The sequence below is a fragment of the Dipteris shenzhenensis genome, chromosome 17, assembly GCF_047967505.1.
Source record: "Dipteris shenzhenensis isolate YYH24624 ecotype China chromosome 17, Dip_SZ_1.0, whole genome shotgun sequence".
NCBI lineage: Eukaryota > Viridiplantae > Streptophyta > Polypodiopsida > Gleicheniales > Dipteridaceae > Dipteris > Dipteris shenzhenensis.
This window is the reverse complement of record NC_141612.1, coordinates 35,612,997-35,685,085: the sequence shown is the minus strand read 5'-3', so window position 1 is coordinate 35,685,085 and position 72,089 is coordinate 35,612,997. Positions and strand designations below refer to the sequence as shown.

General features: G+C 42.3%; 1 protein-coding gene across 5 annotated transcripts; it reads right to left on the bottom strand.

Moving 5' to 3' along the window:
- Positions 1-15,526: 15,526 nt before the first annotated feature.
- On the bottom strand, positions 15,527-51,099 carry LOC147892044 (uncharacterized). 5 transcript variants are annotated; one of them, XM_087388429.1, is made up of 8 exons: positions 50,870-51,099; positions 50,521-50,711; positions 50,370-50,430; positions 50,157-50,205; positions 23,059-23,188; positions 19,352-19,439; positions 18,657-18,781; positions 15,527-16,200 (listed from the first exon to the last, which is right to left on the bottom strand). In XM_087388429.1, the coding sequence occupies exons 1-8, from the start codon at positions 51,057-51,059 to the stop codon at positions 16,117-16,119; spliced, it is 918 nt and encodes a 305-aa protein (XP_087244555.1). In that variant the 5' UTR covers positions 51,060-51,099; the 3' UTR covers positions 15,527-16,116. The 5 variants fall into 5 exon arrangements, 3 of the variants coding, with proteins under 3 accessions (XP_087244555.1, XP_087244556.1, XP_087244558.1); XM_087388430.1 differs by lacking the exon at positions 23,059-23,188 and adding an exon at positions 20,970-21,024; XR_015542470.1 differs by lacking the exon at positions 18,657-18,781 and adding an exon at positions 20,970-21,024 and having other exon boundaries at positions 16,125-16,200.
- Positions 51,100-72,089: the final 20,990 nt, after the last annotated feature.

Genomic DNA, 72,089 nt, shown 5'->3' with positions numbered 1-72,089 from the left:
GAGAAGAAGTGACTCAATTACTTATTAGTAGTGTACTCCTTGTGGCTTCCAAGGCCTATTTCGGTTCTAACTTCTTGTCACCTCTTTCAAAATTGAGCACATCGAGAAGCACGCACCAATTTCTGCATGTTGCAGTTGCACAATAAGAGTACACCCTCTTGAAGAAATATAATGTTAACACTTTAGATTTTATTTCAATTAATAACAAACACTAATTGAAACCATGTAAACACTCATTCATGGAATACGAATATTTAGGTTGTTCTTTGCATACAAGCGTCTCTCTTTGACTATCATATACAAGTTCTATAGATTTACATGGTATCACACCCTGAACCCATCCCAAGAAGACTAATCGAAGCACTAACAATCATGATAACTAATCCGGACAATTTATCACGATGGCACAAGCTGCTAGCTTCATGCACCTACAAAGTGGCCAAATTGTCCAACACTAATTACCAACCATCAAAATGACCATGGAATTGTGCTCTTACAAAAACTTGACCTGCTTACCGTCGTCGATGGTATCTCGCATCATGTTGGACCCTAATATATATAGAAAACTTCCAAACCATTGTGGAATAGAAGACCAAAGACCTCAATGACTCTTCCTCCATATGGAAGACGAACATAAACATTGACCATTGCTCATCAAATTTGGGAACAATTAAAACAACTAAATGAGAGCTCTACATATGTTTCTTTTTCAAGTCACAAATCTCAAAAAGCTAAGGAAACTTAATGTGAATGATTTGGGTGATGTACAATAATTTCTCCAACCTGGAGGGGGGATGTGGATTATCAAACTCTTTTCAGTCTTCCCCTCACCCATCATGTACAAGCAATCTTCCTTTTTGGGCTTCCCCTCACCCAACATATACAAGCGATCCCCAAGCAATCTTCCTTTTAGCAGCCCTGCCACCCTTTTATTACCAGAAAAATAATCGAGGCAAGTTTGAATGCCACACTTGCTATGTATGCTAATTCCAATTCAAAATCCAAGTCTCTCAATCATAAGGAACCAAATTATCCACAGTCCTTCCTTGGAAAATTAAATCCCCATTACTCAAAATGTTCCAACAAAAATTCCACAAATAAATCAAAATTCTCAACTAAACAAACCACATGGCGAGATCTGTAATTAGAATGGCCACACTTTACAGATTCTTGGCATGAAAAATGAGCAACAAATATAATACAAGCAAGGTGAAATCTCGACGTGGACATGCAAATTCCTCTTTTGGCTAATCAATCCATTCTCTTTTTGCATCTTTTGCCCAATCATTAGCATTTGGACCATAGAACATTGAAGATTCCTTTCTTGCTTTTTATAAAATTCATCAACTTCTTGAAGCCTCACAGTCTACTGTTTTAGACACTAGTGCAACATGAGGATGTTGGGGCAAACAAAATGGATAGGATAGATATGACAAGTGCATCACTTAGAGATGTAGGATGTAGATATGGTAGATATGGCAAGTGCAAGGAAATTAACCCTTATTTATGGTCAACTAACCTTTGGATGCCTTGGCAAGGCTAAGTCAAGCTAAGGTTTTGGAAAATTTAGGAATGTCAACATAGTGTGGCACTTGTGGATGTATCGTGGTAGACAAAAGGTGGCGAGTAAATGGCATATCGTTAATCAAGAGTCAATAGTGTATGAACGATAAAGATTAGTCTTGAATGGAAACTATCAAAAGCCATAAGTTAAAACATGAGTCTCAGGTTTGCCTAATGAAGCTATGGAGGATCGAAAAAGAAAATCACGAGAGGGAGAGGAATCAATGTTAAGAAGCCATATCTCTTTCATTAGAAAGTGCCTCGGTATGTAGACAGAATTAGAAATTTGTTATCCTTACCCAAGTATACATATCAACATCTCATACACTCAACCTTACTTATATAACCATCAACTTTCTAATCATTTCTCATCCAATCAGCTAATTCTCTCTTCATTTCACTCTTCAACTCCTATATTACTAACATACAATATGTCAAGCATCATCTATTTTAACACCCCCCTTGATGCTAGGCCGGTCATTGCCAATTGTTAATTCATCAAAGGTGTGACATGTCTACATAGATGGTTACCCACACTGACTCCCCTATTATGTTCATAAACATGTATGTGGTCTAATTATCAAGGTATGCCGCAATGAAAAATGCTTCCTTTGCTACATCATATGGTGACAAAGTAAACCTAATACATAAGGGGATTCAAAAGAGATTTCGAGTGGATGAAGATACATCATTGTGATCATTAGAGTTGAATATATCATGGCTTTGAAGTGGCATGCTAGCCAATATAATTGGCTTGATGAGAGTTTTGTATTTTCATGACCAAATTTCTTGCATATGACACACTGATGTTTCCCTCGATCCATAGTGATTGTGTTCGATCCTTCAATTGCCTCTTTGGAAGTTCCTCCTAGTGCTCATGTCATAAGTAGATGTTTCCCTCGACCCATAGTGATTGCACAGTGATTGCATTTGATCCTTCAATTTCCTCTTTGGAAGTTCCTCCTAGTGCTCATGTCATAAGTAGATGTGAATGCCATGCTCATTGTGATCATTAGAGTTGAATACATCATGGCTTTGAAGTGGCATGCTAGCCAATATAATTGGCTTGATGAGAGTTTGTCTTATCATAACCAAATTTCTTGCATATGACACACTAATGTTTCCCTCAATCCATAGTGATTGCATTTGAACCTTCAATTCCTCTTTGGTAGTTCCTCCTAGTGCTCATGTCATAAGTAGATGTTTCCCTCAACCCATAGTGATTTTATAGTGATTGCATTTGATCCTTCAATTGCCTCTTTGGAAGTTCCTCCTAGTGCTCATGTCATAAGTAGATGTGAATGTCATGCTCTCTACTAATTTGATTTTACTCTCTTCTCCAATAGGGGTGACTCAATATCAAGTTATCCATATTAGATAATGTCTCGAGTGTTATATCCTTGTATGTCACAATTGACTAAAGCATTTCCTTAGCTTGATCTCCATCCAAAACTTGTTTAGGTATAGCTAATTATTATCAAATGCTCTTGTATTTGTTCAAATGACTAGTGAGATCATTCTTTAGATCATGCTTCAACCATAAAAAGTTCATTCTTTGGACCATACTTTAGCGAAATGTTGTCTAATACTCTTGTATTTTCTCAAATGAGTAATGAGATCATTATTTGGATCATACTTCAAAGTATAAAGTCACATGAGCAATTTCACCTTGGAATTCTTGGAGTCAGTCTCAAATATTTTTTTCAACTCCTCCCCTGCATGCTTGATGCTAAGCTATGCCATCAATGTGATGAATACATTTGTGCATGAGTGCAACAGCGATGTATCCCAAATCTTCTGATGTTTCTTCATAGTCATCTCCGAGACTTTTCTCTATGTCTCTGATAAAGCTTGATTGCCATGTATGAAAGCCAAAACACTATGAGCTTATCAACAATGTCGTGGGATGCGATTAGGCTAAATGTAAAGGCCTTATCAAGGTTATACTATATCCTTAGCAATGTCTAACTCTATACAAGAAGATTACTTTAGAAATCACCACAACCATACAAATGCAAATTATTAAACAAGAAATTAGAAAATCCTAGTTTCTTTGCATGATCATAATACCAACTTTTTGGCTTTATATTTTGAATCTTACGCTTGACCTTCAACTTCTTGTCATTGGGTTAATGCATGATCAAGTGTAGCAAATCATGAAACTATTTTAGGGGAAATTTTGGGGCCACAACACGACACATTGGTGAGCAATATTTTGAATTTCAAACGTACTCGCGCGCTCTCATTGAAATTTTTTATAGCATAATGATTGCTTTATAACTGGCATAATAATGAGACAGGATCTATCAAAATTTGATATTCTAAACACTCAAAGCTTGACACACATCACTACATGAGCAATTCTACCATCCTTGCACAATCTCTATGCTACATCTTTGTGCATCAAACTGTCCATAGTCTGTCCTATCATCTACCCCCATAGCTCACGATTTGTCATCTATGCACAGCTTTTCTGCATTGATCTAGATTTGTAACAGTCAAACTGATGTTGTCTTGGTGCAACCACTGTGTTGGCTCTTAGATGTGGATGTAGCTACTTCTAACTAAACCAAAGAAAATGTATTTAGCTTAATTGGCTAGAACATCTGAGACCCGCATTAGAGTCCTATAATTGTTCATATATTTTGCATCGAGGGCCCCCTTTCTTCTTATTGTGCCATCATGAAGGTTTAAAACCAGCCTAATGGCTGGAACAGCATGTTGTTATAGTATAATGAGAGTGCAATTAATAGTTTAAAACAAGTTGTTAAAGGTTAATCCTAAACCAAGGAAAATGTATATCCTTACAACCACTGCACTTGTTCTTAAAACTATTTCAGTGCTACTTGTAGTTTTGCTACTTGCAATTTGTCCTAAACCAAGGCAGATGTATTTCCTTGTGCAACCACTGCATTGGTTCTATTTTAGAGTTGGTTGCAAGGGAAACGTATTTCCTTGCAACCACAACACTGATTCTTGGAACTATTTTAGTGCTACTTGTTGCAATTAATCCTAAAACCAAGGAAAATGTACCAATGGTTTGTACAACGACTGCTAGCAATCACTGCTACCAGCAAATGGCTACGATAATCGTATTATTTATATCAAAGTTTCAAAAGAGACTACACCTAGCCAGTACAACAACTCAACCATTGCTGACGGTAAAAATCTAAACAAAGAGATTAAATCCAAAGATAGTTTATAACAACAAAACCATTTCTAGCAAAAATTAAACAAAAGAGATTACATCTACATCCAAAGATAGGACCCCTCAAGGGCCATATCGACACTTGCATTTTTTTATACTTAATTGTATTTTTCTAGATGTATTTTCTTAAACCACCATACTGGTTCTTGGAGCTATTTTAGTTCTAAACCAATAAAAATGTTGTAAGTCCTATTTTGGAGCTATTTTAGTCCTATTTCAGTCCTTGTGCAATGACCACTCTGGGTGTAGTAAATCCTAAAAGAGAGTGAAGGTATTTCATTTGTGCTTCTTTAGAGCTTCTTTAGAACCATATTCACTACTGAAGTAACAGTAATAATAGTGTTACAATTGCTTGTGCAACGATCACTCTAGTTGTATTTTAATTGTATTTTTCTACAGTGTATTTCCTTGCAACCTACATGCTCTCAGGCAAGGCCGGTGTTTACCTAGTAGGCTATAATTATCCAAATGAACTTTGATTGTCCACAATTTTAGAGCTACTCAAGAATAGACACCATTCAGTTGAAGGACATTTCAATCTGGAATGTGAATCTTGAAAATCTGAGCTTACAATCTAGATGTGGTCCTGAGTCTGCAATGCTTATCTTCAAAATCTGAGCCTGTGAATTAGATGGTCTCTTAGAGCTACCCACTTGGAATAGACATCATTCCATTTGAAGGATGGTACTACAATGTGGATCTTTCAAATGATATGGTCTTGAATCTACAATGTGGATCTTGAAAATCTGAGTTTGCAAACTAGGTGGTCCTGAGTGCAGTCATTGTAGGCATTATAACTAGAAATTTTAAAATTTAACTCTCTAGTTTTCTATTGTTCTTACAGTTTGATTCTAGCTCAATGCTAATCCGAGCTTGCAAATTAGATCGTCCTGAGTACATAGTCACTATTATAACAATTTGATGCAAGTAAATTTGACAAAGAGAATTTAGATGGGCATGATCATTCTCGTACTGGGCCGGTGTTTACCCGGTGGCTATAAATGTTCAAATAAACTTCGATCATCCACAATCTTAGAGCTACCCAAGAATAGACATCAGTCTAGTATTATGTGAAACTAGCAAACAATTCATTTATTTAGGATTTGTGGTCACCATCTTGGTGTTGTAAAAGATACTTGGCATACATTTTCCCTCATTTGGGATTACTAGGGGTTGTTTGGGATTTACTAAACACAAGCGTGGGGTTGTTTGGGACTAAAATAACTGCAGTGGTTGTTTGGGATTATTTTACTATTTCGGGTTTATTGTTTGGGATTTACATTTTCCCTCATTTGGTATTTACATTTTTCCTCGTTTGGGATTAAAGGGGTAGTTTGGGATTAACTAAAACAAGTGCGATGGTTGTTTGGAATTTACTAAAAACAAGCATGGGGTTGTTTGGGGTTTACAAATACACGCGCGGTCTTGTTTAGGATTTACTAAAACAGGTGTAGTGGTTGGGTTTAGTACTCAACAACATAGAGTATGGGTCATCTTCCTCATTGTCTCCAGAGGTAGTGACAAAACTGTGAAGTTATCCCCCTCTTTCAAACAATTAGTGAGGTCATCAAAACACTCCCCAAACTAGGGTGAGTCATTGTTTGTCTCTCCATTGTCTATCACTCCATCTTCATGTAAAGGGAAAACTTAAATTGGCTCCCACTCTTCACAATTGCAATGTCCTCACAACTTTCATGATCCACTATGATGCATGCACTACAGACTTTCTTGTTTTGAGCAGGTGGTTGTTTGAAAATCCCCATATGCTATGCAAGATATTAGTTCATTTCATGGCTTCACAATTGTGTTTGCTTCTCCTTTGCACTTCATTCACTTTCACTTCATGGACCACTCAACATACTACTGTATGTTGTTTGTGCCCCTGTGGAGAGGTTGGTTGTAAGCCATGCCACAACATCACGGGCATCATTGAGCTTTACTTGAGGGCATGTTAATTGATGTTTAAATAGAGATCACTTAATAACAGCACCACATCCATCATGTTCACACTTGTCATGGCTAGACTCAAAGAAATTCCACATCATGTTTAGACCGGTCAGGGATTTAAACCTTGAGACAAAGTAGAATCCATGGGTCGATTTAAATTGAGAGACAACAACAACACACAATCTTGTCCATGTGTAAAAAGCAACAACACACATTCCTGTCTTGAAGTTTCATGATGTACCAAGGCTTGCAATGCTAAAAGCTCCTTTGCCCAATTAAAATGTCAAAGCTTTGATCCATAAACTTGAGATACACCTTTGTCGACTCACCTAGTAACATGTGCGAACAACCATAGTAAGTCCCCTTTTGCACTACTATGAGGAAAACAAAACAAAACACAGTACGTACAAAAATGCAATCTAAATAAAATGATCTCAACCACCCTACTAAATTAGGATAGTCACATATAATCAAGTTAATAATTAAACTAATCAACTATATTAATCAAGCCAATAATTAAAGTAATCAAGATACTCATAAAACAAAACAATTTTAGTTTAGGACAATCACATATAATCAAGCTAATAATTAAACTAATCAAGGTAATAATTAAACTAGGCTACGAGTAAAGAAAAATAATTGGGCTAGTTTACAGTCAAAATTTCAACCACCGAATTGTGTCTGACCTGAACAAGCTTGGTGATATATTGCTATACGTGCAAAAAATATAGTCTAATTAAAATAGTCAAGCTGATGATTAAACTAATCAAAGCTACTAGGAAACAAAATAATTTCTACCACCAGGCTGGTTTAGGACAATCACATAACTGGTGTCTGTGACCTAAACAGGGCTCTAACAATTAAATAATAACAATATATTGCTGTTCATTTTTGTATTTCTGTTCTACTCCAATTTCAATCATGTAATTACTATTGGGCTGTTTTAGGATAGTCACATATAATCAAACTAATCAAGCTAATAATTAAACTAATCAAGCTACTAGTAAAACAAAATAATTTTAGTTTAGGACAGTCACATATAATCAAGCTAATAATTAAACCAATCAAGATAATAATTAAACTAATCAAGCTTTTAGTAAAATAAAACAACCAGAGCTGGTTTAGGATGGTCACAATTTTCACCACTAGTCTTACCTAAACCAGCTCGGTGATATATTATTGTACATGCAAAAAACACATTCTAATTAAACTAATCAAGCTAATAATTAAACTAATCAAAGATACTAGAAAACAAAATAATTTCTACCACCGAGCTGGTTTAGGACAATCACATAACTAGTGGATAACCTAAATAGGGCATAACAATTAGACAATAACAATATATTATTGTTTATCTCTATATTTGTACTTAGCCCACAATTTCAATCATGTAATTGCCATTTGACTTGAACCATCGCGGTTATGTTTCAACCACCGGACTAGTTTAAGACAATCACATAAGTCCAAGCCATCCTGGTTTAGAAATTTACTAGGATATGACCCAAACCAGTAGAAAGTTGAATTTAACTAATTTAACTACTAGGAAACACAATAATTTCAACCACCAGGTTAATCATCAATTAGACAATAACAACATATTTATATTCTATTGTGAAATATATTATTGTTAATTTTTATTCAATTATGATGGTTTAGGAGGACCACATAACTGTATTTGACCTGAACCAACCATGGTTGCATGATGTTCCAGCCCCACTAGGGTAGTTTAGGACAATTGCATTAAGTCTTAGCCAGCCTGATGTAGAAATTAAATAATGAAACTATTCCTCCAAAACTCAATCATAGATAACCATTGAGCTAGTCTAGGATAATCACATGATGTTTCAACCATTGGGATAGTTTAGGACAATCACATTAAGTTCAAGCCAGCCGATTTTGAAATTAAACAATTAAACTATTCCAAAATCCAATCACAAACAACCACCGAGCTAGTTTAGGCAACCATTTACCTGCATTGTATCCAGCATGTATATGATATGCTCGTCAAACTTCTTGCATCCTGTTTGCTTTTTCTGCAGATGTCCTTATTTGAAATTGGGATGCTCATGCATTGCTTTTGCTCTGTATCCAACAACTAGAGCCAAGTTGGTCCCTCTAATTGACAACATCTTTGACATCATGCACATAGGCTGTTTCTCCTGAATTTTAGGGGACACAAACATAGCTAATGTCACCCTCTTTGTAGCTAGTTGATCTAAGCTCATGTTCTTCGCTCCAATGGCATGCATCTGCAATCGCTTCCTACTCCTACTCTACAAGGAGTATTCTTTCTTCTCGTTGTTCTCCTTTTGCAAACATTACAAAAGTGTCTTTTGTTGCTATTTCGATACCGTGCCATTGCTTTCCTCAACCCGTAATATGCTCCTTGTGCCTTGACCAATAGCTTTCCTATCTTGCAGCCTCTATCTGCTTCACTTGCAAGCCATGATGAACTGCCTCTTGCCATTGATGCCATGGCAATGATTAGTGAAGGCCCTCTAGAATAGAGACCATCTAGCTTGTGAGATGAGCAAAGAATAGAAGATAACTTACCCGAGTAAAGACCAACTAGCTTGTATGCAATGTATGATGCAGATTGTAGGGCAGTGTACATGCGATATTCAAAGATTTACAGGCAGGAGGGGTGAAATTTTGAAATTCATAAGAGTAGGAAAATTTTCAACCACCGGGGTTTCCCGCCTTCGATGGTGCACGTCAGCAAAATTGGATATCCAAGCAAGTGCAATGTCGCCTAGATTTCTTCAAAACACATATAGACCAAAGGGCATGCTATCATGTCTGATGCTGTGTATTATGAAATGCAATGACCTTTGGCATGCTTATGAGCCATATAGCAATCAAGTGAATGGAAAAAGATCCAAAGATCTTTGCACATGCACAAATTGCACATTTTTAACTTCTTTCATTCTAGGGTGAATCTAGATACCTATGTCACCAACTATCAATGTTTTAAGACAATTATGTAGTAGTCCCACTAGTTTGGATTCTAAATTTTAATCCATATTGGTTTTCAACAAATCAAGAAAAATTTATGGAGTGTGCCCTCAAATGGGTGTGCATAATTTTAGCACAATGTTGGAGGCCCCTTAAACCATACATAAGGGGGGTTCTCAATTAGGTGTGTCCTTGGGTTGAGGAGAATCTCATGTAGTATACTTTTGAATGATTACTTGGTTGCATGTATGTGCATAACAAAATTTTGCTTTTCTTGAATAAATTATTATATCCTATACACTTCAAAATGCATGCAACTTAACACTTGTAATTCTTTATGGTCTCATTTTGAATCTTTATTCCATATCTTTTTGGTCTCGTGTTCAAGATTGGAACTTTGTACTATCACTTAAAGACAAAGTTTGTCGAATTCCGTTCAGCAATGCATAAGTTATGGGTCAAGCAAGATACCTATATACAAAAAATGCCCTGACCCTAACCAAAAATGGCTACACCCAAGCAAACATTGACCCATTAGTAGACTCACATGAGGAGGGAATTTTAAACAATTCTTTGAGGTGAAGAAAGTAGAAAAGAAAAGGGAATTATCGCGTTGGCTTCTCTTCCAAATGGAGAGGTCTGACCAAGGTTATTCTGAGTCCTCAGCAATGTCTAGCTTCGTACAAGAAGATTAATTTAGAAACCACCACGACCATACAATTGCACATTGTCGCACAAGCAATTAGAGAATCCTAGTTTCTTTGCATCATCATAACACCAATTTTTTGGATTTTTTAAAAAATTTTATAGTACTTCAACTTCTTTTCATTAGTAGACTCACATGAGGAGGACATTTTTAACAATGCTTCGACTTGAAAAAAGTAGAAAAGTAAAGGGAACTATCACCAATGGATGATGTTTGCTTCTCTTCTGAATGATGGAGAGGCCTTACCAAGGTTATCCTAGATCCTCAGTCATGTCTATTTCCTACAAGAAGATTACTTCAGAAATCACCACGACCATACAATTGCACATTGTTGCACAAGAAATTAGAGAATCCAAGTTTCTTTGCATGATCATAACACCAAATTTGTAGCTTTGTTTTTCAAATCTTAGCTTGACCTTAAACTTCTTGCAGTAACATGACCTTCAACTTCTTGTCAAAGTAGGATAAGATGATGCGGTGAGCAACAAAAGTCCTCCATGGCAAGTTGGCATCATTTTTCATGAAGGCAACATGTGCTATCTAGAGGAGCGAGCGGACGATCAAGTGTAAGCCAAATGGTGAATCACATCAATGGAAAATCAAAAGTTGGGGTTGTGCCTAGTGCTTTAGAAATAGGCATTCCAAGGGAGAGAGGCATAAAAATCTACTTCGAAGAATAGAATTACCCACAACATCGACCTATGATAGCAACATGGGAAAAGAAGAGATCATTTACTAAATAGAGGCAGCTAGAGAAGAGATAGACACGATCCAGTCTACAAACCAATTGGGCAAAGACAACTATGGTGTAAGGAATAGTTGGTTTGACATGTCTCTCAATGCCAAAGTTAAGAAAACCCTTCTACAGAACAAACTAGAAGACCTCTATAACCATTATTATAGACACTCCAATGATTGGTGAAATGAAGAGGGGACAAAAGGAAGTGAAGGCAAATTCATATGAACAAGAGAGGAGGCATGGAAATTGAGAGGAGAGTGGCAAAAAGAAGGCCAAGGAAGGAGTGTGGGAAATCAATGTAAGGGAAAGAGTGCCATTAGTGGAGCTTGAGTAAGTGGGGGATTCAAGCATCCCATAATAGATTTCAGTCAAGTCTGCGCAAAAAAGTTATTATGATCCCATAACCCCCTAACAATGATAAAAAGCAACTAGTCAAGCCCCTATATAGTTTGATTTGTTACTCTAAATGTGATAAAAAACAATAGAGAGAAACCCACGCTAGTTTTTCGAAAGTCTAGGTTCTTCTTCTTCTTCTAAGTTTTGTAGATAAGCGTGAGGCTTCATGACCTTGTACAATGCAACAAGCACCAAAGTTGTATATTTTGTCAGAAGTTTTAAGGATATTTAACCCAATGCTTGCTACTTATTTTTATCTTGAGTGTTTAAATCTCAAGGTATAAAAGAAGAAGAAGAAGAAGATTTAACATAGTTTTGGAGGTCCTTAAATGTAGATTTTCAAGAGATTCTCTCTCATTCGTTGCCATTCTCTACGATCCACTCTTTTGGCCAATTCTCTCTTAGAAGTGTTGGGCTTTTCTTCCCCTCTCAGAAAATTGTCCGTATTTGCTCCAACGTTGCTACAAGTTTTGGTTGGTGCTTAAATGCTTGAGGTTAGTAGCAAAAGTTTTTTTAGGTACTTTCCTTTTAGACAAGGGGCTCGATGCAAGTTATAGAAACTTCCAAAGAAAATACCTATTAGTATGTAAAAAAATAACATTGGAATATGCAAAGAATAATGATATCGTTGTTGTGTGAGCAACCCTTGTTTGATAATCCTAAGAAGGATCAAAGAGAAATCATTTAAGCTCGTACTACATTAGGAAAGAAGGGAACTCATTTTGAGGCCCTCTAAGAAATTCACTATTTATCTATCTTTGTTACACTCAAAATATATGAAATGCCATAAAATACGATACTTACTACAAAAATGTCAGTCTAGTACTCAAGCTTCACATTAAATGTATACTCAAAATATATGAAATGCCATAAAATACGATACTTACTACAAAAATGTCAGTCTAGTACTCAAGCTTCACATTAAATGTATATATAATATCCTTGATTTTCTATGCAGCATTTGATAATCTTGCCATCGCCAGTACATCCGGAGTGGGCCAAAACCCCCAAATCAATGCTGGAGAAACCGAAAACCGACACCCGAAGATCCGAAAAAGGACAAAAATGCTCGGAATGGGAGATTTGCGATTTGGCCTACTAGAATTGTCCAACTGGCCAAATCGCATTTTTGTACAAATCCCCCATTCCGTGATATGGCGAGCTGGAATTGTCCAGCTGGCCAAATCGCGTTTTTGTGCAAATCTCCCATTCCGGATATTTTTGCCCTGTTTCGAGCCTCCAAACGTCGGTTTTTTATGTTTCCATGGTCAATTTGGGAGTTTTTCCCCGCTCCGGACGCACTGGCGATGTCAAAATCATCAAATACTGCACAAAAAATTAACTTTTGAAGATCACGTATGTTAGACATAATAAAAGAAAAAGATTTTGAATATGACTTACTTTATATTTTTACATGGTTTTTGATATTTTTCCAACATTACATTATCCCTGTTCTGATTGGTCGGGAGCCTATTTTTCTAAATCCTGAAGGGTCCCAAAATAAGCTCCCTTTTTTGCTAATGTGTCAATGCTCTAGTCTTGTGTTGTCGATAGAAGTTTCATAACAATCTTTGTGCATTGCATAATAGCCTCATCATAGAAGAATCAAAGAGAAATCATTGAAGATCCTACTATGTTAATGTTATGGTCTTGTGATGTCCATAGAAGTTTCATAACAATCTATGTGCATTGCATAATAGCCTCATCAAAGCCACTAGAGTAAAGGTTCTTCTTCTTTTCCCTTCATTATCAACCTTTTGTTACAACCCTTTGTTATCTTCTCCTCCTTTCTCTAAATCTTTAGCTTCTCCTTCAATACATCGACATGTGATCCCCTTCTTGGATAGCATATCTTCCATTGTTTCATTCTAAACCTTCACTTCCAACATTCAACACCAATGCTTACACAAAGTCGGACTACCTTACACTATCATCGATCAAATATGAAGTGGCACACACAAATACATAAAATTAATGACGTGAGACAGGTGTGAAATAGAGGGGCTCGTTTCAATAGGATAGGATGAAGGCACAATCTTTCTTTTACTCATAGGGTACCATACTACCTCTTTGTGTACAAGCCTTTTGCTTAAGGTCAATGGTGTTGAGAGTTGTGGTGTCATGTGCAAAAGCCAAGCGCAAGGTATGAGCAAAGGTACAAAGGCAAGAGCATGAGGCAAATGGCAAGGATGCATTATCCGTATATGAGCAAGCACTAGAAGTATGTATCCACTCCTATAAGGACATCATTTTCATGCAATAATGCATACAAGCTTTCAAGTCTCTTTATGAGTACAAGACTCAATCTTGTGACCAAATCGAACTTGAGTCTATGCATACTTAGTTTATCTTTTCATCATGTGTGCACTTAGGATGCATCCACCTTGGAGTAGTCTTAGGCACACTTGAGGTACTCATGTTTTAACATGGTATCAGAGCTTGTTATGCCTTGCATTGATGCACTACCATTGTGGAGATTGAGTGAGATTCTCTGGGAGTTTGAGAGGTTCTTGAGAGAGATCTTGTAAAGTGATTCTTGAGCTTTCTAATGAGAAGAAGTATTCCCTTCATTGTCTGAGTCCCTCCTATGCTCTTTGCTCCTAGAGTCCTTGCTTTAAGTCCTATGTCTATTCTATAGTATTTTATCCAAACTCTAAAGCAAAGGCAATGTATGAAATGTCCTAACCCTACAACCACCACTAAGCAAAGTATCTATTAATGGTGCATAAATTATTCTCTTAGTCTTTTCCCCGTCTTGGTTTTATGTCATGATTTGTTTGATAGATACGTGATTTAGCCTATATTGAAGAATGGTAGTAAGAATTGATGCCTTTTAAAAGACAATTTAATGGAACCACCTCTTTCATAGTCTTTACAGTAGCATCTACTCGAATCTCATGACATGGACAACTGACCACTCTCTAATATTTCATCATATTGTTACGACACCTTTGCATGCCTTAATTGGTAGCAATCATACCTATCACCAAGATTTGCCATAAGACCTCTCATGCATCAAAAGGTCATAAGCACAATTGATGGTAATGCCTACGATACAATGATCCCAAATAAAAATGAAGTGAAGATCTATATGTTTCCATCACATGCACATAATGCTTCTCTTTTAGAGTTGTGAAGACACATTGGGAAACGAGCTTATGTAGGTTCTCTTCGTGAATTAGTTGACTTATGGCTACATGTCTACAAAGTTTGTGCTTTGGGATGTACTCTTTTTTGCCATGTGCTTCATACATTTGTTCAATGGTATAGATGAGTCACTAGACATTCATAGTATCACTTTTGTTTACGAAATAATTGCATTTATCTTACAATTATAATTGACAGATGTCATATACTTGTTAAGGGTTTGATTTTTCTAGACTCTTTTATGGAATAATTTGGCTGCTCTATGTTTAAAACAATAGAACAAAGTGCTCTTCATAAATCACTTCTAGTTAGAAATCTAGTTCAAATATCGATCAGTTGCAAGGACCGTACATTTGGTTACTTGAAATCAATTGTTAACATCTCTTAACTCCAAAAAAGTTAAAAGTGGGACCTTGTTTTCCTCACATGAAGTTCCTTTGTAGTATATGCACTATTTTATATTCAATTTTGTCCCTTCTCTAGACTAAAAGAACCATGCAAGCTTAACAAAGAAGTGTTTCAGAATAATAAGCAAAATTTCAGAAGATAAATTTTCCTCTAAGTCTTACATACATAACATTAAATACAAGTTGCGACACCCCCCCCCCCCCAAAAAAAAAAAAGAAAAGAAAAAATAACAACTACTATTCCCCTCCAATACATATAGTTTTCATACTGTTGGATATGTTAGACATCCTCTACTTGTTCCGTTAAGCAGCATGCTGATAGAGCAAGAAGGATTAGTCTCACCATGCTACTAAGCAGAACGTCTCCAACAAATCTTTAATGTATGGGCGACATGAATGGATTTTCCACAGAAAGGGAGGGTTGTGCTTACGAATCAAGTCCATCCATTGCATCCCCAATCTATAGCTTGAAAGCTCATGGAACAGACCTTTCCTATAAAAATCAACAGATTTCTAGCCAAGTAACAAAATGCAACTAAACTGATCTTTCCTTAGGAGACAGTGCACTCAGATGCTTAAAAGGCCTCATGCTTCTCTTCAATCATTGACAAGAAGCTTGGAAAACCATCCTCATCACATCACACACACTATAAATAAGGCCTACAAAAAGCTGCAAACACGACTGCATCAGATTGGTCCCTCCAACATGCCAAGCTGTGAGGTAGGGCACCATCTTTAAAACCAAGTCCACGCAAGGCATTTGAGAGGGTTGCACTAACAGAACCTGCTCAATACGCTACACCAAACCTAATAATGAGACCTGGATCGGACAGGCAAGGTGATGGCCCTCCAAGTAAGCTAAAAAATGGCTTCTCCAATTTCAGTCATGAGTACAGTACCACCACAAAACCTTTATATTCGCAATAGGAATAAGCCACTAAAACTTTACAATAACGAGACATCAATGTATGCAGTCTATGACGAAGGAAAACTTATTCAAATGGATTATATCATCACCATTGGCAGCTCAAAATGATTAAAGAAGAGATCATGTAGAAGGCGAGGAAACCTTGACATTCTCAGTACAGGACCTTGGTCCAATTAAAGCTCGAACGCCATCTTCATCCAATACCTGTGAGGGACATTTAACAATCCATTTCAAGCTGTTGCTTAATAATGCCCAATTTGAAAAAACATAGAAATAAAACGAATGTAAGATCCAGAAACTTACCTTCCTGTGCCTATTCTTATTTTAACTCTACTTGCCCTTTATTTTTTTGTGAGGGAAAGAGAGGGGTGAGGAGGATACTGGGCTGTGATTATATTTTTTGGGGTTCTAGCAGACCTAGAAAATCCAAAACAACTATATAACTGACCGCACTTTCCATTTCAACAACTGGCAAAGTGTGTATTCCAAGATGCTCCCGTGATATTCTGGCCCACTACGAGCACTACAAGAATGATCAATCAACAAAAAATAGCAGACGTAAGGGGAGGCCTAGGTGGGTAGACCTAATGCTTTTGAGGATTGTGGCTCCAGCGAGCTTGAAAAGTACTGAGTGGTTGTAGAACGTGCTACAACTTGTAATGCTGGCAAATGGCAAAACCTGTAATACAAGACCCTCCTGTGATTGACTACAAGATCATGTTTCACAGGACTTAGAGAGATGAATAAGGTGCATAAGAGAAGGCCCTAAATTGCTTGTCATTTCAAATATGCTGTTGAAATCGTTACTCCAGAAGTAAAGAGAGGAAAAGACAAAGGTCTTAGCATATACATCGTGCTAATAAGGAAATGAATGACCATTTAAAAACTGTTAATCAAATAAGCCAAAGTGGTTTACTTGCTGGCATCTAGCCATGTATGTGTACTTTGATTTAGAGCCTGATTGAGAAGGGCAAAGCCAGCTAATTGGGTATTTTACAACCCGTAGTACTCTGTTGCATGAAAGTTCATATTAGTTGATCACATGTCTGATCTACTGGCTAAGAAGGGTGCAATCAAAGATCTCTGGAGGACAACAATATTAAGTATAGTTGAGTTTAGTTTTACAAAGAACTGACATTCAAGTGTTGGCTCTTTATGCATAAATTCTTGTGCCCAAAGAGGCTCAAAGGTTCTCAATCCTTGGCAGTTAGTAGCAGAACTTGGTCAAAAGCAATGGCACAATGTTCTACAATATAAATGACTCGAGAAATTTCCAAGACAATGCTGCAAAGCAATGTATATACCTAGATGAATCCAGGAACATTCCCAAACTCATCCTCTAAAAACACAACATGCAGTTTCAATCTCACGATAGTCACTCATAAGATTGAAAACCATAAACTCCATCACGCATAGCAGGGACTAGCTACTATGACATCCCCACTGACGTCATCAGCACCCACAGTGGGTGTAGACTATAGTATAACATGCTCTCACACATACAAATCCACACACCCACACATACTTGAGCATCCATTTATACAAAGTCTTCGTACTAAGTTTCTGTCGGCACTCCGGAGGTGAAGGGCAGACTCAGCCATGACGAAGGCTAGCACTGAAGGAGAAGGCTAATCAAATATTATCCCAAATCTCTTCATTCAAGCTACAACTGCATGTGAAGTCTAAACAATTTCATTTTAGTCTCTCCCAAACGAGCATCTAGTCTGCAAAGCAATGAAGGTTATTCAAATTCTTCCAAAGATAACACACTCAGTGCCATATCTACTTCATAGCAAGACTACTTTCAATAACAAACAGTCCACTGGCTCAGATTACCACAAATTGAGCACCATCTAAGTTAAAAGTACGAGATCAGTATATCGTAAGGCATGGAAAAGTTTCTGATAATGAGCAACTTGATACTGATATGGTTTTACATGGTTCACGACTGAGACTTCCTTCTCACATAATTTGCTTGTGGGCACAATCATGATCACGTAAAACATAATTTCAAAAGAGTGGTGGTGAATCCAAGAATACAATATTGAAAGAACAAAGCATAAACAGATTGCATTAAAAAGGACTTACTCTACAAGCACAACAAGTTGCATCTATTCAATTTTATCACATTGTGCATGTAATGGAAATTAAAAGAAATAAAATTGGCCCAGCAAAGAAGTGCCGAAGCAAGTTAGAAGTGCTTCATTGCAATTACTCAAGTTGAAGCGAAGCAATACATTTGAAACTTGGGCACCAATATGCGTAATCACAAGACAACCCACCTATCCCCCAGCAATGGATACCATCAACTGAAAGACCTAAGTGCTCTAGGATTTGAAATGTCTGTGAAGTCGGAAAATTTTCACAAGTTGATCGTCTACTAAAATCCAACAGTAAGTCCAATACACAGAAATGCCTTTGTAAATTTCCCAATTAAACTAAACACCTGTAGACACCTGTAGACCTTGCCGAGAAGTGTGTTTTCTAATTCATAATCCCTCTAGGAAAAGAAGCAAGCTTTAAACACTAATGAACGATGTCTATTCATGCCGATTGTCCTCTCATCAACTCAAGACATTCAACGATGAAATCTCTCAAATTGTTCTGTCAAATTAAACAGTGCAAGAAAAGAGCAATGTGAAAGATAGAGATTTTCTTACTTCAAAGATGTCTTCAACAATTTCAAGCGGTTGCTTGCCTCTACGTAGACAGCACACATGGATAGCTAGAACCCCTCCAGCCCTCTCTTTTTCCTCCGTATAGAATTTCCTATAAACCGTTATACCTAATATGGCCAATAAAAAATCTCAGAAACACTATTTTCACTGTGGCAGTGCACAAATGTGTGCCAATCCAGATACGCAAATGCAAATCATATCATCTGCACAAAGTCCATAAACAGGTACCCCATGGCCCTTCTAGTGCTTTGTTGCATATTGGAAAGCTCGAGGAGTCTCTCATTAACCAACCTTACTGCAGCAATCAATTAGAAAAGTTCTGTATGCATCCATGCAGGCAGCCACGTGCACACACGCATGCTTTTTTACCATAAGATGGAAGATCATCATCAAGCTTGCACAAGAAAACTTGACACATTATTCTCTTTGGAACAAGCATTTACATGCCCAAATGTATGGGCACGTGCACCACTTGATCATGACACATATTTGACATTAATCTAGCAAGCAAGCACAGAGATTAATGTTGAAAAACACACACACATATACAAAACCACTCTACATATACTGTACATTAAATCTAGCCTGATCAACTAATGTAGTAAATAAGTTATCAAATAATTCCTAAACGCCAATATCCTAGGTGATAGTTCCATGGAAGCAAAATATAGCTATACCTTCTGAAACAGATTTGATACCAGGAAGAACTGCATCCAAATCTTCCATTTTCAGCATTTCTTCAAAAGACATGTAGCGATTTATCACCTGAACACATGACAATTAACAAGTTCATAAACATAGGCAGAAAGCATCATCATCATGTCCATTCATTGCATAGTCAAACTCGGATGAAATATAATAGCTGAGTGTGTACACTTTTCATATAAGAAATCATGGACCACAATTTAAAACTAAATCGTATGCACGGTCCCCCTTGGTCCTACCCCTTTGCTTGCTTTTGTGGATCCTAGCCTGTGCCAGCCCACTTTTTCCCCTCTCTATTCTAGTGGTGCACTTGGATTAGATGCCTTGAAGACAGGTAGAGGATTTGCAGAGAGGAACAGTGCAGGGGTGAACCCCTGTTGTAAAGCATTTCCATTCAAAAGCATTAAATAAATACCATAAGGGCGCCAAAGCATTTGGGGCTAGTGGGTGCACTATGTATTGTTTTCATTGAGCAGGGACATTCTAGCCTCACCTTTGTTATTGTTGAAGTTTGTTTCTAAGTTGTGCTAAGTGGTTGAAGTGACTGAAGCTTGCATTGTGGCTATTTATGAAGTTTATGACTGTGTAGAAGAAGATCACTGCCCTTTTGTTATTGAAGGCCGGTTTCAGCCTTTCATAGGCTGAAATCCTTCACAACTGGAGCTGCTGACTAAGTTGGATTTAAACCTACCCAGCCCAGATCTGCCATATATGGCTAACCTCGAGCAGCTACAGTGACTGCTCCTGAATGGCTCGTTTGCTGGCCTGCCTGCCTGTCCCACTTGGACTGCCTGCTGCTGTGGCTGACCTGGAACATCTACAGCGACTGCTCCTGGAATGGCTTCTTCGCTGGCCTGCCTACCTGTCCCACTTAGACTGCCTGCTGCTGCTTGCTGTTGTCTGCCCATGTGACAGATGTTCTGCCCTTTGGTGGCAGCCCTGTGGCTGCAGTGGCCCAGCTTGAGGCCAGGCAGCTGTTCATGGGCTGAGTAAATTACACAAAACATATGTTCAGTAAATTTTCATTCTCCATCCCATAAATTATGCACGAGAGAGAGTTGACCATCAGTCTTAACAGTACGAGGGCTCTACATCAGATATAGGATTTGACAAGACCAATATATACCTTTGTAAGACTAGAATAAGTCCAATCATACAAATTTATATTTTTTGTTGTTCTAAAGACCAAAAATCTACACAGAAAATAAAAGAGAAAATGAAAGAGAAGAAAAAAGAGGTAAACAAAAACTTTTATGAAAAACAAAATGTATATGCAAATACCTTCATTTTCTTAGTTAGCAAGCAAAGCAACACTTATGTCGTCATCAGTGCCCAAGCATAAGCAGCTACACTGGGTTTCTAAAGACCTGCGGAGTCTCTTGGGCAAGACCATGCTTAAGCTACAAGAATAATTGCTAGTTTTCATAGATTATTCCAAGTCCAATCCCCAAAAAAACACTATGAAGTTTGAACAGTCCCATTTGCAACCCTTACAAAACTTCCTAATATCGTTGATGAATACATATTTAGAGCACTTCATAAAAAGGCATTGTTCCATAGAATCACTATGAATCTATGCTTAGAGCATACCTTGACTTCTTGAAGTAGAACATTGTTGAACATGATCAAATCTCCAGGAGAAATTCTACAAACAATATGTTTCAAGACTAAGAGACTATCACATTAAACTAATCACAAAAACCATATCATTTTCTAAATGCAAATAACAATTGGATATAAAGATCTCGACATATTTACACTAATAGTAGTACAATTGTTATTGGTAATCTATACATACCCACTTGTAGGTGGCCATGCTCTTGATTGCACATCAAGATCACTAGGAAACATTGCAATGCAAATCAATTGTAGCTATAATGAAAAGAAAAGAGAAGGTCCTAAGGTGAACACATGCCTTCTAGTGGAATTTTTTCATTTGCACCCTATGGTCCCCTGAAATTGAGCCCCTAGCCTACACATATAGCCTGGGCCAACGTATAGGCCAGGCCCTGGCTTTCCTAAGCAGTGAGCCTTAACTTTACCATGCATTCCCAAAATAGCTTTACTTTACTTGGGACCACGCTTTGCTATGTTTATCTCAGCCATGCCAAGATTAGCCATGCATTCATAGGCTAGCTTTATCTAGCCAAGCCCTAAGCAAGCTAGCTCAATCTATGGGATCTAAACCTTCCATACTAGGTCTGGTCACAAGCCTAGGTTATTCCTAACCTCGGGTTGGACCACGCTCTAACCTTAGATCCTAACCAAGATCCTAGGTTAGTTTGGCCTTGGCTTTGGTTAAGCCTAGGCCCTTGTTAGTCTTGTTATGGACGTAACACAATGGAACCTCCTGACGATATCATAGTAGGCGCGGCATTGAAAGGTGTATTGGTCATCCTCCTCAAGCTCATGCATATCATGTACCCTCTTGCCGCTTTGGATACTAGACGAGAATGCCACTCAATTCACCGTGAATATGATGAAACATTGAATTAGCCAACATGTGGAGGAATGGCTCTAATTAGGTCGTGGTGAAGATGAGCAACATGTCCTTATGGAATGTGCAGCATACTCCCTTTTATGGGTAAATTTTGAAGTGTTGAGATAGTCATGACACTATTGTTTCTCTCACAACAGGCTCACATAGTAGGCGCGGCATTGAAATATGTATTGGTCATCCTCCTCAAGCTCATGCATATCATGTACCCTCTTGTCGCTTTGAATACTAGACGAGAGTGCCACTCAATTCACCGTGAATATGATGAAACCTTGAATTAGCCAACATGTGGAGGAATGGCTCTAATTAGGTCATGGTGAAGATGAGCAACATGTCCTTTTGGAATGTGCAGCATACTCCCTTTTATGGGTACATTTTGAAGTGTTGAGATCGTCATGACACTATTGTTTCTCTCACAACAGGCTCACATGGATGCAATTGGCAAGCACATCATTGAGGTCATGGAAGCCAGAGAAGGACTTCTTGAGCAATTTCATGTTTGTTCACATGAAATTGAGAAAAGGCTATCATTAACAATCTACATTCATCTTGCACCAACAAAACTCGTTTGTGTCTTCAAATTATTCTATATGTTGGATTGGTCATACAAGCCTACACTGTGGACAAAGGAAGTTAAGAACTCAAAGATAAAAATCATGCAAAGAATTTAATTAAAGAAAACCTCCTTCTACAGAATACTGATGGTCGATGCCCTGCTGTGAGTGTAATCCATGGTTTCTGGAAGAGTGTTTTTTTAGGTTGTAGACCCGCTGGCCTGGGAGCAGCAGCTAGAGAAAAGGACATGTAGTATGGGATGCATCTTTGGACCTCGATGCTGGCTAGCTCTCTGCAATGGTCTAGACCTCAGGCTCAGGGGTGACTCAATGTACTGAGCCTACAGCTGGGAGGTGAGCTGCTAGCTCCAACCCTAATGCGTTGTTTGTGGGTGTGTCCCATGGTTCTTGTTGACGTCAGTTCGAAGTTGTACCCTACCAGGGTCTGCTCTTTACTAGATCTGGTGAGGGGTTGTTTCACACTGTTTCTTATGAAATGGCTTTGGTTCCACATACCCCTTCCTCACATACATTGATGAATGACATTTCATGCTCCGGATGCAGGGACATAGTGACACTATGAGAATCTGCAGCAACATCATCAGGAACCCACACGGAGACATCATACCTTTCTTTCAAGATGAGCATGCAAACGTAGGAAGTGTATCAACATTACAGGAGAGATGCACCAGGAGACATCTCTCTGCACACATTGTGTAGGTAGCTGAGATCTCCAAGTTGAATGTTCACCACCAAAACTGCAGGATACATGCAAAAGAAAATGCTCGAGGCCTCATAGCAAATGGGCAATTACAGATTACCAATGACATATCATAGATATCATACAAAGCATAAACAAGCTAGACCTGTAACAACAACAAGATGCTCAAGGCCCATAGCAAATAGGGGATTATGCATTACCAGTGACAATCACAGACATCATACAAAGACTACTCAAGGTAGAAATATGATACTTGACATAAATAGAGATGCCAAATCATTGATTTGCTCAATGCATCAAGTGGTTACAACATTTTAAATGATGCATTTTTTTATTTTCTTTGGCAAACTCTTTTTTGGCCTGCCCCTGGAGGAGTAGGGATTAGGATCGTTGGGTGGAGAAGCTAAAATGAATTTCTTTCAATTTTTTGAGTGTTCAAGATATTATGTGGTTTAGATGCTTAGATTCGTTAAGCGCATTGAATCCAATCAGCAAGTTGGACATTTTTGGCAAGTGGCAGGCATTCAATCCGATCCTCCCTCCCTTCGAATCAATCAAGTATCCCACCTTCCGCCCTCCTTTCTTAGCATTCCACCTTCCCCCTCCGATACTCTGCATCTCCCTCCTCCTCTTTCTTCCGATTGTAGTCTCACAAGCTTGGAACTTTTGATCAGTTTGTTTGCAGTAGCCAGGAGCCTTTCATCCAATCACTTGCGCACAGCTTTCGGCGCTTTTGATCATACCGTTGTTTGCAGTAGCCAGGAGCCTTTCATCCAATCACTTGCACACAGCTTTCAGAGCTTTTGATAATGCCGTTGTTTGACGATCCAGAACTTTTGATCCTACAGTTTTTTGGCACAGCTTGGAGCTCTCCATCCTGTTGCTTCAAGGTGTTTGGAGCTACCCCTTTCCACTCACCTTTCCTCACCACCTGCCTCCACCCTCACCGACCGGCCACATTGCTTTGCATATATTTTCGTGCATCATTCATATGTATGGGATTCCTTCTTGCCACAAAACTAGACCCAGGATGGAGCAGCCATTCTATAAGACCTTTAAAAAGCGGCCTCACTCTTTGATGAATGACCTAGACGAGGTCTTACAAGGCATTGCCCTAGCTTGCAAGGCGAGGTCCGACTGTGATGCATCATTCTCATCCCACAATGGAGCTGAGATGATGGAGAACATCGTCATGAGAAAGTCTGCCTCTGATGCGACTTCCGCCTTTTCATCTCAGCTAGTATCCGAATTAAGTGATTTTGTAGGCGAGGATCATACTTACTTCACCATGAGCACTACGAATTGATGGTGGAAGATGTGACTTGCATAGAAGCGGGGCGGACTGCCATTCCTAAATATATATATATATATATACCTTTGTAAGACTAGAATAAGTCCAATCATACAAATTTAGATTTTTTGTTGTTCTAAAGATCAAAAATCTACACAGAAAATAAAAGAGAAAATAAAAGAGAATATGAAAGAGAAGAAAAAAGAGGTAAACAAACACTTTTAAGAAAAACAAAAGGAAGACATACTTAGCAAGCAAAGCAACACTTATGTCGTCATCAGTGCCCAAGCATAAGCAGCTATACTGGGTTTCTAAAGACCCGCGGAGTCTCTTGGGCAAACCCAGTGCTTACTAAAATACGTCAAATAAACAGAAGAGAAAGAAAACAAGAAATAAAGAAGAAAGGAAGCAGGTGACTAAGCAAAAATAAACAAGCAAGTCAAGAAACAAAATCTTCCAAAAAACTGGAATATCGCTCTCTCTCTCTCTCTCTCTCACTCTCACTCTTACTCTCACTCTCACTCTTATTTAAAACGTAAAAAGCTAAATGGTCCTTTACACTTATGTATTGTTTCCTACAAAGAGTCAAAAATACATTTGTAACTTAGAAAGCACAAGCATACTCAAACAAACTCTCTTTTGAAACTAAAAGAAAAACGGGCTATTCAGCTCCCCGCTTTTTGTTTTCAGCTTATGTTCAATCATTCTAAACATACCTAAGGCCGATACACCATAGATAAAAGACTTCATATCTAAGAATGTGCATACTTTTTTCATTATTTTCCTTGGATTATACCTCTTGTGTAATAGTAAAGTGATCAAATTACTACATTGAGTGATAAAAGACTCCTTAGTTGTACAAAGGCGGGAAAATCTATGGAATTGGGAAGAAATGACTCCATATTTTGCCAAATCAGAAATGTTTGAGTCCATGTGAGGCATTTTTATAATGTGTAAACCACTATATTCAGGTTGTTCACGTTTATCGTATATATCAACCTCTAATCCTATGGTAGATTGAGAAATTCTAAGATCTAAGAAAACACAAGAATCCCCTCTTGAAGTGCAGTTCAGTTCACAAGAGTCACGAGGATGGATTCCTTCTCCAAAAGCACTAGCGTCTTTGTACATAAAGTCTTGAAAGTTAGGAACATCTGGTACAAATAAATCATCTATAAAACGCCTAACTTGCCATTCCTAAATATAATTTGTCACCTTCTTCAAGAGAAGGCTGCAGCGACACTACCAGTGCGAAGAGATCTGATGATCTTCACATATATAGCATTGCAAAGCTGCTGCAAATTCCTGTGTTTTGTAAGGACAGAAACATATTCACTCTGTCTTCAATGTTGACATCTAGGAGCCGCTTGTTGTGATTACTTTGTGTGCGGAGGCATCTTTTTCAACCTTGTTTCGTACTTACTACAAATATGGCGAGAGAGAAACATGACTGCTGCCAACGACCTGACAAACCTCCAGCTAGGGACGATGTTTCTCACTGCCTTGACAAGATCCTTTTCTGGGCAACGCACATTTGGGGAGAATATGGACAGTTGTGGTCTTTCTAGTCATATATCATGACAGAGGCGTCACAAGTATATCCACATGGGGGTTAAGCTTGGCATAAGCAATGAGGTCAAGAAAGGAATTGAGGCTGACCTTAGGCATCTGCTCATAACTATGTAAATGCTTATTTTTGCAGATAAATTCATTTCCTACCTGCTACGATTTGGTGGAGACGCCGGGTATTCTGCCATGGAGCAGATGGAGCACGATGCTAATCATGTCCAGTAAGAGGGTCACACTCAACGGAGTCCCGAATTCCAGGTTACACTAGAGATGCTGGCAACATTGTTGTCTGAATTGATACAGTCAAACATCAACATGGCGGCTATTGCTGCACGATTAGCATCGACCTCAAACAATCGTCGAGTCCATCATTCGAAGGTTCGACCCAAGCCGTTTGATAGGTCACCGAAGAAGATATTTATATGTGGCTTGATCATTTTGACAACCTCGCGGAATATCACGGCTGAGCAGACCACCAGAAAGTCGAGGAGGTGAAGCCAGTGTTCCATGCGTTGGCTACAGCTTTGTATCACCAACTAGATATGCAAGTAAAGTCCTTCTGGCCACATCTCCGCATGGCGCTATACTCAGCCTTTGGAAACACCAATATTGTAAAGGATTTGCTGACACAGCTGCAGGCTCTAAGGCACCTCCCCAATCTCAGTTTGGTGTGGCTGACTCATCTCTTGATGCGGGTTGACAGCAACATGTTGGAAGAGCTGAAATTGTTCTTCTTATGGCCGAGATTACACTCTGATATCTCGCAACACACCCAAGATCAGGGCCCTATGACCCTTCACGAGGCTCTGTTATTGAGCAACGAATAGAGTTTACCTCTGCAAAATATGCGCCAAAGGCGCCACCCCTCCCATTGGTTCTTCGTGCCCCCTCAATGGGTCCTACTCCCATGGACATTGATCATGTCCACAATGCCCAGTTGATGTCGAAGCCTCCGCTAGGACACCCCCTCTGACCACCCTCGCCTACCCAATCGTGATGCACAAGAACGCCCTCACTGCTTTTTTTGTGATCGGTATGATCATGTGAAATGGTATTGCCACCAGTTTCTCGCATCACAAGGTTCACCCTCCCTCCAAAATTCTCAGGTCCTGCCCGACTTGTCTCCTTCCCTGGGAAGGGAAAAGACAGCCTGGGGATGTCAGGGAGTCACCTCTTCAGGACCGTTTCAGTATATCCCCCCCCTCCATCGCCTTTGTTGTCTCTGCCCAGTTCCAAGGCACGTCCATCTTGGTTTTGGTCGATTCCAACAGTTCTATTACCACAGCCCATCATCAGTTCATTTTACGCTTCCAAATAGCTCTTTATAAAGAAAACAAGAAATAAAGAAGAAAGGAAGAAGGTGACTAAGCAAAAATAAGCAAGCAAATCAAGAAACAAAATCTTCCAAAAAACAAGAATAAACTCTCTCTCTATCTCTCTCTCTCTCTCTCTCTCTCTCTCCTACCTATTTCTTTTGGATCTTTCGTCAACCCTACCCCTGTCCTCCACCATCAACTTTTCCCCTTGATTTGGGCTGCGATTGGTTGTGGGCCCAAGACACCATCATTGACTTTGCCCATCGCACTTTGATTTTGCCACATATTCCCCCCATTGCATGGCTCTGCTCTCAATGCTCATCAATTCTCAGATCAGGTCTCTACTACCACTATCGTCTGGGATGTTTGGGTTCGGGCTTAGCTCAATCACTCCTTGCAAAGTACCCTAATGCATTCTCCATTGGAACGCCTACTTATGCCACTGCAGCTGTTACACACAAGGTGCACACAGGCAACGCTCATCCAGTTCACACAGCTCAATGATGACGCTCTCCGAAACAGATACGAAAAATACCTCACCAAGCCGATCTGATGCTTCGCAACAATGTGATCCGGCATTCAAAAAGCCCATGGACCTGTGAACCTTATCTAGTTCGTAAGCCGGATGGGTCTTTCCCCTTCTGTGTCGATTACCGGCCCTTGAATAAGGTCACTACCATGGATGAATACCTGCTGCCCCAGATTGATGACATTATCAATTCCTTAGCTCATTCCCGTTATTTCACTTCTCTAGATTTGAAGTATGGGTATTGGCAGATCCCTATGTGGGAAGAGGACAAGTGCAAGAGGCCTTCCGGACCCCCTTTGGTCCTTTCAGCGTTTAATGAATTTCGTCCTCCAAAATTTGATTGTGAAAGCTACTGTCCTCGTTAATCTGGATGATGTTCTCATAAATACTACCACCCTTGAAGAACATTTGATCGTTCTCGATCAAGTGTTACAGCTCTTGTCCGCCTCCAATTTACGTCTGAACAAGGATAAATGTCACTTTGCTCAAACCGATTTGAAATGCTAAGGTTCCCCCGGATCCTGCCAAGGTGCAAGCACTCAACAATTATCCTATTTCACGCACTCCTAAGCAGCTCCATGGATTTTAGGCACGACTGGTTACAGATCGCACTTCATTCCACAGTTGGCTGTAAGAACTCAAGGCATGCAATCTGTTTACACAATCTCTCTCTCACTCTCAAATCGTATATATGTTCTTGACAAGCAATATAGATTGCAGCAGCGAACAAAATTTTTGCAACTCTCAGCTACAAAGAAATATTGTGAATCCATGGAACACTTGAAGGACTTGCCGCACCCCTACGGGTTTGTTGGCATACAAGACACGACATAGACGACTCAATTTGTGGACCCTAAAGACCTGCAAGCTAACCTTGCTAACAGTAGACAACTCTAATGTGTGAGAGGAAAAACAAAGAGAGTAAACACAGCATACATATATATATAGTCTTCACCGCATGTTCCACCACCTGAGCTCCTCAAATATCGAAACCGCTCCAATGAGCTTGGAGGATTATAGCTGGCACCATGCACCACGTATGCACAGCCAATCCATGCAAGTTGAGCATCTTCATCGAGACTCCAAGAGCCATCTAGAATATCAGCCCGAATTTTCCACCCCTCAGAACCATAATCTGAAGACAGCATAAAATGTCACATAAACATATTGTAGTAGAAGTCACCTCCAAGGACTAGAATCCCAACAATCCCCCCTTGAGCTAAGGAGGCGACAAAAACAACTATTGAAAATCTTCTGAACCATCTAGAAGACATATGAAAAGAAAACGTCCTTTGCCCACACAAGGCCAAAAGAAGACCAGATCAAAAAAGTTGGTCATCCACAGAGGACAAGACTTGAAAACGAGTCGCCCACACAGGGCCAGACCCTAAAAAAGATCCAATATTTTAAAAAAATCTCAATAGTCTTCTGCATTCAAGGCTTGGTCAAGAACCCCAAAGAGTAACAAAGATTACCCAATCCTCATAATGGTCGTAATCATCTCCAACAGTTAGAACTGTAAAAAGCATATGTTTGAGTCGCTTAGTCTTCAAAATAAATCATCGTATATCTTCACTGTTACCTTTCTGGTAGAGTTTCCCTGCATTGCCAATCCGATGCCATAATCTCCTGCCTCAGTGGCCAGGAGCTGATTTACAAGCATACTTTTGCAATACTAAATCTTCTGGATAGTCTTCACCGAATGTTCCACCACCTGAGCTCCTCAAATATTGAAACCGCTCCAATGAGATTGGAGGATTATAGCTGGCACCATGCACCACGTATGCACAGCCAATCCATGCAAGTTGAGCATCTTCATCGACTCCAAGAGCCATCTAGAATATCAGCCCGGATTTTCCACCCCTCATAACCATAATCTAAAGACAACATAAAATGTCACATAAACATATTGTAGTAGAAGTCACCTCCGAGGACTAGAATCCCAACATTGGCATCTCTGGAAACTCCGATGCGCTGCTTGTTACACACTGACACTGCTTTTACCTGGCTTCCGGTCCACCCAGCCGCTTTCAATGCGACTCGCACGGCTCTCCAAGAAGATGCCTTGATGCGCCACCCCGACTTTAGCAGGCCCTTCTTAATCTGCGCTAGTGCATCGGATCACGGTCTCGGAGCTGTCTTGATGCAACAGGATCCAGGCCGTCCAAAAATTTCATCCCCTATGTTCGAAGCTCGCGTTTTTACCTCCAAACTGACCATGTTGCCCTGGTCAGTTTGCGGACTAAGAAGCAATCAACTTGTCATCTTGCCCGATGGGTTCTTCTACTCCAAGATAATGATTTCCTCATTACTTACCGTCCAGGCCGATTCAATCAAATCATTGATGCTTTCTCCAAGGTATACTATCAATCCATCCAAGAAACCTCGGCTTCGGTGCCACGTCGACCGCCCACCACACCCCTTTACCTGTTCCCCCTCCTGATACCACTTTGCCCTCTCTCTCTCAGCTTTGCCTTCTTCAGCAGCAAGATACCACAATCGCGGCCCTCCGTCGTCCCCTCGCCAACCCTTACACTATACGGTCTTTGACAATCTCCTTTACTATCACAACCCACCATTTCAGCCACGTTTATGTCCCCCCATCTGTTCAAAATCTCTACCTTAAATCCTTTCATGATGACCTTTTTGGAGGCCATTTGGGTTTCGCCAAAGGTTTTGGAAAAGCTTCGCACGAACTTATTTTGGCCCAAGCTTCGCCTCTCTGTCCATGAGTATCTGTGCTCTTGACCGGTCTGTCAGCTTTACAAGTTGCCTCCACGGAAACCCGCTGGCAATCTCCAGTCCATCATAGCCTCTAAGCCCCTCGAACTCAAAGCATACGATAATGCCAATCCCTTTCCAGCATCCGCTCGTGGGAACTCTTATATAATTATTCTAACTGATTATGTCACTCGATGGGCTATTGCTAAACCTTTGGCCTCTGCTCGCACATCTGATATCACTAAATTCTTGCTCGAGCATGTGATCCTAATGAGACTGAAACCTCTCGCTCTCATTTCTCTATGAAATCTTACTCGTAAAGGACAGAAAAGACACTCTCTTTTCTCTCCCTCTCTCCCTCTCTCAACAGATACACTAGGGCCCAAGACAATCGTCGCGCTAGACCCCCCCAAAGGTTTTTATTCATCCAAGAGAAATCAAGTACATGAGTTCAACGTAGAAGCTGTTCATACATAAAATCCAAACGTAACAAAAGTGAATCATTACATGAGCTCTTAGGCTCCCTTTCTTGGCAACAAGCCACTTGTCAAATTCTAATTTACTTTCCTAATTACATGCCACTAAGAGCAACTCTGGAGTCTTCGAAGCACTTGGTCACGCGAACCGCCTCCTAGACTCTTGTTAGGCTCCCGTAGCGCTTAGGAAAATAACTCTTCCTAGTACCTGCAACAATTAATTAAAGCGCACCACCATGGTACCCATTAATTGTTAGCGCTTTGCATGCAAGTAACACACTGTGGACTAATTCTAGTCACGGTGGGCGTCCCCACTGAACACATGTGCACACATAACACATATAAAAATATATATTTATTCTCTGGTTGACCGAAGCCAACGCCCTTGATCATAATTAAGGGGCTTTGACCAAGGGTCGAGGCGCCTTAATTATAGTCAAGTCTCTCCAACCGAAGTTGACACATCTTGGTTAACCGTAGTTAACCCTCTTGGCGCATGCCCAGTCTCGTTAACCGAAGTCAACACTCTCTGACCGTAGTCAGCTCTGTAGTTCTCTGGTTAACCGCAGTTAACCCTCTTGGTAATAAACCAAGTCTCCCCGACCGAAGTCAGGTTTACTTGACTAGAGTCAAGTATCTTTGACCGTAGTCAATTCTTTGACCATTAAAAGAACTCTTTGACCATAATTAACCCATAAGAAAACTCTTTAATTATGATCAAATAAATTATCAACTGTACTTTGACTTAGGATATTTACATTGTGGTGACATCCCCTCGGCTTCTATTCAATTGACCTCAACTGAAAAGCTTCCTTGTAAACATCCAGAAGCTGTGGATGATCGAATAACATGTCTTCATCCATCCACTTCGCATCTAATGCCGTATAATTCATGAATTTTACAAGATACTTGTAAAACTCCTTGTCCTGAGGGCCTTTGCGTACAGTATGGTACACAATCTGCTCTAGCTAAAGGACCTCCTCCAGCTCATCCACTTCTGGTGGATCCTCTGATATTGGCTCTGTAGGCTCTGGCCCCTAGAATTTCTTTAGAAGACTCACATGGAATGCATTGTGAATCCTCCAATGCTCTGGCGATGCCAACCTGTATGCAACCTCATTTATTCTTTCCGTAACCCTGAAATGGCCATAGTATCTGGGAGATAACTTTGCATACACTTTCTGTTTGCCTTTAAACTTACGGAGCCTAGCTTTCTCGAACTTCAAAAGTACCCAATCCCCTTCCTTGAGATCTAGCTGTCTTCTATGCTTATCTGCAGCTCTTTTATGCTTCTCTTGAGACCTTTCAATTGCTGTCCGGACTTGGCTGTAAGCTGTCTGGAGGTCTCTCACAAACTGATCAGCTGCAAATATTTCATCCTTGGTCCTTAGGATAGGTGGCAGAATCACCTTCCCATATATGACCTCAAAGGGGGCTTTCCCTGTAGAGCTGTGTACTATATTATTGTAAGCAAACTCTACCAATGGTAGGTACTTTTCCCAGTCTGAACCTTGGTCACCCACGTAGCATTTCAGCATATCCAATGCTGTAGAATTTGCTACTTCACTTTGACCATCTGTCTGGGGATGGAAAGAAGAAGAAAAATTCAGATTCGTCCCCATATTATCAAATAAAGCTCTCCAAAATAGACTGGTCATTCCGGGAGCTCGATCACTGACAATAGACTTAGGCATACCATGGTGCTTAAAGATCTGTGCCATGAAAAGCTTAGCCATATGATCTGCATTTATGGTTTTGAGAACCGGAATGAAATGAGCTTGCTGGCTGAATCTATCAATGATAGTCCAAATCCCATCATTCCCTGACTTTGATCCTGGCAAATCAAAAATGAAGTCCATTGTAATACTTTCCCACGGTACCTGAGGCACGGGAAGAGGCATAAGTAGGCCAGGTGCCTTCCGTCTATCATACTTCACTTTCTGACACGTAAGGCATTCAGTAACAAACTGATGTATATCTTTCCGCATCCCTGGCCAAAAGAAATACCTCTCTAGTGCTAGAGTTCCTCTATGTCCAGCATAGGGAGGTGCATGGCATTCCTCCAAAATCTTTTTCCTCATCTCCTGGGTGATGCATAGGCAATCATCTTTCATTAGATACCCATCTTTCAAAGAATAGTGACTGGTGGACTGCCCCTCTTGCATTTGCTGTAAAATCTTGCCAAAATCTGCATCATTAGCATATTGCTCCCTCATGCCTTCCAGGTCCTGATGATAAGCAATAGTCACATTGTTGACCTGGGGTCTTCGGGACAAGGCATCTACCACTATGTTCCGAATTCCTGGGATATGGACAATCTGAAAATGATACATTGACAGCATATTTGCCCATTTCATATGCTTCTCGGAAAGTTTTGTCTGAGTTAGAAAATATCTTAGACTTTAATGATCTGTTTTAACTGTAAAATCTGCACCCAAAAGATAATGCTTCCATGTATGGATGGCATGGATTACAGCCAATAACTCTTTCTCATAGATTCCCAGTTATCTCTCTGCATCCCGGAGTCTCCTGCTCTCATAGGCCACTACATGACCATTCTGATGCAATGCAGCCCCAACACATTCCCCACAAGCATCACAATCCACATCAAATCGCTGATACAAATCTGGAACTATTAAGATTGGCTCTGTAGTCAGCCTCTCTTTGAGGGTGATGAAGGCTGTCTTTTGAGGAATTCCCCATCTAAAAGCTGCATATCCGCAAAATGCCTGATAAATCTTCTGTAGTAAGAACACAGGCCTAGGAAACTTCGAACTTCATGGACAGTTTTCAGCTCTGGTCGTTCGTGAATGGCACGGATCTTTGCCAGATCCATCCTTATCCCATCTTTGAATATTATATGCCCCAAGTAATGGATTTCTTTCAGGAAGAATTGACTTTTCTTGCTGTTTGCATAGAGCTGATGATTTCTCAGCTCTTGAAACACTATAGCAAGATGTTCCTTGTGCTCTTCTTCAGATTTAGAAAAGACAATTATGTCATCGAAGAAGGTACCAGTGAACTGTCTGTAGAGTCGGAAGATACGATCCATCATCCTATTGAAAGTAGCTGGGGCATTTGTCGATCCAAAAGGCATCACCAGATATTCATACAACCCAAAAGTAGTACGGAACGCTGTCTTGTGCACATCCTGAGGCTGTATCCTCACTTGGTGATAGCCACTTTTTAGGTCTATCTTTCTGAAAACTGAAGCTCCATTTAACTAATCCAGCACATCATCAATGCACGGAATAGGGAATCTATTCTCAGTGTGCGGTAATCGACGCACATACGGAATGAGCCATCTTTCTTATGTACTAGTAGTACAGGGGAACAAAAAAGAGAAGAACTGGGCTGAATCAACCCCTTGGACAACAAGTCCTGCACCTGAGTTATAATCTCTTCTCGTTGAGTTGCACTAACTCTATATGGGGGCCTATTGGTGGCTCGCTGCCAGGAATGAGTTCTATGCCATGATCCTCAGGTCTCTCAGAGGGTAGCTCCCCTGGCAAAGCGTCAAAAAAGCAATCTTTAAAATTTTAAAGGAACTGAAATTTATTCTGATCTGCCTCACTTATTTCAGCATGCATTTCCACATCTCTCTCTTTTACAAAAATCATGTAAGCTGAAACTGCAGACTTTATTTCTTTTCCAACAGAACTATTTGATACAATGGGAATAGTTTCCCCTCTATTCCTAGCAACCACACGATATACTCTGCCCCTATGTACAAACTCCAGCACTCTTTCAGGAAGAGTCAACTTCACTACCTTGCGATGGAACCAAGGCATACCCAAGACTACATCATGATGTCTCAGTGGAGAAATGAAAAAGTCTTCCTGATCCACATAACTTTGTACATGAAGGCGGAGCTTCCCTATCAAGGGAGTGACTAGCATAGGGTTCCCACAAAACATTTGATCGGCATCCAAAGCCCTGCCCAACTCCTCCGTCTTTATTCCCAACCTCAAGGCTAGGTCCTCTGATATGAAATTATCAATAGCCCCTGCATCAAATAAAATCAGCGCTTGCTGGTCTCTAACTTTGCCCCATGATAGCAGCAATTCTCGTTCTTCTCGGTTTGAAACATGACCCAGTATATCATGAATTCCTCCTGCCATTGGCTTTTGCGGTCCCGTGGCTTCCCTGCCTCTTTTCCCTTCGAAGTTGAAAGCTTTTCTGGGCACTGGGCAGCCACATGCCCCTCTTTGCCACACTTAAAGCATTTCCCATCTCTGTGAAATTCAACTATATGTTCAGGAGTGAATGGGGATTTGCCTTTACATGACTTTGAAAACTGAGTACCCCTCAGCTTCTGAGGTTGAAACCCTTTCTTTTCAACCTTGGGATACTCTTTCTTTTCTGATTTTGAAATATCAGTTTTCTTCCTTTCAGCACGTCCTGCATGCAAGGATAGTACTTTGGATGGATCTTGTAACGGCACAAGACTAGCTATTGAAGCTGAATGCATAAGGTCTTGAATGTTCTTTGCCCCCAAAGCATTCACTACTACCTGAATTCTTGGACTGAGACCTGCTCTGTACTTTCTTATTTGGGTTCCTTTGGAGATCTTTTTGAAAGGTGCAACCTGCAAATAAGCATCCCAATACTTTTGGTTGTACACATCCACTGTATCTCCTGCATCCATATGCAAACTCTCCCAATCTTGAAGAACATGATCTCTAAATTGTTTGGCATAAACTGCTGGTAGAAGGCTTTCTTGAAGTCCTTCCACCTCTTTGGGGCTGACCCATCTGTGGTCTGTGCACTCCACCATGCACTAGATGTCACTGTCAAGTGCAAACTGACCATTCTTAACTTGGAGGATTCTGAAAACTTTTCTGTACCGAATGCAGCATCAAACTGCTTGATGAACTGCAATGCTTTGTTTGTATGACCATATTGTATGTCACGATCTGTGACGTATTCCTTTCTCTATTTCTAGACTTATGGATGGTTTGATGAATGGACACTTGTGGAAGGGTATGCCCTTTCGACGGGACACTTCCTATGAGGCACAACCCTTCACAAGAGACATCCTATTGAAGAGACATTTCTATTGTAATGTACCCTCTCATCAAGGGTCACACCCTTCACAAGGGGTACACACCTCTTCATGCACATACCCTTTGGAGTACACACCTTTTCATGTGTGACTCTTCACTCTCTATATAAGAGAGGCCCAATTGTATGGATGACACACAACGGATACCCTACAGACATTCAAGCAATACAATTATTCCTTGTTCTCTGCTATTTCAGTCTCCTTTCTGTTCCTTAGCACATTTTTAAATATAGTAAATCTAGGATTTCTTACAGTGGTATCAGAGTAAAATTCGCTCTTGCCTATAGGAAGTGCCCCCCACCTTCTAGCGCGGATCTGATACATCTTTTCCGCTAGAAGGACATCCGTGCACATTGTGCATGGAAGAGATGGAGAGGATGAGCGTAAAAATTTTGCGCGCCAACCCTGCCTAAAGTCATCTATGGCCTCTCCATCTCACACACATCACGAGTTGATGTGAATGGCCACGACAAAAATCGTGTCTTTTCAGGTGCTTGGGTTGTCCCAAAACCAAGGGACGCACCTTTTCCACCATCGGACACACCTTTTGATGAGGAGTCTCGACTCCTCACTCAAGGGACACACCCCATCGTGGACAAAAGGACACACCTACTCATGTAGGGACACCCCTTTTAAAAACAGGGAAACACCCCTTCATGAAAAGGTGCACCTATTCCAAGGGTCACACCCCTTTGAATAGGCACACCTTTTAGGCACCTAGCACCTATAAAAGGGTACCTAGAGGGGTTAAAATGGGAAAAAAAAACCCAGCCCCTAACCTTAGGTTTACCCTAGCTACCCTAGGGTTAAATAAACCCCCCAATTAATTTTTGGGCAACTACCCAACCTTTTGGCAGCCCCAACGAAAAAGAGGCGCACCTCTTTGATGTTCCGTACGGATCTGCACCGTACGGATCTCCACGCAGCAGCAGCCGCTTCAGCCACCGCCATTTCGCTGGCAGCCCACGCAGGGTCTGCGCGCCTCAGCCTTCACCATCACGCTGCCAGCCGCGCAGGTTTGCTGCCGCTCCCAGCCCACGCCATATCGCTGCCAACCCGCTCCGATTCGCTGCCGCCTTGGCCTCGCCATCTCGCTGCCAGCAGCCTGGTATCGCTGCCCGCCTTGGCCTCGCCAACTCGCTGCCAGCCCACGCCACCTGCTGCAGCCTTCACGCGCCATCACGCTGCCAGCCCTTTGCCTTTTTCGCTGCCAGCCTTTGCCTTTTTCGCTGCCAGTTTCCTTGCCCTTTGCAGCCCCGCTGGTATTGCAGCCCTGCTCCTTTCCAGCCTGCAATGTGAGCACAACACCAGCCAGCCCTTCGGTCGAAAAACAGCCTGCAAACAGATTTTCGCCATGACAGCAGCAGCCTGGTGCGCCAGCCTCTATTGCGATCCAGAATCGGGTACCTGCAGCCTGTTGCGCCATTGAAACGGTTGGTTGGCCCATTTTGAGACCACCACCGTTATGCTCATTGTATCAGTTATCTTTAGTCTCATAGACCTTCACGGTCTCCCGAAGACTTTAATAAACTTTCTTTCTTTCTTTCTTTCTCCTTGCCAGGTGGAGTCTTTCCATTCTGCTTTTAAGGATTCTCTTGTCATTATCAAATTACAGCAAATGAAAGAATCTCCCTTAAAGCATGGAAACCCCTGGTAATTCACCCGGCATTTCACGGACACCTCAGGCATCATCTACCACATAATATCGTGTTCAGATTGCACAACCAACCCATTTCGGAGTTTTCGCACCCTGGGCCTTCTGTGTCACGTGCCCTCCTAGTGATTTGGACCACATCCTATATCTTCTGCGTGAGGCACCTCAGTTACATTACTTCCTCAGCACAGTACAGGTTGTGTTCCACGAGACACGCAGATATCCAAAACCCGATATTCCTCAAGAGTTTGCTGTCCATCTTTGGAGAGAATTTTATCCCTCACCTTCGGCATCTCCAGAGTACTCTCCACCTCCTTCAGCTCCCAGATATCCTCCTCTACAGGTTGTACTTTCTCCAAGACAGTATTTACACTCTGAAGGCACCCCTTCTCTTGGATATCCTCCACTTCCGACAGCAGCTCCTTATCCTTTCTCAGATCCGTGGACTCTGCAACCTACTCCTATCCTCTCACAAGCAGTAACACCACTTTCGGATCACCAGTGTTACCTCAGAGAGGATCTCCTTTACCAGACTTCCATGGGTGGTTCCATCCTGCCTCGCCTGCCCCCTCCAACATGAGCAACCTGAGGGAGCAGCCCGAATCCTCTTCCAAGAATGGTACAAACTAGAGCGCAAGTTCGCGCTTTTCTCACAGGGATCTCCGATATGTCACAACGCTCGCGTGAAGCCTCTCCAGAGATCAAAGACTCAAGTCCAAAAAAGACCCCTGAAGTCAACGTACCAGGCGAATCACTATTGCAACTTCAAATTTCCCAGATTCAGGACAGCATCTCCGACTTGGTCCAGAAAGTTCAACAACTTCAAGATTCTCGCAGTACCACACATATAGAGGATGACGTGACGCAACTAGACGACTATGCGGATTCATTCCAACCAGAGGTAGAAAACACTAAACTACGTGCCCTCTACCGTTTACTTCAAGCTTCCAAAACTAAAAGACTTGACATCAAACTTCCGGAAGCCTACACTGGTCAACGCAATCGCCGAACAGTTGACCAATGGCTCGAAAAAATGCACATGTATTTTGATACTGTTGACCTCACTAAAGGCAAAAAGATCGCCTTGGCAGCCTCCCTCCTCAAGGATACAGCTTTTCTATGGTGGCAAAGATGCTTAAAGGACGGCAAAAGTGTGTTAACATGGGAACGTTTTGAACACATGCTCCGTAAGCAGTTCATACCTGCCAATGCGGACTTCCAAGCACGTTCAAAACTCCGACAGTTGGAGCAAACGGGCTCCCTGTCTTCCTACATCTCTCAGTTCACCACATTGGTACTGGAGATTGATGGTTTAACTAAGGATGATCGCCTTCATGCTTTCATCTCAGGCCTAAATCCCTCGTTACGCATTGATGTCCTTAAAGCAAACATCACCACCACAGCTGGCGCTATTGCTTACGCAGAGCGCATTACAGATTTCCAAAACACAGGGAAGCAGAGTGCTAATCGCACACAGAACTCTACTATGGCCAAAGGTGCTCGCCCTCAAGATAACACCAGGTTTCGAAAAAACTCCGGTAATCAAGGTCAGCGACAGTCTCAAGATCCCCAGAAGACTCAGAAATCATATGCTGGATTCCAACAGAAGCACTCCTCCAAGGATCGCGCCTCTTCTTCTTCACAAAGTCATTACCGACATCCCCAACATAAAGGTGCAGCCACTGACAAGAAGAACAACTCCAGCACAAAAGGACTTTGTACCATCTGTACAGGCGACCATAGATGGTTCGATTGTCCCAAGCGACCAAAGCAAAATTCCAATATGGAACCTAGCACTTCCCAAACAGAAGATGCTACCCCAGCACAAGACAAGAAAGGCAAAGCCGTTCGAATGGCAAATACCATCCACCTGAGCCTTGCCAGCAACCCCGAACCTTCCCTGGCCACTCAAGTACTTTGTGTTCAAGGATCGATTCGTGGAACAACGGTCACTATCCTCATCGACAGTGGCTGCTCTCATAATTTCCTAGCTAGTTCGATGGTCGACAAACTTCGGTTGACCACCAGTCCTAGTCTCATGGACTATCAGATTGAACTCGCAAATGGAACTACTTTCTTGTGCAACACCACGTTCAAAAACTTGTCTTTTCGCATCCAACATTATACGGACAAGTTGAACTTCGACATCATGCCTCTTTCTCGGTACGATGTCATACTCGGACAACCGTGGCTCTACGACTATGATCCATCAATAAGTTTTCACAGCCATACTATCCAATTTGTCCACCAGGGAAAACTTATTGAGCTAACTGGTTCTAGGGACTCTCCTTCAACCCCAGTTGCCTCTGCCCTACAAGCAAAGAAGTGGGTTCGTAAACGCCAAGTAAAGACTTCACTTCTGTTGGTTACGGCAGTAGAGGAGACACCAACAAAGGATCCTCCTGAATACCTCAACCAATCTTTTTTCCATCTCTACCTGGATATTTTTCCACACGAATTGCCAAAGCACTTACCACCTCGACGACCAGCGGATCACCCAATCGAACTTCTTCCCGACAGTAATCCACCGTCGAAACCTCCTTATCGGGTTTCTTACACTCAAAATGAAGAAATCCAAAGACAGGTCACCGAACTACTCGACAAAGGTCACATTCGGCCCAGTCGCAGCCCTTTCGGATCTCCTGTACTACTTGTGGAAAAAAAGAATAAGTCAATGCGCCTCTGCATCGACTACCGAGCCCTCAACAAGCTCACTATCAAAAACAAGTATCCATTGCCTCGCATCGATGACCTCTTCGATCAACTTCTACATGCAACACAATTCTCAAAGATTGATCTTCATTCAGGTCATCATCAAATTCGCATCCGAGAAGGCGATGAGTACAAGACAGCTTTTCGAACAAAGTAAGGACATTATGAATGTTTGGTCATGCCTTTTGGGTTAAACAATGCCCCGGCCACATTCATGACATTAATGAACAACATCTTTAGGCCTTTCCTCGATAAGTTCGTCATCGTTTACCTCGATGACATCCTTGTTTTCAGCAGATCCCACATGAGCACAAACAACATCTTCACCAAGTTTTTGAAGTTCTCCGCGTAAATTCTCTCTACATCAACATTGAGAAGAGTGAGTTCTTCAAAACCCAACTCGAATATTTGGGACATGTTATTTCAGCTCAAGGCATCTCTGTGGATCCCAAGTAATCAGAAACTGGCCTACTCCTAAGAATGTTCATGATGTCCGCTCTTTTCTCGGATTGGCAAACTTCTACCATACAAAGGTCTATCAGTTTTCCGAAATCACAACTCCTATGTCCGAATTATTGAAAAGCACAGCAGTTTTTCAGTGGCTTCCCGAAACAGAGTATAGTTTCCAACAACTCAAGCAAGCACTCACTACTACACCAGTTATGGCTATTGCTGACCCAAACCTTCCATTTGAGGTCATGACCGACGCTTCCGACATCGCTACAGGAGCAGTCTTGATGCAAGAAGGCAGAGTTATTGCTTTTGACAGCCATAAACATTCTGATATCCAAACCCGATACCCGGTTTATGATAAGGAGTTTCTTGCCGTTGTACATGCTTATCGCTCTTGGAAACATTATCTCATGGGAGCCCACTCGGTGGTCAAGACAGACCATCACTCTTTAAAGTATATCTTTACCCAGCCAGTCATGAACGCTCGACAAGCACGCTGGGTTGAGTTTCTGGCCAACTTTCACATGACCATTGAGTACATTCCAGGACTACGCAATGTAGTTGAAGATGCTCTCAGCAGGTTACCTCTAGCATCAGCTATGGTAATCTCTACATTATATGTAGATGTTCCGAATTCATTCAAAGGAACGTATTTCAATGATAAAGACTTCGGCACAGCAGTACAGGTTCTTTCAAAAGATCAACCTTCGACTTCCGAACAAAAGATTTTCTCATCGTATTCTTATACGGACGACCTTCTGTATTATCAAGATCGCGTCTGTGTACCACATGACAAGGATGTTCGACGTCTTTTGTTAAAAGAGCATCATGTAGTTCCTTATGCTGCCCATCCAGGCATCAACAAGACTTATCGGTTACTCAGTGCAACATACTACTGGCCTCAGATGAAAAGCGACGTCATCAAAATGGTTACATCTTGCTTATCTTGTCAACAAATGAAAGCAAGCCGACGACTTCCATCAGGACTTCTTCAGCCTCTTCCAGTTCCAACTGAAAGGTGGGAAAGTATTTCCATGGATTTCATTACAACACTACCACGATCCTCCCGAGGTAACACTCAGATTATGGTAATTGTTGATCGATTGTCCAAAATGGCACACTTTGTTGCTTGCAAAAGCAGTGCACAGGCTCCAAACATAGCCAAACTCTTCATACAACACATCTTCCAACACCATGGATTGCCCAAGAATATCATATGCGATAGAGATCCTAAGTTTACCAGTCACTTTTGGATTTCACTGTTCGAATCTTTGGGTACAACTTTACTGTTCAATTCAGCCTACCACCCAGAATCAAATGGCCAGACTGAAAGAGTCAACCAAGTTCTGGAAGAAATGCTTCGACATTATATTCAGCCACGCCTAGCAGCTTGGGAAGAGTATCTACCACTGCTTGAGTTTGCTTATAATAACTCTTTCCATAGTGCCATCAGCATGACTCCGTTCCAAGTAGCTTATGGACACACTCCGATTGTACCAACGAATTTTGTACTTCAACATCAAGTGGCCCTAGCTGATCAACTGGTTCAAGAAATGCAAGACATTCTACTTCAAGTCAGGGATCATATGCGAAAAGCGCAAGAGCAGTATCAACGGTCTGCCAACAAACATAGACGTCACCTAGAATTTAACACTGGTGACATGGTGCTATTATTTGTAGCCCCACATCGCTATAAGACGGTTAAGTCTGTGTTTCCTAAGTTGCGACCAAGATACTATGGACCTTTCCGGATCGTCAAGAAAAATTCACCTTTAAGTTACAAGTTGGAATTACCACCATCATGGGGTAAAATCCATCCAACATTTCATATTTCTTGGCTAAAGACTTACATTTCAGGCGATGAAGCAGTTCCTCCTGCAGGTGATTATGTCCCAAAAATCGAAGACGATTATGTTCTCCTTATTCCTGAGCGTATTCTGGACCATCGAAGCGAGAGACTCAACATCGACTTATCACGGAATTCCTTGTTCTTTGGCGAGATCTGGACGACTCCGACGCTACTTGGCAATCTGATGAAGACTTGCAGCAGTACCCTGACATTTTACAGCAGTATTTTCAGAATTTATAGTGATATTTTCTACATCAGTTCATTATCTCCACCAGGGTCTTCTTTTGAGTGGGAGGGGATGTCACGATCTGTGACGTATTCCTTTCTCTATTTCTAGACTTATGGATGGTTTGATGAATGGACACTTGTGGAAGGGTATGCCCTTTCGACGGGACACTTCCTATGAGGCACAACCCTTCACAAGAGACATCCTATTGAAGAGACATTTCTATTGTAATGTACCCTCTCATCAAGGGTCACACCCTTCACAAGGGGTACACACCTCTTCATGCACATACCCTTTGGAGTACACACCTTTTCATGTGTGACTCTTCACTCTCTATATAAGAGAGGCCCAATTGTATGGATGACACACAACGGATACCCTACAGACATTCAAGCAATACAATTATTCCTTGTTCTCTGCTATTTCAGTCTCCCTTCTGTTCCTTAGCACATTTTTAAATATAGTAAATCTAGGATTTCTTACATTGTCCATTATAGGTCATAAACTTGACAGATTTACCTCCCTCTTTGAATTCCTTGGTCTCTCTGGACGACTTACTCTTCCTAGACTTCTTGTGTTTCCTTCTTTTTCTGGCTGGTTTATCTGATAAAGAAGAAAATACAGAAGTCGAGCTTGAGGTAGACAGCAAAGAACTTGGAGATCGGTGATCATGCCTCGATCTCTTCCTGCTATGAGACCGTCCCCTATGAGATCTCTCTTTCTCTGGCTGTACACGAGAGTGCGCCTCTGGCATTGGCACATCATACGCTGCATTAGGCATAGCTTCTGCTTGAAACAAATGTTGAGCCCTTGGATCCCTTCTGAGATTTTCCATCTCTTGCATACGAGTGCGTACCATCTGCTCAAATTCTTGCTGAGTTTGTTGCACACTTCTCTGTCTTGGATGTGCATCCCTATCTTGTGAATCCCACTGGATAGGTGATTGAGCCATTTTCTTACAACTCTTCTGAGATCTGCAAGTTTCTCACACACATTGTGTATGCAACTGATGCACGCAACCTTTGCTTTTTGAAGAGAAAAATTTACCTCAACAAAAGGTTTCTTGCATTCACAATCTATGCCAGTACCGGGCTGTCAACTCAAGGCATAAACTTAAAGCTGTATGCCTCTTTCCTGGCTACTGCAAATGGCTTCAAAAAGCATCTGTTTTTCCCTCTTCACTGCTCAAAGGCATGCATGCTCTTTTCCTGCAAATCTCTGATTTTACTGTGTTTCTGCTGCTTTTCTGACAGTAAATACTCTCTCAGATAAGTGGAAACTGCTAGCAGAAACAGTCTCTGCAACTGTCTCCTTTTTTTTTTTTGACAATAACTAGATGGGTAACCGGCTGGTTACTCTAACCAGGCTAACTGGCTCTGGTCTGGTTGGCTCTCAACTGGACTAACTGGACTGGTCACAGTCTGGTTACAATGACCAGACTGGTCTGGTTGGGTCAAGTTAGCTAGACCTCTGACCAAGGTTAACTAACCAGAGTTAATTTTAACCACTGGTTTGCCACATCAGCCTGCCACATGTCTTGCCACGTCACCTTCTGAGCTGTCTGCCACGTGTCAGTGCCATGTCATCATATGCACATGCATGGCACCTCGTTGCCACGTCAGCTCGCACATGTGGACGCCACGTCACCTGTGTGCCACATGTCTATTGACTGCCTCTGCCACGTGTGCGCCACGTCAGCACCTGAACTGTACACTGCCATGTAAGCCTAAGGTTTCAAACCTTAGCTTGGCTGGTCGACGTCGCGCATCGCCTGAGTTTGTGTCGTCAGAAATTGGAACGATGGCAAGACCCGCTGCTTTGCACCTTCTTCACAACAAACGCCTTGGAAGCTCTTCTCTTTTCATTCACCCCTCGATACCCCACGCTTACCAACCGTCAGCGCACACGTCGGAATACTCCTTTGGGGTCTTCAGCGTAGCATTTGGCTTCGCGAAACCTCCACACTATCAGAACCTCCAAACAACGTTGAAAGGCCTTTGCACATCCTTTTGATCGTTTGGCGTCGTGAGATCACCCGGGGATGCACGCCAAGGTAAGCATCACGTGAATAATTCACTTCACAGAGAGGCGTGTCATTGCGTGGAGATCTTCATCATCCAGCTCTTCATCAGACGCACACCCCCCTTGTGAAAGCGTGTCTACACCTTCACAACGCCTGACTTCAGATTTGCACTCCCAAATCTCTACTTGCATCACAATAGCTTCGCTGCCCATGCGATGGCCTGCGGTTCTTTTCCCCTTGATCGCTCCCACCGTGGAAGGTAGGGAGATCCTTACGCTCTGATACCAATGAAACTGAAACCTCTCGCTCTCATTTCTCTATGAAATCTTACTCGTAAAGGACAGAAAAGACACTCTCTTTTCTCTCCCTCTCTCCCTCTCTCAATAGATACACTAGGGCCCAAGACAATCGTAAGGCTGGACCCCCCCGAAGGTTTTTATTCATCCAAGAGAAATCAAGTATATGAGTTCAGCGTAGAAGCTGTTCATACATAAAATCCAATCGTAACAAAAATGAATCATTACATGAGCTTAGGCTCCCTTTCTTGGCAACAAGCCACTTGTCAAATTCTACTTTACTTTCCTAATTACATGCCACTAAGAGCAACTCTGGAGTCTTCGAAGCACTTGGTCACGCGAACCGCCTCCTAGACTCTTGTTAGGCTCCCGTAGCGCTTAGGAAAATAACTCTTCCTAGTACCTACAACAATTAATTAAAGCGCACCACCATGGTACCCATTAATTGTTAGCGCTTTGCATGCAAATAACACACTGTGACTAATTCTAGTCACGGTGGGCGTCCCCACTGAACACATGTGCACACATAAATAATATAAAAATATATATTTATTCTCTGGTTGACCGAAGCCAACACCCTTGATCATAATTAAGGGGCTTTGACCAAGGGTCGAGGCGCCTTAATTATAGTCAAGTCTCTCCAACCGAAGTTGGCACAACTCTCCAACCGAAGTTGGCACATCGTGGTTAACCGTAGTTAACCCTCTTGGCGCATGCCAAGTCTCGTTGACCGAAGTCAACACTCTCTGACCGTAGTCATCTCTGTAGTTCTCTGGTTAACCGCAGTTTACCCTCTTGGTAAATAAACCAAGTCTCTTCGATTGAAGTCAAGTTTACTTGACCAAAGTCAAGTATCTTTGACCATAGTCAATTCTTTGACCATTAAAAGAACTCTTTGACCATAATTAACCCATAAGAAAACTCTTTAATTATGATCAAATAAATGATCAACTGTACTTTGACTTAGGATATTTACATTGTGGTGACATCCTACAACATGGTTGCCCCCGTTACATCCTCTCGGATCAAGGCTCCAATTTTAAGTCTGAAGTCTTGCAGATTGTCGCCATCGGTTGACTATCAAGTAGCAGTTCACAAGCCCATTACACCCCGACTGTAACAGCCTTACCGAATGCCTTAACTGCACCATAGAATTCATGCCCCCGTTACATCCTCTCGGATCAAGGCTCCAATTTTAAGTCCAAAGTCTTGCAGATTGTCGCCGATCGGTTGACTATCAAGTCGCAGTTCACAAGCCCATTACACCCCGACTGTAACAGCCTTACCGAATGCCTTAACCGCACCATAAAATTCATGCTAGCTATGTATGTAGACCTATGCTTCTAACACGGCTCTTTAACAATCAACCCAAGTAAGTCCTTCAAGTCGCTCTTTGGGAGACCCCCGATTCCCTGCCAAGACTGGCCTCATTCAGCTCCAAGACGTGAAGACTCGAGATGATGTGCCCTAGTCAAAAATTTTACAAGATGCCTTGCAATTTATCCAGCACAATGCCGCTGCCCATCTACTCAAGCTCGCCAACAACGTCACTACAATAATCGCCATACCTACTTACGAGATCAAGGACCTTGCCATGCTATATTCTCGTCCCAAAAGGCCGGGTTAGTGGAAAAATTCCTACCCAAGTGGATTAGCCCATACCAAATCACCAATCGCATTGGCCGCACTACCTATGCCTTATCGCGCTATGCTACTGCCCAAAAAAACAAGATCACCACCCATATTGCAAGCATTAAGCCCTTCAATGCCCACACAGTTTCATCTTCCAGAGGGGAGTAGACATGACAGAGGCGTCACTTGTAGATCCACATGAGGGTTAAACTTGGCATAAGCAATGAGGTCAAGAAAGGAATCGAGGCTGATCTTAGGCATCTACCAGTAACTATGTAAAGGCCTATCTTTATGGATAAATAGAGAGCTCATGTCACGGGGACGTGATGGTGATGGTGAAGTGTCTGAACTAATTGTCACTGAATTAGCGGTGCCAAGCTAGGGGCATCAGTAATGTCTAAAGGGCCTATGATTTCATGTGCAACAAGTGCAACTCCTAGTGCTATTAGAATGGTTCTAGTTTCTAAGGTCATTGGTTTGGTTCATTGGGGTCATCCTTTAAAAATTGACCCAGAGATCCTATAAACTAGGGTCATTGGTTCCAAGCATTAGGGTCATGGTTTGCCAACTGACCCCCCAAGGGGCATTAAATTCCCACGCCCCATTTGCCATGTGTCTATGTGTGGAGCTTGTGTCGCCTCTCTACTTGCCTTGTGGCACGTGGGTGTCACCTCTAGAAGCACATGGAAGGCCCTGGAGCCCTTCCCTTCCCTTCCCTTCCTTGCTGTTTTGAGTCTTCTCCCCTACCAAAAGTCTCTCATTTTGAAGATGGCGGATTTTTGCAGCTTCCCTCTTGCTGGCTGAAGTGGATTTTGAAGCTTTCTCCGCAACAGTTCTCCTCCCCTTCGCGAAGAAAGTCAAGAAAACCTCCAGAAAAAGCCCAAAATGGAGGCGTCTAGGTCCAGGAAGCATGCCAGCAGCAAGAAACACCTCCTTTCTTGCATCTGAGGCCATATTCTTGGACGCCTCACTTCTAGCTCCTGTCTGGTGCAAGGCGCACTGAGATCTGAGGTGTTTGTGGGCTGGAATCTTCATTCTGGTGGACGCAATCATGGCGGATTTGCTACAGCTCGCTGGACGCTCTTTCTTTTGACCTCTGCTAGTGTTGGAAGTCAGTCAAGGGCAGCTCCCTCCAACCAGAGTCTGCTATCTGCTGTTCAACCATCTTCTCGGGCTGTTTCGAGCTGAAACAGGCTCCGTTCGTTGGCCGAATTCTTGTCTTCTCCTTCTCCTCTATGTTACTGTCATTTTTGCTTAGTTTCTCCAAGGTTGGATGCCCTGCTGTTGGCCCAGGAGAGGATTGGGGCACTAGTTGTGATACTCTCTTCCTAGGGGTGCAGTGGCAAGCCTTGAGCTCAGTAATGGCTCTTATCTATGTGGATGCATTGCTTGGCATGTTGTCGGGTTGTTCTACTTGTGTTATGCACGGCTATTGAAGGGAGCCAAGAGAATAGCACTGGGAATTAGTCACAGGCACATCCACGGATTGGCATTTTACTGGGTTGCACCTGCGGGTGAGCTCTTAAAGGGAGTCCCTTGTATTTGAGCTAACCAGTAATTAAATAAATACCGCAAGGGGCACCAAGTGTTTGGGGCCAACAGGTGTCACTATGCATGTTTTTGAGTAGGGGCATTCTAGCCTCCATTGTTTTCAATGGTTCAGTGATGCTATGCTATGAAGTTATATGCTCTAAGTATTGTTTGTGGGCAATGGCAATGGTTCATGTTGGCTGTATTTCAGAGTTGTGAGATAATAGTGTCAGTTACACTGCCCTTTGTTAGTCAAAGGCCGGTTACAGCTCCTCAGCGGGAAAGGCAGACCCCGCGTTGTGGTTCACTTGGGCTTCGTTTCGTCCTATTGTGTCGAGTTGTCTTCTGTTTTCTTTATTCATTTTCTACCTGCTACTACGATATTTAGTGGTGAGAAGCAGAAGAAACGTTGCTCGCTGAGAAGCCCTTGATTCTAATCCTATTCTTTTAGATTGTCTCCATTGAATACAGCAAGAATCGCTCTCTCTCTCTCTCTCTCTCTCTCTCTCTCTCTCCCCCCTCCCGCATCCAAACCCTCCTCTCTCTACATTCCCTTGGTTCGTAGCCTTAGCCGCAAACGAGATCCTGGCCACCCTGGAACAACCTTTCCCATTGGTAGCTCCTTCCATAGCCTCCCTCCCCTCGTTCTCAATGAAATGCAACAGGTCTTCGCTCACTTTGACGTGAAAGATCTAGCTTATGAAATCAATGCTGTCTTGAGGTCCCTCGGTGATGATACCATGGACGAAGAGGCATCATTCATGGCGCAAGTCGATTCGGATGGGAATGGGTGTATTGACCTCAAGGAGTTCATTGATTTGAATATTAGAGCCCTTCTAGGACTTGCTCACACGTCATACATTGATGAGCTAACGGCTGCCTTCGATTTATTCGATCTAGACAAAAAATGGACGGATCACAGCAGATGAGTTGCACCTTAGAAAACTCCAAGCGCATGATTCGAGGAGTTGATCGCAAAAACTGTGGGCATTTTGATTTTGATGATCTCAAATTAGATTGCTTTGACGCCCCTTATCATTCTCTAAATTTTGTGATGGTGTTTATGATTCCTTCAAATCTTTGCTCATCAAGGCCAAGTGCAAGAGCTTTTTAGCACACAAAAATGCCTAGGCATGATTTAGCAACAATAGTTGTTCATCTACGTTGCTTCCGCCCAAAGACATTGCAATTGCACCAAGAAAATCACAAATGCTAGGATCAAGATTCATGTGTGTAGATTAAGGCATGTCTCCAACATATATGAGGTGTTTTCTCCCTTTTTTATCTATCAGAGTGTGATATGAGGCTCCACTTAAAGTTTCGCAATTCTTACCGGTAGTTATTTTATTGTGGTGCAAAGAGAGGCCTTCAACAAGCACTCGCTGGCAGGCTAATGAATATCATTCACCTCGTTTAACACTCTTCCAGTCTTGAACACCTTCCTTAATGTCAAAAACCTTAAGAGATTCAATAGACGTCAATCATACCCCCTTCTCTCTCTCTCTCTCTCTCTCTCTCTCTAAAAATGAGTCTTTCAGCAAGCATGTAACTCACGGAAGTCCATTGTTAATTCACTCACTATTTTCTACGATGAGTTCCTCAATTCAAGATGCTTCTTATAAAAAAACAATGAGGAGGACTCGTTCAGCAAACTAGACAATACCTGTTGTAAGCACCAACTGCACATCTCCCCTCAATAGTCTTTGATCCATCTGCAGTTGTTCAGAGAATATGGATGTGTCATTTTCAATCGGATGCCACGAATCATTAGGATCCTTCAGACCAATTTCATAGTTGTCCCTTAAAAAATACAATGCACTACGGTTGCGATGCACATTCATAACATGCATGTCATCAGGGCATAGAGACGAGATACCTTTTAGCTGTGAAAAAAATGGTTCTTGCACGTGGAGCTGGAACTTCACACATTCAATCAACTGGAACGGTAGTGGATGCATCCATCTGCTTTGTCAGAAGAGAGTACAACGTGCGATTCGCACAACAGGAGAAGAGCATTTCATTTTTACCTCCTTCAACGTGGCCAGAAGCTTAAAAACTCGTGGACTCCACTGCTGTACTCTTAATTTCAAAGAGTCTTCCGAAAACCCAGTCTGTAATTCAGGTCTTCTTGGAAAGACAGTGGTCTCCATCCATTCACATAAAGCACACGCTAAGTACTTGTATAAAGGGTCAAGCGGCACGACGCCTTCCAAAGTTTCTGCATGTCAATTGTCACAAAAAGAACACAAAGAAAGAGTGGATAAGGCAACAACCCGTCATGCAGAGAAGGATGTTCTGCAGCTGCTACAAACGGATCCAGAAGTAAAAAATTCCAGCGAGCTTGGAAACAAAGACGCGGGGCAAGGGAGTCAGGACCCATAGAGGCGTCAAAATCCTGCTGGAGCATTTCGGAATCCAGAAGAGAGGCCGGAAAGTTGGGTGGAAGAGCTGGATTGGATCGAAGGAAAATCTCCAAGAGGGAAGCAAGATGAACGGGGAAGGAGGAAGGTGGAGAACCATCATGGGAATTCGGCACATGCCATGGATGAGCTTCCAATGAAGTCATGGCCCTCAAAGCTTTGCTCTTTCAAGGTATTTAGCTAGGGTGCCATAGGCCGCCTAAGGGGAACCCCGGAATGAATTATGAAATTTATAATAAGTTGATTAAAACTAACAATGTTTTAAATTGAAATGAAAAAAGTAAGCTGAGAATATCAGTATTGTATGCTTTTCGCTTTTCTGTGTTTAAAAAGCAAAGATATGCTTTTACCCACAAGTTTTTACACTATTTGAATAAAACCTTCATGATTGACATTAATTAAAATCAATCTAAGGGCTCGTATTTGTAAGGGCTAAAATCAATGTAGGGGCTCATATTCATTACAGGTGACTCAAGGAGATGGAAGAAAACCGAAGAATATGATTTCTGTAAGTTTTGAAAGTCAAGAAAGGGAAATACCTAAGCAGGCAATAGTAAGTTCGAGCAAATATCGTCTGTGAGTAAGCATTATCTTCTTGCGAGTACCTCAACATAGAAACAGATAAGAATTTAGAATGTGCAAAAGCAAAAGTCAACAAACAAGGTGAAATTCAAAACATATATATACATATATATAATATACTTTATATAACCACACATAGTGTGGACGGGGAGGCGACGCACTTCCTTCCCCAAAGAGTTATAATCCGAGGAAACAGGCCCTTTCTCGTGCGTCAAGATTGGAATTGCCAAGAATATTAGCGTCGAGATTGAGTATCGCAAATATGTAAGAGACTGACACGTTACCTAAATCTCAATGGGAGTGTTTTTCTACAAGATCATGGCTCATGCCAAAAGCCAAAGTTCCCATTACAAATGGGTGTCTCAAAAAAGATAGCGGAGATCACCTGAAAAGCGTGTTCTTCATCATAAAACAAAAATCGATGAGGCTTTAACCTACCTGGCGACCCTCTTTTGCAAGCTGCAGCATCCATATTATAGAGAACAAAGACTTTCCAATCCTGACAATACCAAGGATAATGAACCTTGTATAGCCATTCTTCATCTCATCTGGAATATCCAAATCAATCTGTTCAATGTCCGCTGCTGCATGATTACCAAAGAGATAAATCAAGCTTCTCTTTCATGGTCATCAAAGGGGACGCATCTTGGCATTACAAGGAAACAACCTTGGATGTTCTGGTAACCCACATTTCCTCACGAACTTCCTGCAACATAACGCTTAGATTGCAAGAAATGCTGTAAGATCCTCCAGTTAAATCTTCAGATCCATGAGCTCACTGGGTGTGACCTCTGTTCTTTAGGTGGACGGCCCTGGTTATCAACTTCTTATCACGAGTTGCTGAATACGCTTGCAAACAAGCATGAATTCATAGTGCACACACAAGGCATGTATAGATTCTACTTCAAAAATAGGTCACCATACCATGAAACTATCGATTTTGACATCCACGTTGGCCATATCCCTTATCAGGAAGAACATGCGACAGATGGTATGACACCGTTTCCTCCAATTGATAATATTGTTTCTACCTTGCTTGAGAGGCATTTATAGAAGAATTTGTGCTGTCTTTCAATTGCAGAGCACTTCGACCCTCTAATGACACAGATCGCTAGGCTAGAAGATGCCTTTTATACTGTTCAAATTTGAGCAACACTGGTTGCAAGCACAGACTGATCATCAAGCCTTCACTGGCCCCGCCTTGAGCAGGGAGGATCACCGTGAAGCTAGAAATGAATCTAGAAGACAGAGGAGTTCTGCCAAGCCTTTCACTGACTGCGAGTGAACGACCTGCTACTGAAGGTGACAACTCGGAGATCTTCCCAGATGCGAATCAACAGAGTACCTCGCAGTCCTGCATGCAACATGCTGAAACAGCTTGCATCTCCTAAGTGGATCTGCGTTGCCTTGCAGTGGAGACCTGGATCCAAAAACGGAATCCTCCTTTGAACGAAAGGCCCAAGGTATATGTTGAGTTCCTTGGGCTTGAGGGGCACCTGGAAGCGGGAGCAGGACTGCTCGGACCTATGCTTCATATCCATGCTCCTCGACAAAGCGGAGAAATGAGGCATGCTTGGATTATGTGGAACCGGTTGGAGGATCAACCTGACAACTTTGACATCAAAATTGTTGCCATTTCATCTAAATTTCATGAATGTGATACAGAGACCTTATTTCTTATTTCTAATATCGTTGTTGTTTTCTTTCGTGTAAGTAGCATGACAAGCTTGGTCTCATGGTTTTTTGGTTTGAGCCTTTCATCCTCGCCGTCGAATGCCTTAACCCCCTTTAGTCTCTCCAAAGCTCCAAATGGAAGCCTTAATGGTCGCAGCATCCTTGTCGAGCTTGCAAACCTTTCTGATCTTTTCGAGCTCAGTCTTGGCTCTAATCGATTGTTAGGTCCAATCTAGATGGAGCTAACCAAGATAGTGAATCTCACATTTCTAGACCTTTGGAGCAATTTCCTTTCTGGGTCTATACCAGCGGAATTGGGAAACTTTTAGGGCACTGTGGTGTTGGATCTTTCTAACAATCAGCTTTGCAATATAGATACAATGACCATATCCAATAATTTCCTCACCGATGGGGTGGCGCCGAAATCTCTGTATGCTTTATTTGTCCTCAAATAACCTCTCAGGTCCAGACTGGCTTTCAGAGCTGTCGACATTACCTTTCCAACAACAAATTATCTTTATCAGTCTACCTTTCTAGCTTTAGACCAATCCAAATGCATAGATTGCCGCCTCCGAAAAGCAAGATATATCGCAAGAATACACATAATGCAAGCTGCTGCTAACAACGCACCTACGATTTGTGGAAGATTACCGAGACCTGTTCCTTCATTTGTCAGAGGGACACTCACTAAGTATATCTAAACTCGAGAAATGATGGAGCCACAGCCTTTCGTGAATGTGGTGCTGCTTATTGTCACGTTGGTGACGTTACTGGCTGCTTTGAACGCCATATGGAAATTTTCCCACCCCTCGAGAGATTCAAGTGCAGGAGAGTGCATGCTAAAACTTTGGTTGCCAGTGGAAGCTTGAACCTGAATCGTGAACTGAGGTTCGTCAACTTCAATTTCAGGTCGGGTCATGGGAGGGCTAGCTTTTACACTCGAACTAGTGTCAGAGGGCTGCCTTCGCAACAAATTGCTCGAAAGAGCCTATTGCCCAACGATTTTGGAGTGGATGCACCATTGCCGTCAATCGCGATTCGACTGGGAAGCTAGCATCTCTATGTTAAGACGTGGTTACCTATCACTTTGCGTAATCTTGAATTTTAGAGAATTCTGACATGGTTACTTAATAAGCAAGAATGACATGCTATGCTCACAGGATTTTTGTTCCACTCTGATTTAAAAACCCTTATAGGAAAAGCATCTAACCTTTTATATCTTAAAAGCTTTTGATTTTTTGTCAATTTATAAGGAATGTTGTAGCCTTTAGATCAAAATTAAATCAAGGGCTTGTAATTAGAACACTTGGCTCAAGGAGAGCTCAAGAAACCTAAACTTCTCGCTAGGCTGACTACCGTAAAGAGCTCCATGCACACGTTCACCACTTTGCATTCTACAATCGACTTGGGGCTTCTTAGGCCATCCGCACGGGTTCACACTAGCGCCCTAAGATGGCCTCCAACCAAAACGTCAATGGACTCTCTCTCGCTTGCACCAATCATAGTCAACATCCCAGATGCCTAGAGCAACGACTTAGGAAGGGCGATGGGCGGCTCAAAATCTGATCACTTGAAATGAGCGTATTGCGTATCGAACCTGCACCGCGGGGTCTACACCAACTTCCCTAAGCCACGGGCTCACTTTTATTAAGACTTTTCCACCAAGTGGTGTAAACCACCACACCAGTGGACATGTCCTATATTTTCAACAAGCGGGCGCCTAGTCTAAACCCTACCTGAGGCTCGGTTCACATGAGCTCCGTGGCACTCATTCCATCAATCAACCATCCAATCAGACAAAAGCAGCTCAACTATGGCATTTGCACTGGCCCACGAACACTCCAACCCTACAGAGACTACTCATGGTGAAGATATGCAAAAACTCATCCAACTTGGCACCATTGGCTCCAACTCTCCAAATGCATATGCAAACTCATCAACTCTTGCGCCAAAAACGTATAGTGGGGCACCACTTCGCCTAAACACCATAGGTTGCAGACATTACTTCAAACATGCTATTCTAACAAACAAAGCAGAGGAAGACACCTGTACACTCTCATTTCACATCCTAAAGAGGAGGGTGCATTGCTTGGGAATCCACCCATGAGTCCCATCTTCTTATATTCCTTATTTTAAGGATTGATGTGTTGATCACAGAGATAACCACATGTCCTTCACTTAGCCTCTCAACTCTAGCTTATCACACGAATGACATGTGGCAATAACTGCTCCAGTAAAAAGGAGCCACCTCTTACATTCACGCAACCAACTGATGAAGCAAACGAACATGCAACAAAATCATGGACTTAGGAAAAGGAATGCAAGAGAAAAACAAGGTACGACATGTGCCTCTGTGTGTGTCTGTGTGTCTATTGTTTAGGTCGAAGCTACCTTAGGTATCATGAAGAAATCATAGCCGCAAGGCGAGACTGATGCTTCTTCCTCCTGGTCGATGAAAATCTACTCTATTCGAGAAGAAATCAAAGGTTTTCTCAAATACAAGGAGCATCGGAGGCATCATTGATTTCCTCTACTTGGCGATGAAAGAGTCGAGTGGTCTCTCCCATTGCAAAGGAATCGTAAGGGAGCAATTGGGGCTGATCTGTTTCGTCGTCTCCATCCCAGGTGCTAGATTCTTGCACTCCTACTGCAATAGATGTGGACCTTGCACATCCTTTGTGTTGAATTTGAGAATCCATGTTCCAATCCCACTTCGTTGCCTCCCTTCCATGCAATGCGATCATAAATTTTTGCTTCTTGCTTCGTTTTTGCATCTTTCCATCATTCTGCTACTATTGGAGGACTCACTCAGCAGTTATACATCAAGTCGATGCGGATGGCTCCATGGACATCTTTCACTCTCAAGAACGAGGCAGGCAAGTTTGTGCTGAATGTTAGAGTGAACAAGATGGTTGCAAGCCCTACGATGATGATCAAGAGATGGGATAGTGAAAGCAGGGAAAATTGAGGTAGCAAGGATGCTAGATATGAGGAAGTCGTTTGAAATTCTAAGGCAAAGGTGATCGCGGACGTAGAGGGATGGAAGAGAGGGGGCAACATTCTACAACAACAACTATAAGAGGTCTCTTTGCCCCACCCTGTAGAAGTTGGTGATGGTAGGACCCAAGGGACTCCCAAGCTAGTGATGGTAGGACCCAAGAGACTCTCAAGATGGTGATGGTAGGACCCAAGGGACTCCCACAAAAAAAAATCCTAATAAGCACCCCTATCCACGAGAACTGAACACACCTACAACGATGGTCTAACGGGCACACAACCGCTCACACCATGAAGCGAGGATCATTGTGTCAATCTCTGCCATCTAAATGCCTACCCCTCTCAGATGAGAAAGTGCCTATGCCCTAGCCTCTACATCCTAGGGGAGTTGTCTCTAAACCCCAAAGGACCTTGTTGGACCACTATCCCATTGTGCCCAACCAATGTGTTGTAGGAATATAAAAGGAAGAACTAGAAACTAGAAAACTAGAAGTAAAATAAGAACAAGATTGAAAGACAGACAAAGAGTTACCTTGTAGATGAGTGTAGACAAGACACAAGCTAGATAGATTGCAATGATGTGACCCATGAATATATGGGCCAAAGTACAAGACATAAAGCAGGAGTGCTTATGGGATAATTGTAGAGGTGCCACATGGCACATACTCAAGACACAAAGACTAGACTAGACTAGACAAATGTAGACTAGGGAAATAGTACACTTAGTGTGCACTTATCTCCAACACCCTCCTTAAGTGGACACTAGGAGTAAGACAGAAAGACAAGACTAGAAGATAGACATAAAGACTGATAGACTGAGAGACAAGACAGAAGACATGACAGACAAAGATCTTGAGACACCCCTCCTCAAGTGATATCCTCATATGGGTCCACAAGGGTAGGGACAAAATGGATCTAAAACAAAACACAATCAGATTGATAGACAAATAGACAGATAGACAAGACTAGATAGACAGAAGACTGACTGTAGACAAACAAAAAGACCAAGCCACTAGAACCCCTTGACCTACATCATCGGTGGTCAAAGTGGTAGACAAAAAATATGAAGTAATCAGAAAGCCCACTTCTCATCATATGAGGAAGGAACAGTAGGATCTGCTGATGGAGAAGTTGCAGCAACATGGGCTGAGGTAGATGCAGGGGCTGATGTAGAGGGTTTGGAGTAGCAGTCCCTCTCCCGGTGATTATCACGGCCACAAATGGTGCATGGATGAGCCTTGAAACAGTCCTTCTCCATATGATTAGTTTTGCCACAATGGGTGCAAGGCTTTCTTACCTTAGAACTTCCTTTCTTTGCTAAAAATGTAGTGTCAGTTACCTTTCGTTATTGAGTTCTTTCTTCCTCTTGGAGAGCATTGATGATACCTTCAAGAGAAGGATTATTGTGATACTTGAAGGTAGTGACAAGAGTAGCATAGCTGTCAGGTAAGCTTTTGAGAAGCACAGCAATAGCAATATCTTCGGAGATGGGAGACTTTACTGATGCAAGCTGAACCATAAGACTGCGAAGATAATTGACATGAGAGGCTATAGTAGCTCCTTCCTGCATATGTAGATCAAAGAATGAGATCATAAGTGCAATCTTAGAGTTTTTAGATCGGGGTCCAAAAAGGGTATCCAAAGTGATCCATGCTTGAGGAGCAGGCTGTATGTCGGAGATGTGATGAATGTAATCATCTCCAAGATCGAGCAAGATGATAGCATAGGCTTTGTTGTTCTTGGCAGTGACAACTTGCTCAATGTCGGGATCTTCGGGAGCAGCTCGGTGAACAATGTCCCAAAGACCTTCTTTCATAAGATGGCACTTAATTTTGATTTGCCAAGCTTACCTGACACCTATGCTACTCTTGTCACTACCTTCAAGAGAAGGATTATTGTGATACTTGAAGGTAGTGACAAGAGTAGCATAGGTGTCACGTAAGCTTTTGAGAAGCACATCAATAGCAATATCTTCGGAGATGGGAGACTTTACTGATGCAAGATAAACCATAAGACTGCGAAGATAATTGACATGAGAGGCTATAGTAGCTCCTTCCTGCATATGCAGATCAAAGAATGAGATCATAAGTGCAATCTTAGAGTTTTTAGATCGGGGTCCAAAAAGGGTATCCAAAGTGATCCATGCTTGAGGAGCAGGCTGTATGTCGGAGATGTGATGAATGTAATCATCTCCAAGACCGAGCAAGATGATAGCATAGGCTTTGTCGTTCTTGGCAGTGACAACTTGCTCAATGTCGGGATCTTCGGGAGTAGCTCGGTGAACAATGTCCCAAAGACCTTCTTTCATAAGATGGCACTTAATTTTGATTTGCCAAGTATGAAAGTTGGACCCATTAAATTTGTCAATAGACATGAGAGAATGAGTAGAAGAGGCCATGTGGGAAGGTCTTACCTCTTGCTAAGATGCAAGGGCAGTGTCTATTCCCTTACAAGATTGCAGAAATAAATGAAAGAAGAGATCCAAGAAGCCGGCTCGCTCACCACTTGTCAAGGCCATAGCATGTGATAGCCCATCGAAGCATGAGGAACCAGCAAAAAAAGGATTGCTAAGCAAACTGAAAGAGGCAATGCACAGTACCTTAATCCCAGGCAGAGGCAGAGGCGTAGAAAGGGGCACAGTCCAAGAGGTGCAGGCAGCGCGAGCTCCAAAGCAATGCCATAGGAAAGACGTGGGCAGCTCTCAGGCGATCTCCGTGCAGTCATGAACAGATGGCGCAGATCTCCGTGAAGATGGCGCAGATCTCTGTGAAAATGGTGCAGACCATGAACAGCAGCTGGAGAGGTGCAGCCTATTGAAAGAGGTACGGGCGAACTGCCAGCAGAGGGTACAATGTCGAAGCGATGATACGTGCAAGTACAGATTTTGTACAGTCGTACGGATTGTACGGACAGTCTTGGCTGTACTTCGAGTTGTACGTACGTTGATGCAGGTGCAGGAGCGACAACAAGAGCGGGAGCTACAGCAAGGCCAAGAGCTGATGGGCATGCAGATCTGGCAGAGAGCGGAACTGCGCAGCAATGGCACGCAGATCTGGTGCGCAAATCTGGCAGAGATGGCGTGCAGCAGATTTGGCAGCGCAATGGCTTGCTGTGGTGGCGCAGATCTGGCAGAGAGATGGCGACCAGCTGAGTGGGGCAGAAATCTGAGAAGAGGCGGCTATGGCTACAGCAAACTGAGGGGAGAGAAGAGGTATCTACATGGCTCTGATACCATGTAGGAATATAAAAAGAAGAACTAGAAACTAGAAAACTAGAAGTAAAATAAGAACAAGATTGAAAGACAGAAAGAGTTACCTTGTAGATGAGTGTAGACAAGACACAAGCTAGATAGATTGCAATGATGTGACCCATGAATACATGGGCCAAAGTACAAGACATAAAGCAAGAGTGCTTATGGGATAATTATAGAGGTGCCACATGGCACATACTCAAGACACAAAGACTAGACTAGACTAGACAAATGTAGACTAGGGAAATAGTACACTTAGTGTGCACTTATCTCCAGTGTGTATATCTGCTGCCCTAGCATATGCCCCTCCTAATCTCGGACCTTTGGGTGCCACATAAGTGACTGCTTCTTAAACTCTTCCTTGCAAAGAAGAGTTGGCTCAAATGAGACCCACAAACAAACATTGCCAGACCCTAAAAAGGCTCCTCATGTAGCCAACAAGGTCATTATTGCAATGGCCTGGCATGCAAAATACCAGAGGCACAGCTGCATGGACAGTGATCATGCCACAAGCATGAGGAGGATTGGGTATCATTGATCAAGAGATGCATGGCAGACAATGATCATTGAGGATTGGGTATCATTGATCAAGAGATGCATGCCACAAGAATGAGGAGGATTGGGTATCATTGATCAAGAGATGCAAAGCGGGCTCTCTTGGGCAAGCTAGTGGTATGAGGTCTCACCCTAGGCACAGAGCCCTAGAAGCTTCTCCTTTAGAGGGGGCTCCTTGGGAACAACCCTTGCATAAGCGGATAGTGGTAGCAATTGCATAGGTGGATTTTTTCAACGGCCCCCCTCACGGGGATAGGCCACTCTAGTATAGAAGCTTGCACCAAAAGCTCTCCAGAACTGGGGCTCTATTGAAATATCAATACCCACTTGGAAGCCAAGTTATCCCTATATGCCCTCTTGGAATCCATCGAAAGCCAAAGGCACAGCCCCATCTTGGATCTTCTGAACCTCCTATGTGCTTGTAAAGAGCCAGTAGATTTGGTTTAGTTGATCTGAGCCTGAAGGCCTCACAATAGACTCCTCCTCCTTTTGAATTGGTAGCTACATTTTGGTGATGCGTGTCGCTTGAGATCACAAAAAGTAGCACAGTGTCTTAGCTACAAAAAGGAAGAGGAAAGGGGCGAGGTGGCAACCCTTCCGAAACAAGCAAGATATAGAAAAGGCCTTGCCTGTGTGGCCACCAATGATCATCTAACTAGAGCTCCCTGCATAAAGAGATGAGACCCCTTTGATCCACCTCTCTGAGAAGCCTAGTCTCTATAGAGTGGCCTCCAAGAAAGACCACTCCACCCTATCATAAGCCTTGTCAAATCCTAGGAGAAGGATAGCTAGAGGCTATGGCTCCTCCCTTGCTTAAATCACTGCCTCCCAAAAGGTGACAATGTTGTCGAGGATGCTGCGTTCCTAAACAAAACTTGTTTACGTGTCCTGAATGATATCAAGGAGGTGGGGCCACAACTGTACGTGGTATCCATTCAAGTGATCGACCTCCATTAGGAATTGTTTGATCTATCTCCCCCCTCCGAGATCAAACAAATCTAGCATTGCCTCAAGGATTGAGGAAGAGATCTTGCATCAAAAAGCTCCTGGAAAGCCAACCAAGTAGGGTGGAATAAGCTCCCAAAAACATCAAAAGAAACTCAGGGTTAGGCCATCCCCCCAAGAGCACTTCTAAGGAGGGAGGGCCTTAAGAGCATCCCAGAGCTCCTCGTGAATGGAGCCTATAATTGTACGCTCATGCTTTGTGGGACTACTGATGGAACTTGCTCCCAAACTACCTCTTGGCCTACAAGAGTCAAGGGAGACTCCTCAACTACCGATAGAAGTTTGTGGTCATCTTAAGAACCTGCTAAGGGTCGAAGTGCATTTGCCTATGTGCATCCCACAATCGCTAAGCTACATCCGTGGTTATCTTAGCTCAATGGTTTAGAAGTTGGTGGTCATATTAAGAATCTCCTAAGGGTCCATGTGTGTTTGCCTATGTGCATCCTAGAACTACTAAGTTGCATCCCTGGTTATCCTAGCTCAATGGTTTAGAAGAACTGTTTGGTCATCCGGTCCCCCTCGTTGTTAACCCTGTGGCAACAAGGGCTAGAAGTGTAGTCTAGGACAACAATGATGAGAGCATTGTGTGTGTAGAGTAGCCGCAAAGCTCCACTTGTAATATCTTGAGCCTGAAAGATGGTATGATTAATCTTAAAGGATGAGGTTAGCCAAAATCATCTCTAGAAAAGATCCAATCATACTTGCAAAATCAGGATCTAGAGAGAGAGGAACTAAATATGTAGAGACTCAAAGGTCTCCCCACTTTGTGTAGAGACCCAAAAGGGCCCCCCCACTTTGTGTAGAGACTCAAAAGGTCCCCCCACTTTGTGTAGAGACTCAAAGGTCGCCCTACTTTGTGTAGAGACCCTAAAGATCCCCCCACTTTGTGTAGAGACCCAAAAGGTCCCCCCCAAAAGTGGAGGGACTCTTGTCCAAAAGGTCTCCTATAAAACAGGTCCCACCACAGAGGTACCTACAGATTGTGTAGAGACCAACATGTATAAATATCTCTCAATGGAATGAAGCTCCCACTCTTTGGGGTTCAGTGTTCAAGCTCACTATCGTGTTCATATGATTGATCTCCATTGCGTCCATGCTCTCTTACATTGTCGTGTCCTAGCATGCCCCTACCCTTGCACTCTTTAACCTAAAAGGTCTCCTCCTCCTTCCTCCTCCTCCCTCCCTCCTCCATCTTCCTCCTCCCTCCTCCTCCTCCTCCTCCTCCTCCTCCTCCTCCTCCTCCTGCTCCTCCTCCTTCCTTGTCCCTCCTCCTCAACCCTTACCCCTTGAATCCGTGAAGGAGACTAGCTCTCCACTCCTCAACCTTGGACTCCTAAACCCTGCAACCCCCTCTGAACCTTGGAACTCCTAGTTAGCTCTCTCAACCATGTCCCCCTTTCAAACCTTGAAATCCCCTTCTAAAACCTTGAACTCCCATGGAGGCGAGAGCCTCCATCAGTCGTTCTGATCAAGCCCTCTTTCTCACCCATGCGCACATGAGATCTGCTTTCCACACTTTAGCCTACACCTCTCACTGGAATACGACCTGAGGACCTATGCTACATTTGTGAACACCTATGCTACAATGAGCGACGACATGACTGTAGGTTACCAACACCCTCGAAACCTGCACTTAGGAGAATCAATGACAACATTTTGGCACCATTGTTGCCAGGGAGGTTAGCACCTGAAGTGAAAGCGGAGCACGTGTTTGCATGTGTGAAAAAGAACCCCCTTCGAAAAACCATTCAAGATACATCCCTCAAGGCAAAGGGGTGAAAAAATGCTTCCAAATGGTGCAAAAGGATAATGTTCACTTACAAAATCACATTAATACACTAAACACTCAAAATTAACCCTTAATCCCCCACATCCTATAAAAGCAACACCAACCCCTCTCACTCTTTTCCCACACTTTTGCAAGCCACTTCCTTCTCCAAATTTTGTTAAGCCTCCAGATTTTCTGTCTATCTCTATTTTTTGTCCTCCAACTTTCGTCCACCATTTCCACCACCACCACCACCACTTTTTCCCATCCCCCCCCTTCCATCTCCATCTCCACCTTCCATCATCTTCCTCCCCACCACCTCCACTTTTTTCGTCCATCCCCCATCTCCCCCACTCAAGGTAACCATCCTTTCCCCCTCCACCATCTCTCTACCTCTCTCTATAGCCCCATCACCCTCCACTCCACCATCTCTCTACCTCTCTCTACACCCCCATCTCCCCTTTTCCCCCTCCAACTCCCCTTCCCACCCCTCCCCCTCTCTTCCATCTCCAGACCCCCCTTCCCTCCACCACCACCACCTTCCACCCCCCTCCACCCCCCCCCCTCTTCCACCTCCAACCCCTCCTCCCCCCCACCTCCAACCCCCTCCCCCTCTAACCCCCCTCCCTCTTCCACCTCCACCAACAACCCCCCCCTTCCATCTCCCCCCCTTGCATACTTTCAAGAGCTTTCTTCGGCCCTTGATGCTCTCCAAGAATTCAACCTCTCACCATGGACAAGCAGCATGGAGGACCTAAGGGTTGAAGAAGAAATAGGTAACGGTGATCTGCATCCTGTAGATTATTTTGGTGAACAATGCAACCACAACCACAACAATAATGGCAGATGACACTTTGGTAAATTGGAAATGCCAAAGTATAATGGACAAGGGAATCTTGCTAGGTTCCTTCAACTCTTCGACGCAGCATGTTGTGCTGGAGGCAATTAGTCAAATGAAACCAAAGCGGCCTGGTTCCCTCGATGTGGAGCTAGTGGCAATTTTTCGGGCAGATCTAACCATGGCAGCAACCACGGTAGAGGCCGAAGTCGTCCCAAAAGGACCATGGTCATGGTATGATGAGATGATCTCGTTCCTATCTACTGGCATCATGCCCAAGTACATGAATTGAGACAAGAGGAAACACTTAACAGTTGTATCAGTGACACCTGATAGAGGCGCTGCTGCGGTGTGTCCACCTCATGAGCAGGAGGCAGTGCTAATGGAAGCCCATTGCGGGGTTTCGGGTGGCCATTTTGCGGGCGAAGTCACTGCAAAGAAAGTTTTGCAGGCAGGTTTATGGTGACCAACCATGCAGAAGGATGCCAGATGGTTTGCAAAAAGTTGCGACCTTTGCCAACGGTTGGGCCAGCCCACTGATCAAGATTGCATGCCGCTTAACCCCATATTGCCTCTGGAGCCATTTCAAAAGTGGGGTCTAGATTTCAATCCTATTGAGTTTGCTCCTCAAGATTGGGCATTCAATGGCTGTATGGTTGGCCATACAGTGTGGGCACCAAACATTTTCTCTCCATGGATACTATGGTGGCTAAGAGATTCACAACTTTTTCTCAATGGCCTGCATCATTTCATCTTTTACTCTTAGGACCATGGTTTCCAGTTTGTCCTTGGTGGTGTTGGAAATATGTGATGACTTGATTTATAGCCATCACTGTTGCTCTGTCAGAATTGGTCATGCCCTCCTTTATGTCAATTGCAACTTCATGAGCATCATTGAAATGTGCATAGCTACTGCTGACTTTTTTCATGTCCTTGCAAATGGATTTTTCAGGCGAGAGATAAACCATGCTATGAGGTACTTGTCGTCCAGACGGGGAACACACTTTGCTATTAATCTTTTCATTCTTCCTAAGTATGTTCTGACCTTTTCTTTCTTGCGCATTGCTAAATTGCCTAGTTGTAATGCGGGGTCATCTTGCATCCTTTTTGTTTGGAATCTTCTTCTAAACTGCTCAGATAGTAGTGCCCATGACGGGTAGACGCTATAGGAAACAAAGACAAACGATAGTGTAAGATCTATGAGAACGAAATATGGATAATGTAAGAGAGACAGAACATCGAAGGTCATTGTAATCCAGAGCAATAGCTCGCACAACAACAGTGTATAGAATGACATCAAAATGCTAGTAATAGCATATGCATATAACTGTTTGACGGTTAGGGAAGCGGTTGTTGAAGACCCAACCGCTTGGAGATCCGAACCGCCAACCCTTGCGGTGGCTAACCTACCCTCGCACACCCCTCTTGGTCACTGCTACTGCTAACCCGCATGGTTATGCAATAACACCTGGTGAGGACACAAGAGCCTCAACTAATGAGGAATCCCAATTCTCCGCAATATCCTCGAGTTCCTAATCTTGCTCTAGTAGCTTCGATGCAACAAATTTAACCTAAAGAACTGGAACCACACTATGAGTATGAAACATAATACCCTATGTTCTACATGGATGGTGCCGAAGGACTCATCTTGGTGTATGCTAATCAAGTAAGGCCCACCACATATCGAACACCCATCAAGTGTTTTTGTTGTGGATAAAACCACCGCATAGCAGAATGCCCACACAAGGGAAACCTCGTTACATTCCAACCTGTGTGCAGGGAATGCACAGTTGGGCATGCCTACATGGACTGCCCACTCAGAAGAAAGCCTCAATCAACCACATAAGTAAAACCTAATGTACCTCTGAAGATGATAAGTGTGGTAACACAAAGTGTGGCATCACAGCCAATCTTGATCATAACAAGACAGCAGAAAGAAGTTGCACAGCAAACATTTCTGCTCAAAAAGCAAAGAGCCCTCTGGCAAAACAAGCCATGCCAATCCCACAACTCAGTGAGACCATGCCTAGCACATCCACGGCAAGTGCTGCCCAAGAAGCCAAGGAAGCACCCCAACACTAAAACTGAGAAGGCTCGTTACCAAGCCTTAAAGCAATGGTACAATAGGAGCAAGAAAATTTTGAGACAGACAGGATGGTAGTAGCAGAGGTCAAAGCACCATCATCACCCAACATTGAAACAGTGATTGATCCCAACAACTTCGAAAGGGTAGTGGAGCAACAGACAAAACATCCCCAATTGGATGCCACCACACTAGCAAGCCTGATAAGCTGCCCCATCACGATGCCAATTGGGACCTTACTAAGAAATTGCCCTATAATGGGGAGAGTTTCAAGGGATGGATCAAATCTTCACAATACTTCCCCCACCTAAAGAAGAGCAAAAGGTAATTTCAGTAAAATTCGGTGCTAGGGATGACATAAAAAATATAACCATCCCGCTGGAGCATAAAGCCTTTGGTCAATACCCTACAATAGTGGGCGGCGGAGTTGGAGTAAAATTTAGTAAAATTCAGTGCTAGGGATGACATAAAAAATATGACCATCCTGCTAGAGCATAAAGCCTTTGGCCAATACCCTACAATAGTGGCCAATAGAGCTAGAGTAAACATTCTAGCAAGAGAACTAAATGAATAATGGGGCCTACCTCTGATGTAGAAGGCCACATTCAACATCCGCCTAGCCGACCACACATTCAACAAAAATTGCTAGAGTCAGGTTCACTCTCCAGTTTACTATCTTGGATCTTCCCAAGGGAGCCACAACATACTAGATATTGTTGGAAAGACCATGGATTTAGGAAGCATTGGTACTCCATGATTGGGGCACTGATAGAATCACTATCCAAAATAGAGAAACCGATGTTAAGATAAATTTGGGAATAGGGGAAATCAAACCCACTATTCCTAGAAATGTTGAAGACACTTCCTCCACTATAGCCACCAGTCATGCATCCCCTGTACCTACCAATGTACTAAAACCCATAGAACGGGATACACAAAGTGATATCAATAATTGGATACAGGCGTTGGCTACAATAGATAATTGTCACATCCAATGTTGCCAAATGTGGATGCCCAAATGATACAACCAGAAGCACCAATTTGGGATGATGAATCAGAAGTAGTGGAAATGCCAGTCTTCATGGCAAGCGTCGAGTGGGACAATGACCCTGAAGAGGCCATAATAGAAGGCTACGGTGTAGACATTGATTGGGATATAGAAACAGAAGCTGACAATGCCACCTTGGAATGCCAGGTATTTGACAATGACTTGGCAATCTTGTAGGCACTCATGGCCATAAAATGCCCCAACATAGACGCTCCAGCACTAGCCAATAGCAATTGGTCCAAGAAAAAGGAGGGTGTGCAATGCCAAAAGGCCAAGATAGAGCACTTCAACCAAATCGAAAGAATGCAAACCAGAGTGGTAAAATTGTACTTGACTAATCCCACAATAGCACTTGAGTCCCCAAATTTTGAATGGGATCCTAAAGGGCTTGAAGGTGCCTGTATGGATGGAGAACCACTCCTTGAGAGTGCGACTCCTATTGAAAATCCATCACTAGTCTCACAAAGTAAAAAGCTTAGAAAGTTCAAACCCAATGTGAGAATGAAGAGTGAAATGCTGAATAGTAACAAAAAAGACGAACAAGGGAACACAGATGAATTGGACCAAATACCTTCCAGTGGATCTAGCAGCCAAGCAAGCACCTCAAAATGCCATGAAGGCCTAAGGGAAGTTCCCGATTACTTCAAAAACTACACCAGGGGAGAAGCAACAATAGCAGTGCCTAGACCGGTCAGGGAATCAGAGCTCACAAAACAGAGAATATTAAGGATACCCCAGTTTATGAAGACTAGCTAAGACAAGGAAACTGAATCTTGCCTTGGACGGAGAAGAAGAAAAGCCTGTATACATCGGCGAACAACTCACTCTAGAAGAAGAAAAAGAATTAAAAGCATCGCTGATGGAATATAGAGATTGCATGGCTTGGTCTTACAAAGAAATGAAAGGGATTTCCCCAGAAGTTGCAGTACATACCACACCAATAAGGGAAGGATCCAAATCAATGGTATGCGGACCTTATAGGACAAATCCCAAGTATGGCACCCATGTCTATGAATAACTAGAAAAATTACTGGATGTTGGTTTCATTTATGAGATCGAGCATACCGATTGGGTGTCACCAATTGTGATTGTTCCTAAGAAAAACAAGAAGCTTTGAATATGTGTGAATCTCAAGAACGTCAATGCAGCAACAATCAGAGATCACTATCCCCTACCATTTAGTGAAATAGTCTTAGAAAGGCTAGCACGATCTAAAGTGTATAGCTTCTTGTATGGGTTTAGCGGGTACAACCAAGTACAAATTGCACCTCAAGATCAGGCAAAGACAACATTTGCCACAGAATGGGGCATTTTTGCATACACAGTCATGCCATTTGGCTTATGCAATGCCCCATCTACTTTTCAAAGCGTCATGTACACCGCCTTCAAGGAATTTCTCAACAAGTTTCTGCAAGTCTTCCTCGACAACTTGTGCATACACTCAGGAAAAAAGGATAACTTGAAATGCCTTAAAGAAGTGCTAAAAAAATGCAGGGAGTATGGAATCTCTTTGAATCCTCTAAAATGCTAATTCCTAGTCACACATGGAGTAGTTTTGGGACACATACTCTCTCGACATGGGATTGCAATTGACATGGACAAAATAAAGATCATCATGGAAATTCCCCCCCCACTAAATGCCATTGGAGTCCAAGTCTTCATGGGCCATGCCGGATACTATAGAAGGTTCATCCTGAGGTATGCCATGATTGCAAGACCCCTATATAAGCTCCTAGTCAACTTCATCTGGATAGACGAATGTGAACAAGCATTCAAAACCCTCAAGTGGAGATCGATCACAACCCCTATTCTAATGGCACCAAATCAAGACATGGAATTTCATGTACAAAGTAGGGAGTGTGTTATGTCAACCTGGCAAACACAACAAAGACTACCCAATATAATTTGCAAGTAGTTAGTTAAATAATGTGGAGGTGAATTACACCACAATAGAAAGAGAAGCCTTGGCAATGATCTACAGCCTGAAGAAATTTTGACACTGTTTATTGGCTACTGACTTTATCTTCTACATACATCATCAAGCCTTATTATATCTTGTGAATCGGCCACGTACCATAGGCCTAATCACTCGATGGCTTCTACTGCTACAAGAATTCAATTTCAAAATCATGGTGAGAAAATTAGCTCAACATTTCATTGCTGATCACATGTCACAAGTAAGGACAGGAGAAGAGCAGAAGGAATAGAAGATGTCACGAGTAAGGACAGGAGAAGAGCAGAAGGAATAGAAGATGTCATGAGTAAGGACAGGAGAAGAGCAGAAGGAATAGAAGACAACTTACCAGATGCCACATTATTTCAAATAGACGCTGTGCCTAACTGGTATGCAGACATCATTGGGTACTTAATGGTAGGAAAACCACCTCCAAAAATGAAAGCAGTGGATGCCAGAAAACTAATTCTAAAAGTTGCACCCTATCAACTCGTTGCAGGGAAACTATACAAGATGAGCAAGGAATAGATTTTAAGGAGATATGTGATGCCACATGAGATCATGCCAATCCTTAGTGAAGCACATGAAGGCATTGCAAGTGGACATTTCCAAGGGGAAGCAACAGCAAGAAAAGTCCTTCTTGCAGGATACTGGTGGCCACACTTTGGGCAGATGCCTATGAATATATTAAAAGCTATGATGTATGCCAACGTACTACTAAACCACAACACAAGGACTTCAATCCCCTAACAACAGTTGTTGCACAAAAACCATTTGAAAAATGGGGGATTGATTTTGTGGGTCCCACCCATCCAACAGCAAAGGGAACACATGCATGCTACATCATTGTGGCCACTCATTACTTTACCAAATTAGCTGAAGCTAAAGAAATTAGAAAGGCAGATGCTAGAAGCACAACAAGGTTCTTGTATGAGAATGTGATTACCCAATTTGGATGTCCCATTGAAATTGTGTCAGATAGAGGCACACATTTTGTTAATGAGGTCATCCAAGAACTCGTCTGGCTTTATGGTGATCCACATTAAAAAAACACCTTACTACCCCCAAGGGAATGGACAAGCCGAATCCACCAACAAAATATTATGCATTGTCCTCACCAAGGTAGTAGAACCAAAGCATTTTGATTGGGCAAAGAAACTAAATGCAACCTTATGGGCATATCGAACCACACTCAAGGTCAGTACAAGAAATACACCTTTTCAATTGGTGTATGGCCTTGAAGCTGTGATTCCATTAGAATTTGTAATACATAGCCTATGCATTGCAATACAAGAATGTATGGGAGATCATGCATCACTGAAAGAAAGACTCTACCAATTAGAGAAGCATATAGAGACTAGATTAGTTGCCTACCATGCCATGACAAGAGAAAAACGAAGAAGGAAGGCATGGTTTGATAGAAACCTCAAAGACAAAGACATCAAGGAAGGTGACCTAGTTTTGCTGTACAATGCCAAAGTCCATAAGGGAAAGCTCAAATTTCTAGGTCAAGGACCTTATAGAGTCAAAAAAATGAACCCCATCGGAGTTGTGCTGCTAGAAACATTGGATGGATTATAGTTCACAACAATAATAAACGGGAGCTGACTGAAGCAAGCACTATCAAGCGCTCCAGTTTCCCACCTTAACATAACCAAGCCATGGGGCTTCCATAGTTATAATTGACCTAACATTCCCTTCCCCTTAAGAATGGTTTGTGTCCTAAAAAATAAATTCAGGAAACCTCCTCTAGAGATTGCTTACCCTTTCCCATGTTGACCTCTCTTCAGGTCTATCTTTCCACTTAACCAGTCATTCTTTCCATATTGTATGTCGCATTCTTTTTTCTTGTCTATCTATTTTTTTTTTGGCTCATGTAATAAAGTATCAAGTTCAATGAGCTCAACTAGGACTTAATTTCCAATGAGATTATCATCATCTCCTAACTTTCTTTTTAGCCTACTTCGCCCATGCCTCTCAACACTACCTCCTACTCAATGAATCTAACTCCTACCATCTAGTAGTAGGAGCTAACTTTTTTCCATCACTTGAAAATACTTCCCTTGTAGACTATCAAGCCACTAAATCCATTTTCCCTAATCTCCATGCACTTTGCACTAACATCCCTACTTCTACCTTCTCAAATTCACTACTTGCTTCCATCTCAAGTTTGTCCCCTATAACCTCTTCCTCTCCCTCAAGACCACATATTCCTCAGATCTCACTTGAGTTTCCAGCATCATTAATGATTCCATCCATGAGCTTCATGAATTGGATAATCCAAATCGCACACCCACAAGGGAGTTACAACAGGATACATATGGAATTCCCATGCTGCATGGTAATCCCATTGGTAATTTTTGGAAGCAATACCCATATATGCAATCAACTGGAGGATGGGATGTCTACAAAACTTCAATGATTATTTACCAACTACAAATAACAAGCTCAAAGAAAAGTACCAGAGGATGGTTGGTGTAGACCAAAGTTGCTCAAAGAAAAGTACCTCCTTGAGCACTTACAAGCTCCGTGTTCCTTTCAATCACATCCCACATTTGATGCGGTACCCCATTGCTACCAGTGGTAAGCCAATCATCATGATCTAGATAAGGTAGATGCTCCTTGCAAATAGAGACTCCAAGATCAAATGGACAAGCTAAGAAACACCCATTAGAGCCTTGAAAATACATGCATCACATATGCAAGGTAGTTATGACAAAGCACTCAAGGAGAGCACAAAATATAGTGAAGCTTTAGCAGTAATCCTGGAGGTCTCCCTCACCATTGACGACATTTATGCAAGCTCAAGCTCAACTGCAATCAATAGATAGATGCTCAAACAACTAGTCGCCTCTTTCAAAGAGCCATATCTCTTCAAGGGCGGTATGTGTGTTTGTTTGAAGATATGGCTGATACAGACTTCTTAAAAACTGAGCAAACAATCCACAGTGTTCATGGATTACAAGGAAAAGATCAACAACAATCTTGATCCATCTATCACCGGCCCCATCTTTACCACAATCTTTGGGTAAAAACTACCAAAGCACAACATTGTTTGCAAACTCAACCATAACCCGAGGATGGGTAATCAAATCGGTCAAGGGGAGTTGTTAACAATGTGGCAACAAGGACCATAAGTGCATTCTAGAGCAACAATGATGAGATCATTGGGTGTGTAGAGTAGCAGCAAAGATCCACTTGTAATATCTTGGGCTTGAAAGATGGTATGATGAATATTATAGGATGAGGATAGCTAAAATCCTCTCTAGAAAAGATCTAATCAAAGTTGGAAAAGCAGGATCTAGAGAGAGAAATACTAAAAGCCTACACTTTTGCAGTCCCCCCACTTTTTGTAGAGACCCAAAAGGTCCCCCCACTTTGTGTAGAGACCCAAAATGTCCCCACAAAAGGTGGAGGGAATC

What these genes read in the sequence shown, in the direction of transcription:
- LOC147892044 (XM_087388429.1), bottom strand. Translation starts at nt 51,059, where the DNA reads ATGACTTCATTGGAAGCTCATCCATGGCATGTGCCGAATTCCCATGAT. An exon ending in GCAGTTGGTGCTTACAACAG is followed by an intron (nt 23,189 to 50,156) that starts GTATTGTCTAGT and finishes TGTATCCTGCAG; the next exon opens with TTTTGGTGGTGAACATTCAA. An exon ending in TTGTTGAAGACATCTTTGAA is followed by an intron (nt 16,201 to 18,656) that starts GTAAGAAAATCT and finishes TGTCCCTCACAG; the next exon opens with GTATTGGATGAAGATGGCGT.